Source organism: Melospiza melodia, chromosome 5 (assembly GCF_035770615.1).
Source record: "Melospiza melodia melodia isolate bMelMel2 chromosome 5, bMelMel2.pri, whole genome shotgun sequence".
NCBI classification, from domain to species: Eukaryota; Metazoa; Chordata; class Aves; order Passeriformes; family Passerellidae; genus Melospiza; species Melospiza melodia.
This window is the reverse complement of record NC_086198.1, coordinates 7,536,721-7,608,183: the sequence shown is the minus strand read 5'-3', so window position 1 is coordinate 7,608,183 and position 71,463 is coordinate 7,536,721. Positions and strand designations below refer to the sequence as shown.

Below are 71,463 nucleotides of genomic sequence, written 5' to 3'. Positions count from 1 at the left end.
GGTGCTAATACCAGCATTTTGGGGAAGAAATTGTTACTGGAGCCAAGGAACATTGTCTCTGTTTGTAGCTAGAATTATGAGATCAAGAGCTGAGGGAAATGTCACAGCTGTCTCCTAGGAGACTGCTTTACAAGATTCCAAAAAGGCATGGAGTTGATTTGGGCAACCAAACACTAATCTTGGTACTTTTAGTATGAATGGAATAGGGAGAAACCTGCAGATGCCATAAATAGAATTGGCAGCCAAACAGCCTACATTTCCTGTGAAAATTGCTCTTTATGTGAATGTTGGTTTCCCCACACCTGTTTTGCATTGATGACATTTTTTTGGAAGTTTTTCTTTAAATTTGGTTGCTGAAGTTTAATCAGTTGAACTTCTCAACTGACTCAGCAGGGTAGGCGCAGGATCTTGAAGGTAAGAGCTTGTTTTCCCAGAATAATATCACTGTGTCTGTTTAGTTTTATCCATATATTGGAAGCTGTTTCCACTATCATGAGTCTAACCAAAAAAACAAAAGAGAAAAATTATCTAAGTCTGTTTATATTTTCAACATTTAATTTAAACAAGGTATTATGATGTCCTTGAATCTAAAGGAAATTTTTGCTGCTTTGACACTGCAAAATGTGATGCTGTAAACTAACTGGATCTTTTCCAGCTCTACCTTGTGTGCCTGGGTTGGCCTAGAACCAGATTTTAATGTTACTATTGGGAGTACATTTTCAAAGTAATAAACAATTAAACAGTAGCAATGTGGTGGGGAGTAAATTTCTTTACTGTTAAACTTCAGTTGGCTCAGGTTTCTGTTTCCAGTGATTTTACAAGCAAACACTAAATTCCTTCTTTATTCTTTCCTTGGATGACTTACAACCAAAACAGAGCAGGAAAAGTTTAGTATCATAATTTTATAAAATAAAGTAGATTTTATTAATTATTTAATTCTGTGATTCTCTGACAATTACCCAGAACCAGACTTTTTCAATCAATGGTCTCTCTACTACTATTTTTATCATTGAATTATAGGACCAAGGCTACATAGTATACAAGGTCTCACTGAAGTGTAAGTTATATTAGTTTGATTGCCATGGACTGCAAGAGTCATGAAGGAAATAATATATGTGAATGAGAAGAAAGCTTTGAGGGAATTTTTTAAGGACTATTCAGCACTGACTTTCATACTCTTGTAGATGTGGAATAGGAAAAAGTATGTGAAAACCTATCCCCATCCTATAGTTTTGTGCATTCTTACAGACATTTTCAAGTGTGTTAGACACATTCAACGCAGGTTTTCTCTGTCCTGGAATTCAAATGGAATGCTCTATGCTTTCCAACATATTAAAATGTCAATAGTGGTGTTCTGTGTGGGTGCTCCATGGTGTCTGTGCTCAAAAAATAATATCTGAATGTCAGTCATGTGGTGTGCTAAATTTAATGACAACTTAATATCCCGTCAGAATAATGGATGGACTTGTTAGTGGAGAGAACCCACCCTTTGGTTAAAATACTCAAAGGACAAACATACTAGCAGAAAGACAGAAAAGAGCCAGAAAACCAAATTTCATTGGGAGGAAAAACCAAACTCAAAAGTTTCATCCTGCACTTTGGATGCGTTGTTTATTATCAGTGGAAATACTAGATAGCAATGGAGGGGATGCTGGCAATCCTGGGAAGCAGTGACTTTGCTTTGGTTGCTAATTTCTTTGATCTCCACTGGTTCCAGCAGCATGGGCCCCCTGACACACACGGCGTGCCAGGGGTGCTCCCAGACCTGTGGTGCATGGATTGCTGCCCTGAGCTGCACAATGGGCTGAGGCTGTGCTTCCCCCTCACTGCAGGTCACAGGCTTTGAGGTGTCCACCCCTGGTTGCAGTGCTCGTGTGACTCTTACCCCAGGTATTTTATTTCCTGCTCTGGCCCTTTCTTGCACTTGATCCAGTGCCACAAAGTTTTAGCATGCTTCATGCTTGCACAGACGGAATAAAGCAATGATGTCCTTGTAAGCTGAGATCAAGACTGTCCCACAGGTAAGAATGGTGTAAAATAATCCAGGAAGCCCTTTCCCTCCCCACTTCTAAGCAGGCTTTTTTTGTGGTGCTGCTTCCCCAGACATTTTTTCAAAGCATTCGACTGTAGTGTCACATTTTAAATCCTCATGCAGTTGATGTTCCTTTCACTGACTTTAAAGAGCTTTGGATCAGGCCCTAAGTAAATAATGAGAATTTCTTCCACCTTAATTTATGTTTAATTTCTAAACTAAGCAGTTATGTCTTTCATCTTTATTCTTTATATTTTCTCATGACTCTGCTTGTTATTTTAAGGAAGCAGTAATATATACAGCATCTATATACACAGACTGCAATATATGTATACTGCCCGAAGTACAGTGGATTGTCTTGGTGAAGGGATGAATACATAACTGTAAGAAGCCCTTTAGAGTTCATCCAGAATACATAGTTACTTATTACATTGTAGCCTGGATTCAGTCAAAGGTGTATTCAATAGTAATGTAAGAATTTTCTTTTTAAGCAGAGCAAACTATGATAAATGTTTTGGAAAAGATGCATATTCCAGGAGGATAAAAAGCGCTCTTAGTATCGAGCTTGCTGCTTAAGACTGCAAAAATCAGGAAATGCTATTAGATGTTCAATAACAAAGAAAAAAGACAATTATCTCATCTACCAACCAATGGAAAGTGGTTCCCAACTGTACATTTTCTAGCGTTCAGTCCCCAAACCAAGCGCTTTCAATTCCATTCCTGTGCACGTGTGCATTCATGTGAGGGCTTTTCAGTACAAAATCACATCACACTACAGATATTGGCTTCTCCCTTCCACTTTCCAAATTAACTGTTGTCTGTGAATGATATCATCATTGGCATGCTGGCTTTAAGCTGTTTTTGCTATAACATGAAATGCTTTGCATCATGCTGTACATTTTGTCACACACCAGCTTTCATTTTCATTTCTGAGTAGAAGGATAAATATTGCCTTTGCAAAGAGTGGCAGCAGAGGAAAGAGAGAGATGGGAGATTGCTGTGGTTGTCATGCTTCAGCAAAGCATCCTGTGAGATGTGGTCTGCATGCACCCCACCAGAAGGAGGGAAATTAACTCTTTCATTTGAAGTAACCTGGGCTGAGACAACGTTGCCTTCATCTTACCTCACTTATGTTAGCTTTGAACTGCCCAACTGATACAAATTCCCCCCTGGAGAAGCATTTCTATTCCAGGTGCCTCTCCTCACTGCTAGTGGAGAAGGCAATGGGTACCTGTGTGCCTGTGGTTAGTTGGTGTTTTGGCAAGATGGGGTTTATTGAAATTTTATGATGTTGTGAGGAGCAACAAACACTTCAGGAAAAAAAATTGTATCTAGACATCTCCAGTAAACGTGGCCAAGACATATTTAGGGGACACACAAGAATTTTTGGGTGTTTTCAGTTCTGTAGATGAGAGAAACAGCAAAGCATACAAATAATAGTATTTTAATTCAGGTATTTATTTTATTTTCATCGTTTCCTATTTTAACTAATATAAAAGACCTGTAGCCAGTTTTCCAGGGGTATTGAGCCTTCAATACTACTGCTGAAAGTGTTCAGTGCTGACATTGAGAACCTATGTACAAAGTCAAACTTTTCACACTATGTATGTGAAGATTGTCTTTCAAATTTATGACTTCTCCTGATTAATTTTTTGTTTCTCTATGAGAATTTAAAAATTCAGTCATTCCTTGGTTCTTAATAGTAAGGTAGCACGAAAATAAATCTGCCATATACTCTGTTAAGCTAGGTGTGAGGGAGAAAGGTGGAAGTGGGTGTATATACATGAAGTTCATTGCTTTGTATTTAAAGCAAGGCTGGATAACATGCCTCTGTGCAATGGTTAAAGATACTGCATTTTTTTTATGTCCTTGCATTTATTGTATCATGATTTCACCAAATAACACAGAAATCCTCTTGAAAATCCAATGCAGGATCATAGAATTAAAGCTGGGTAAAAGTGAACTTGCATGAAGAGAAAACTGATGTGGGTAGATCACATGAATTTAGGCAGTATTATTGTGGCATTTCTAAAATTAAGACACCAGCCTTTATATTTTCTAAGTATCCTCTGAAGCAAGAAAGTTATAAAAGGTTTTCCCATTTTGCTCAAAATGTTGGGAAGAGTTTGCTTTGCTCTTACCCGTAGTAGTTTGGAAGTTTAGACTCAGGAAAGTAAGGGTGATTTCAAGTAGAAGCTGATACACATGGTAAGAACCCAACCATTCCTTGGCATCCTTTGGTTATAATTAAACATTTTCCAGTTCTGTCACAGATTCTCTTCATCTAAATGCAAGCAATCTTTATTAATGTTGAAATGCATAATACTATTGTAAACACTCTCAGAAAAATATGTATAGACCCTTGAAATATTTAAATATCCCTGTATTGTACTACATCAAGAATTCAAAATAGGCTGTTTGGGTGTTTGAAATTCCCCTTTTGCACAGACAAGGTGCTGAATCTGAGATTTTATGTTAATAGGAAATAAACAGCAAATCCTGTGACAGGAGAGCAACTGAGTTTCTCTGAAAATCAACTCCAACCACACCCTAGTTCCTTCTGAAAGTGGGATTCTCCCAGTCCTTCCTTCTTCTGTGACCTGGGGAAAGAAAACCTATAACAGAAGGTTATTAAGTTCTTTATTTGTATTCTTGTACTGCCTTTAAGTCTCAGTATTGGTCATGAGGTAAAGGTGTTACTTTGTCTAGAGACATTGACAAAAAAAAAGGATGCTGTGTGAAGCTACAACATTTAAGCCAATAAATATAGCATGAGATTGGAAATTATGCAGTTTCTTTAAAGTTGCATGTTTGAATGTGATGCTTAAGTTGTTCACAGTAGGAAATGTAGTGATTTATTTTGTTACTTTAGAAATACCATACCTGTGTAGAGAAAAGATTGAATTACTCTGAAATGTGCATGGAGTGCTTTCCTGAGTGTGGTTTGGCACATGATATAGGAAGAAAGTATAACACTACTGTTCTTCTGATCCTGTGTCCTGGTGAAGTAAATATAAAGCTTTTATAGGTACAAAGTGCCTCAGGAGTTTACAAAACAATCAGAGTTTACAAAATCAAGTTTCAGGAAGTCAAACACATGCACTTACAAATATAGTTTAGAGAATTGTGGATAGTAGTATCTGTGTAAAATAGACTTTTTCACCTCTTTCAGTTTCATTTCCATGCACAGTGTACACAACCCAGCATAGTTGATAACTTGCTAGTTGCACACATAGTGGCCTGTTAAATTTTCTGGTATCATTTAACTTTCTCATAAACATGAGGGTTTTTGTGAAAGTAATTAATGAAAGGGAGATTACATTTCAGAATCTTAGCTGGTGAAGAGATAAGAAAAAAGCTGCAAGATAAATATGTCAATATCATTCCTGAAGCAGAGTAAAAAATCTCAACTCTAGCAATGTCAACAAAAACATGTTTCTCTTCAGATTTAATTTCCATGAGAAACTATGCTAAATTAAAACCTTCCAGTGCAGTGTCCTTCCATTTTTTTGCATTTTTACTACCTAGAGATCAAACAGTTTGACACAGCAAAAATTCTAGTGAGTTAAGAAGAAATGCTGATTGGTTTGTTGGCTGGTGGCCGGGGGAATGTTATGACCAAGTAATTATGTGTTCTGGACAGATGTATTAACCAGGCTTCGGGCTGGAGCCACTGCATATTATTTTAGTCATAAGACTAGGGGAACTGAATCATTTTCAAAGAGCTGGCTGGCTGACACTGCCTTAGTGATGCCTGTTCCAATGATTCTTTGGCAACAACTTCCAACGCTGCACTTATGACACAGTAAACAAAAACTACATTAAAGGTTTGTTTTTTAATCATAGAGAAGTTGAACATTTCCACTGAGCTATTTTGCTATTTATCAAGAAGCACTGAAGGTTATTGTACAGCTTCCATCCTTGTTTCCCTTACCAAAGAAGGGGAGCTGTTTAGCAAAATTGTTTTAGATCTGGTGATAGTAAAAATACTACAGAATTCAAGGTTTTTATCAATTCATTGAGTTCTTATCTCTAAACCTGCTGTGTCATGTTTGTTTATTCACTCACTTTTTGAGGTAAGAATGTTTTTTTTTAGTTGGACTGACAAGTAAAATGAAGGGGGCTTTCATTGTCAGCCTCAAGTTAAGAGATGTTGAGATTTCTTCTGTTCTGGTAAGTAACAATGTTGTTTTGCAAGATTCTGGAATATTATATTGAGAAGCGAAGAAATAATTTGGAAGGGAAAAGAAATTTGGATAAAATTAAGTCTTTGCTAAAAAAATTTAATTTTTGTGTACAAAACAAGTATAATGTGTGCATACATAAAATATTTAGAATCTTCTAAAAGTGATACTTGAGCTGTTTCAGTAAGATTTGTCACTCAATAAGCATTAAGGGGCCTTTTAGGTTCTGAAGAAAAGTTGCTTTATTAATTTTTCAGCCACTTGATTTTTGCAACTACTTTGTACATGCACATTGCCAAGGTGTAGTTAATTTGCAAATGCACATTGTACAAGGGTTCTTTTTTGGGGGTGGAGGTGTTCTGTGTTTTTCATAGTTCTAACCCAACTGGTCCTTTCCCAAGGACACAACATAGAACAAGAGCAGCCCTTCATAATGAAGGGGGAAAGAGTCTGTTGTTTTGATTTCCCTCTGCAGTGATGGATTATGAATGTAAACTGTTATGTAAGGTCATTTTGAACATTGCCCTGGAGGCAGTATGTCAAGGGAAGCATAGCAAACAAGTCAAAGATTCTCTTTCTTGGAATTGCAATGGATTTAAATGAGAAAGGCTCTTTGCTGCCCTCTGATTCTAAGGGCAAACTCTGTGACTGGAAAAATATAGATCTGCACCTAGAGCCCTGGCAGCTGGTTACAGCAGGCTTGAGAGCAAGCTTTATTTTTAGGTCTCTTACTGGCTGGTTTGACTGTGGTAAATGGCAGACTCTGTGCTCCAGGTTCACCTTCTGTAAAGCACAGGTGATAAAGTGGTGGGGCTGACGACAGCTACTGTGGTGCTGGATGTCTGAGGCTTGTGGGCTTTTTTGGTTTGGAGGGCGCTGTGAATAAATGAATAGTAAAAAAAACACAAGGGAAAGAGTGTGTTATGGTAAAATGTAAAAGTCATTCAAAACTCTCCTTTCAGAATTGTGCAGGGGTAAATTATCCTTGTCCCTGGTGATTCATGGTGTCTTTTGATGTGCATGTTGGAGTCCCTTATAATTTGTACACCCCAGTCAATTATGAAGGACCAATTTGGCCTGCAAATTTGTCTTCCACCCAGCTCCTGTTGGCAAAAGAGGGGTTTGTCTGCAAACTTCCTTTCCATTTACCTCAGCTGCCAAAACTCCAGGGTCAGTTTGCTAAGACAGTGAATAAGGGAAAAGTGAGATCCTGTTAAGGTATTTGTTCTCTCTTTCACCAGGGTAGCACAGTGTTTCAGAAAGGCATAAAGTTTTTTTCTGAAAGAGGAAAAGAAAGGGAAAGATACAGTAATTTGGTTCTTGTACAAGCACATATTTTATTGTTTCATTGTTTTAAAATATTTTTGATAAACTGTAAATTGTTGCTAGTGAAACATTGGGTATTGCCAATTTTTATGTATTTTTTGGCTTGATAGAAACTGAGCAGAAGACAAAGATGCTTCTCTAACATGGACCTACTGAAGGGAGACTCAAGGGATGCCTTCTCCTTCATTGTCAGATCAGTAATGAACTTGGTCACTGCTCTGATTTGGATCTTTCAAGAATCTTTTTTGTCCTGGGAAGCTTTGAAAGAGAGTAGATATTTTTTCCTTTTCAGAATCATGACATGGAATCAGAAAAGCAAATGCTTAATTCTCTACATAAGTCTTCACACTCCTCATGTTTTTGTGTGTATCCGTGCATGTGCATCTGCCTGGGTGTGTGCATAAATGGTTCAGATGATAACCTGAAAGCCATTCAGTGGAAGGCTAACAGAAAAAAAATTAAAGCCTCAATGACATCTATAAATTTGTTCCAAACTCCCAGGGTATCTGAGCATGTCCAAGAGAAAGTCTGAAAATGTCTTCAAGACCTGTTTTCTTCAACAGGCCAAACTCAAAACACCCTAATCTGATGGGAGACCCTTCTTTTGCATTTGACTGGTTTGGAATGGGCCCAATGGATCCAATAAGTTGATGTAATGAGAAGCAAAGGGATTGCATGTGCATAAATAAAACCCTGCCGTCAAAATTATGTTAATTTAAATCCCCAGAATGTATATGAGTGCTCAACAGCTATTTATTAATTCCTTATCCACCAGGATGAGCTTAAATTGTGAGCTGAGTCCCTGGCAGATTTATGCAAGTTTCTTCTTTTCCTTAGTTGGAAAAATTTGTTGTGGGAATTTTTTGTTGGTGGTGGTGTTTCTGTGGATTCTTTTTGTGTGTTTGACTTTTTTGTTTGGCTGGTTTTGATTTTGTTTTTTTAAGAGTGAAAATAAACCAAATCCTTCTGGTTTAACAATGATTTATTTTCTTGTAGTTACATCCGAGATGTTAACACTAAAATGTACAGCCCAGACCTTAAAGTCTCATGAGGCAAATATGTTAATGGCTTATAGATTAAAATAGCTATTATCTCATTTACTCTGGGAACAAACTATGAGAGCTAAAAAATTAACAGTGTAATGAATAAATATACTCTAAACAAGACCAAAAGTTGTTTTCTAAAGATGAAAAGTGGAAGATCATGAGATTCAGGCTGGCACTTCTTAATAAATTGTGCTGACAATTTTGTCAGGCTGCTATAATCCTTAGACTACATTATACATACTCCTACAAATTTCTGTAAATGGAAATAAACAGTGGTCCTCAGGGGGACTGGCTTAGCTTACAAAAAACAAAGTAACTCACTGACAGTACAAATGAAGACCATCTTTTTTCCTTCAGTTAATTTCTTCAAAGTGTGTGTATACTACCAAATCTATGAAAAAAATTGAAATGTAGTCTCCATTGGATGTATGGGTATGCACACAGAAATGGATGGATAAATGCCTTCAAGCATTAGGACCAGAAATTCATGCTTTTTTGTGATTTTGAATGGTAAATGATCAATTGGTATAATCCTAGGAGATGAGAACCAATAGTGAGCATTTACCAAGAAGTGAGATCTCATTGCTTCTTTGGTATTTGGAAGGCAGGAACTGCTACCTTGAAAAAAGCCAAATCCTGCTTATTTGCCAGCTGGTGACATGTTTCCTCCTTCAGTCAAAGCAGCTCTTGAATCCTGGTTAGCATATAAATTTAGTTTAAAAAAATTTATTAATGCAACATTCACCAGTGCCCTTAAAAGCCAAAGCATTTTCATCTTGTGCACAGCATGGAGCTGATGCCAAGTGCCACCTCTGCTTTCCCCACTGTGTTCCCCAGCTGCAGCACTCAGCTTAGCCCAGTGCTGGGCTGCTACCTTGCTTTTCAGTGATTAGACTGAGTGTGGGATTTAGAGGCTGATTTGCTTGGCCCTGTTATCTTACAAGCTAGATTTTTTTTTTTTTTTTTTTTTTTTTTTTTTTTTGTGCTGGCAAGGCTCCTGATGTAGATATGTTATGGATAAAAAGGAAAGCAGAGTATGAATGAAGATATTTTCTTTTGGTTTTGAAACAAAGGAAAAAATGCAAATTCTGGTGCTTACTGGGTTAGGGATGAGGATGTTTACAGGATAATTTGAGTGGGAACTAAAACAAAAAGAACATTTTCATCCTTTCTGATTAATAGGTGTTTGTACAGCACCACGAAGATGAGAGGCATGTTAAGTGTTATTAATTAATATTCTTTCAAGATATTTATAAGATAATTATAATATTTATGTATTTATGACAACAAAAATGCTTCAATATCAAAGCGAATTATCCCAGAAAAAATGCCAAGCTTTTGATCTGCTTATACATCACATCACTGCAAACCTTTTCCTTTCAACCCAGAGTTACATTCAAAAGCAGAAAGATATACAGCTGACGTTTCGAACTGAACGACACTACGATAAACTAGGGTTTCTCTAGAAGATAAAATACATCATAAATCGGTGTAACACTTACCTCATTTTAAATATTACTGTCTCCTTTTATCAGGTAACACTATATAACCTCCCTTTACCTCCTTTCTTCCCATATTTTATTTGGTATATTAATTCTGAACAATGATCACAAGCAGAATTTTTTTTTAATTAAAATCAAATATATGGCCTTAGAGGCTTAGGTTATCTGATAAAAATATTTTAATTAAAAAGATACCAATTCTTTTAGCTCCCTGATGAATTGATAATAATTGAAATGTACAGTGTTAATTTTAATCTGCAGCCAGTTGTTTAAAAAATAATTCCTACCCTTTTTCAAAGTCAAAAATAAATAAGTAAAAAGAAATTCCTCAGGGGAAGAAGAACCTCGCCTGATGGGTTTTTTATTGCAGATTGTCAAAGAATCACCTCATATTGGACAGAGCTTATTACATTTAAAATTATTTTATTTTTCTAAGGATAAAGAAATGCTTGTCTGACTAAAGTAACTGAGTTGTTTCTACTTTCATGGCACTCTACCTCTAGAGGGACTTTGTATCTCTTACAAATGTACTTTCTTTACAAAATGCTGACTCTGTCATGATAATTGGGAAATGTATTTTGCTAAAGCGAGGCTTCACACCTGGGTCTTGCCCTGAGGAGTGTGCACAAAACAAGGAGAGATTCCAAATGGAAAAAATTGTTTTTATGTTGGGAACGTGGCCGATGCGCAGCAGCCCTGCAATGCCCCATTAGAGAAATGTGGTTTAAGGAGAGGATAGCAAATAACATTCTCACACTTCAAGAAAAAGATCAAGATCATACAAATAAAAAGAAGAAAGGAAATATCCACTTCTTATACTTTTATTTATTTATACTCTAAACCACTTATCAGAACAACTTATTTTTTCAGGTTTTTATAAGAATTTCTGGATCAAACTTCTACAAGAAAATCAGAAAAAAAAAATAGTACAAGCTTTTTAAGATGGACCAGAAGTTTAGGAATGGCCAGTTATTATTTTAAAGGAATATCCAGTGTAACATGAATTTGAAAGCTGATACTGAAGCAAAGTATAGATATTGAGTGACAGTTACCATATAAGAGCTTCTATATAAGAAAAGTTGAAAATGCCAGGTACAGTGCATAAGTCACTAAGAAGTTTTATTTTTTCCTTTAGAGATTGTAGGACTTAATTAGATATTAATTCCAGGTGGGATATTGCCTGGAATTCTTTCATTTATAATGATTGATTTTTAAGATCTAATCCGTTTTTATAAATCATTGGATGAGTATGGCTTGATTCAAAAGAGTGATTTAATTCTATTGTGACTGTTCTGACCTCAAATAATATGCAAACTTGGGAGAGAAGTAAAGAACTTTTTTAAATAAATGAAAAGCATAATTTTTATCTTCACAGAAATTTGAAGTTTATTTTCTAAGTTTGACAGTGGTTATGCAAAATCAACTAACTACAATCAAAATCCACTACATTCAAATAAACAATTCTGGTTTTGTTTGTGGCTTTTAATGTATTAATTTAGGTTGATCAAGATGTTAAAATAAAACAAAAAAATGTTTGGAAGCAGAGCCAATCTGTGTGTGCCATTTAACAACATATAAGAGTAAAAAATATTAGTGCACTACCCACAGAAAAAATAGCATCAACTATGCATGGGAGCAGACCAACTACACTGAAATCATGTGTGCAAATGTTAGGATTTGGAGGGCTACTCCCTGCCTTCAAGGTGCCCTCTCCAAACACCTTAGCTAGCAGTTCAATAGGTATTGCAGTTTCCAAATGTGCAGGACACTTTCCACTAACATTACTGGGAGCTGTTGGCCAGACATCAATTGGGGGATAAATAAGATCATGAGAGTTCAACCACAGCCATATACATCTAATGATTTTGTTCAGCAGCCTCAACTTTTAAAATTTCTTAATTTATTCATGGCTGATTACTGTCATTCTTTCCAAATATTCCTGTTTCCAAAGATTATTCTTGTGAGTTCTGTAAATAGTGCCTAAAAATTTTCTTGCGTATCACTTTGCACATTTTGCTGTGCTCCTGGAATAGAGAAGGTATCTGTGCATACTATTTTTTATTTTATATGGTATTTCAGTGAAAGTTTCATGAGTTTTTATAAGATTTGTAATTTTTTAATATTTCCTGAACACGTAAATGTGTTTGGGGTATGAAAGAGGAGAGAACTTGAGCTGGTAGATCGATGAAATCAGAAACCAGAATTGTAGAAACAGGTAGGTAGCTGATTTTAATTCCTTGACATTAAACTAATAAATATTGGTGTCTGAAGTAGTGTTGCTGTTTTATCATCATTTAATGTTATAACTTGACATTTTTGCCTTTCTTATATGTATCTAATTACAATTATATAACCATAATAACAGAATTAAGGGGGCAATCAGGATAGATTTTTTAAATCAAGACTAATCTTTGGTGAGCAGTAATCTTTCTTTAAGATAAAATGCATTTGTTATGGATTCTACAAAAAAGTATATTCATTTGGGTTTTTAGTCCCTTTTAGCTCTGCAGTAGGGAAAAATAAATTGGGATCAGCATGGAAATCTTATCTTCACTAGGTCAGTGGCATTGTTTAGAAACAGGTTAGTGGCAACCAGATATACAGTGGCTTTTACTTGCCTTTCATCTCATTTCTATAGTGTTTATTCCATAAGACAACTTCAACAGACAATATCAAGAGGGTTTTGCTGCTTAAATGTTACGTCAGTCAGTCTGTGCTTTTCTTGAGTATAGCTTAAAACAACGTATTTCTTCTCTCCTCTGTTTGGATTTTTTTTTCCCTTTTTGAAGAATCAAAAAGGAAAATTTTATTATCGCTCTTCACAGAAGGGCAACATTTGTTTCTTTATTTTTGTATATGAATTTACTACAACAGATAACAGGATATTGCAGTCTTTGTGATGATTTAGAAGCAAGGCGGGGTTCTTTCTTTTTCCTATTTTTTTACGTGCTGTTTCTTTACCTCCTTTGTTTTGGTTTTGCTCATGTTGGATTGACCTGCACATGTGCTGTAGGCAGTCTTCTGGCTTGCATGCATACCCACACATGTGGTGCCTACACCAAGAGGATCCACCACGAGATCTGCATGCACTCCTGCAATTAAAACCGCTCTCATTTAAAGATAGGGCTTATTGACACGTGTCACCACAGACGAACAAAAGAAAGGAAAAAAACAACCTCAAATTCAGCGTTTCCTGAGAGAGGAATGCTCAAAAGCAATGATAATATCTGGGGGAGAGGTCTGTTTTTGTGACTGCTTTTCACTTCCCGTTTCTCTGCAGGAGGAATCCTAGGGCTGTGTGGGGTAGGCTTTCAGCTTTGGAAAACACACAGAGCCTGCTGAGCCTGCACCCCAAATACGTGCTCATTGCGTATTTCGGTGATAATAAATGCATGTTGTTATGATAATTTTTGATTTTCTGATAAAGAAGTAGAAATAATCATACAGATCGCAGAAAAAGAGACATTTCTAAAAAACTGCATATTCACCAGTTCAAATGGCTGTTGAATAGCCTGCTGAAGGAGAGCATTGAACAGTTTATTCTAAATTTCTGAAAATCATTTTATCGTTTTGAAAAAGAAGCCTTCAAAAATTCAGAAGAAAACCATATGAATTCTTTTGAGGTAACATTTACAATTTTGATTATATGTAGAGCAAAAATGCAAACTCAGTGAGTTTTGCCTGAGTTCATATTTTGTTCAGAAATTAGTTGCACTAATAAAATAGGTTTTGTCTTAAGAAGGAATAAAGAAAATTCTTTTATTACCACAAAATTTGATACCAAGTTTTGCATTCTGTAAACCGCTATAATTTTTTACACATTTTTACTTTGTGATCAGAAAAAAAAATAATTCCCTTCTAGTTGTGCTTTACTGCTAAAGGTATGAAAATCTGTTAAAAAGGTAAATTTACTGTTAAATATATTACAGAAGTGAAATGTTAAAACACTGCATTGGTATGTTGGAAGCATTTAATTTTGATAGGCATGATGTATAGCTAGGGAAGTAAATGTACTCAAATTATGCTGTCTTTGAAAGACTAGGTAATTTAAAAGCAGATTATCCAATGAGACCGAAGTAGTAGTTGTCAAATTTTCAGGAAGTAATTAAACAAGCAGAGGGTCTCTCTTTTTTACTGGCTGTTTCTGGGTTGCATAGAGATTATGAAGAGAGACAAGAAAAATGACAGAGCAGGCTAAACAGCACATCAAACTCCCCTTGAAGAAAGCTTTTTTTTCCCTCTTAGTGGCTTTCTGAATAAGCTAGGTAATGTTTTATGGTATTTTTGTTGCAGGTATCTGGTAAAATGTGCTGTTTGGGAAAGCAAAAGACACCACAGACAACTTCTTTTTTATTTAATACCTCTTAATGAAATCTATGTTACTCCAAAAGGCTTCTTGACTATATAGGGTTTTGTTTTGTTGTTTTGTTTAAGATTTTTGTTTAGATCTCAGTCCTTCTGGTTGACTGCCATCTGGCACTCTGCCTTTTCTTTCCAAAAGTAGGGCCGCAATTTCTTGTCCAGCTGCTGCTGGTGCTGCCCAAGCTTTCACACAGCTCCACACTCGCAGAGCACCTCAGTCCTTGTCTGGCACACACAGCCTCACTTTTGCTCTGCTTTTCCCAGTTTGCACGCTGCAACACGAAGCAGCTGCCCCGGCTTTGTCAGCACCATAACATCAGGCAAAGAGCTGGGGTCTCAGTTTGGCTAAGAAATGTCAGTGCCTGCCCCTCAGAGCAGAAAGCAAGTGTCCAGAGCGGGGATGAAGTTAGATGACAGAACACAACCCTCTGGCCAGTGTAAACACGGAGGGCAGGGCTGTGCCTTTTTAGTTTTCAAATTCCTATGTGACCATTTTAGGAATCAGCCCTCCAGTATCTAGGTAGTAAGAGCTGTACCAAATCAAGGGGTTTTCTGACTTCAGGGAGATAAGAACAATGAGTGTCCAGGATTAAGATGGCTTTCATGATAATTCTCAAATCCCTCTTTGTATATTTCAGTAGTGCAGATGCAAGAAGAGAAATCACAATGGTACCGACTTAGAAGGTGAGGCAGATCAGATTATCTTGAGAAATCAGCAGTAAAATCCACTCCTGACTTTTCAGGAAACCTCCTGCAGTGTGTCCCATGCCCAGATTTGTCATTGCACACACAGAGAAGTAAGGGACCACCCGGGGCCATTGACAGGGACCTAAGGCAAATCTGAGCGGCCTCCCAGAAAAGCAGGAGGAAAACATAAGGATTTTGGGTAGCCAGACTGACAAGTAGCCGCTTCTGTCTTGACTTCTTCTTAGGCACAAAATTTCTGCTGTGAATGTTCTGCTGACCTGGCCCTTTTCAGTTGCCCAAAGAGCTAATTCTGACTCACAGCAGCCAGTGCTTCAGCCACCCTCTCACTAGTGCAAGGACTAGTGTGGAAACTTTCCATATTGACAGTAGAGCCTCCAAAGGCCTTCTTCACCTCTTCCCCTTCTTTTTCTTGCCCTTTCATATGACAGAGTAATACAAGATTTCTCTCTAAGGCATGAGGATTTATATGTGTTTACCTTACCCATTCACTGCTCTAAACTGTGGGATGAAGACTACTGATTAATGTTGCTAACTACTGAAAAACTGCTGCTGTGCTCCCTGGAGAGGACTGGAAGTCACCAAAGGGATCTCTTGTAGGCTATAGCTGTCTGTGCATCAAATAGTCTGATAACAAAACTTATAAATTAACTAAAAATTAAATCCATGCTTTAATTTTAAAAGTGGGTATATGAGAAATTGAGTAAGAAGAATATTTTAATATTTTTTAAACAGTCATCTTAAATATTTTTGCTTCCAGACCTCATGAGAGGGGGGATATCTATTTTAATACTAAATTACCTTCTTTAATTATTATCTTTGTATTTCTACATGAAAACCGCATTTTCAAAAGACTATTTCTGATAGCTGGAAAATTAGGATGATAGGAAATTATGACAGTAGATGATGGTGATAGTTATTTTTCTGAAGGATTTCTTCAGACACGGTTGTAATAGCCTAGAGTAAGCTGAGAGGCCATTTCTTTTCTGCAGTTGCACCATCTGATTAGCAGTGTAGCCATGGCTCTAGATAGCACTGATGACACTGAACCCACTTGCAGCCCAGATATGCACCTGCAAATCAAGAATATTCCACACCAGTTGTGAAAGACACTTTCAACTGCACCCACAATGTACAAGGGAGGCATCAGAAAAAGCACTGATACTTGTTAGAAAGATGCATATGTGTACATTTAGTTTCAGCATCTTTGCCAGACTGTTTTTTTCTTCTTTACTGAAACAGTTTATACTGTCTTTGGAGTTACTAGCCTGATGTTTTTTATGGAAATTATGCTGGAAGCAGCGTCCAGGGAGAGGCTGACTTGAGAGGAGGCTGTATTCTTGCAAACAAGTTTGGGACTGGTGGAGAAAGGCTCCCCTTGATGCCAGGAAGAGGGGTACCTGAAAGGTCACGTTTGAGAAAAGAAATGTTTGAGAGTTGCTCTGCTCGTGGTAGCAACACTGAAAACTGCAAACTGCAGATCATCAGTATATTTTTATGTGGAGATCATTAAGAGATAGAAAACTGGAGCTGTTAATCACAGTTGTTATTACTGTGGGTGAATGAGGGATTAACAGAAGGAGTAAGACTGATTTGCATGTGTTTACACAAAAGCATGTGTCCAGAGCATCCTTTGGTATTATGCACTCCCTCAAGTTAAAGAGCTAAATTCAAGCAAGTGCACTGTGAATAAATTCGCAGTTCTAAGGAAAGAGTTTGATCGTGTTCATTTTCCTCTACATTTTGGGAATTATTGGGCATTGATTACAAACGCAGGGAGAAAACTTGTGGTTGTAGGTGAGACACCAAAAGGTCTTGCAGTTTTTTTTCAGTCAATTAGCTTATTAGCTTGACAAAGTTTCAGCTTTGTCCACAAATAATTAAATATAACTGGTTTTGGAGAACCTGTTTGATCCTTCGGCTTCTACGCAGAGAAGCCAAGGCACCTCATTTAAAAAGAAAAACTACGACAGTGCGGTATCTTTTCACCAGGTCTGTTTGCACTTTTCCATTCCGCGGCCCGCCTGCCCCTGGTGCTGCAGGGCGGCCCGGCTAAGTCTGACTCGCTCCCCGCAGGAGGACAGCTCTCCGCGCCGCTCGGCCCTTCGCCCCGGACCCTGGGCTTCTCCCGACACTTTTTTCCTCTCTCTGTCTGTCTGTCTGTCTTTGGATGGGGGAGCCGGCCGGGCGCAGGGAAATCTCCCGCGGGCAGGACCAAGGGGAGCCGCTGAGCTCCCCCCGCTCTCCCCGTGCTCTGGCTTTCCTCTCCCTGAAGCCCTGTGTACACAAAGGGCTCGCTTCTGCCTTTCAATTAGGTAACCGAGATTTATTTACTTTTACTCCTTCTCCCGTCCCTACACCTATTTGGTGTCTGTAGCTCCTGTCAGCTTTGGGATTGGGCGTTCTTTTGATTTTTTTTTTTCCTCCCCTCCTCCCTATGAAGTTATTTTTTTGCGTTTCCCCGGAGGCAGATTTAAATCAATGTCCGTGTGAGGGAGGGCTCCATCCAGCCTGAATCCTGCACCCAGCGGACAGACGCGAGTGCCCCCCCGCCGCTCCGGCCCGGCCCCGGCTGGGCAGAGCGGGGGTGCCCGAGGAGCCCCCCGGGCTGGGGGCGGCCGGCGGAGCTCGGCCTCGGTGCATACCCCGGGCGGGGGGAAAAGCCACCAACAAAAAACCTCAACAACAGAAAGCACACCAAACCCACCGGGGCTGGAGAAGGAGGGCTCCCCCGTGTTCAAGGAGCTGAGGCGGGGTTGGGTGACACGAAGCGCTGGGGACAGCGCTTGGCAGCGGCGGGTCCTGCGGGGCTCTCCCGGAGCGCCTTATATGGCGGGGGCGGGGGGCCCGGCTGCGGGCTGAGCCCGGCCCGGGCAGCGGGAACCCGCGGGGGGCAGGCTCCGTGTCCTTCTGGGGACACACGGAGCGGAGAGACGGGGATCTCCGAGGAGACCCCATCCCGCCAGAAGGGAGGACCGTAGCAACCTTCCCGGCCACGAAAGGTAAATGAGATTTGGTCTCTGTCGGGGTTGCGTTGTCGTCGTTTGGAATTTTTTGTTTGGACGAGTGGTCTGTTTTGTTGTGAGAGATTTTCTCTGTGTGTGTGTGTGTCTGTGATTAAAAAAAAAAAAAAAAAAAAAAAAAAAAAAAAAAAAAGTATATTTTTTTCATTCTCTCTCTTTTTCCCTCCTCTCGTGGTTTCCTGAATGACACGGCCACTGGCATCCCGAGGAGCCCGTGTTCCTGAAGGCTGTGTGTCCCTGCCGGCTGTGTGTCCCCGCCGGCTGTGTGTCCCTGCCGGCTGTGTGTCATGTGTCCCCGCCGGCTGTGTGTCCCTGCCGGCTGTGTGTCCCCGCCGGCTGTGTGTCCCTGCCGGCTGTGTGCTGTGTGTCCCTGCCGGCTGTGTGCTGTGTGTCCCCGCCGGCTGTGTGTCCCTGCCGGCTGTGTGTCATGTGTCCCCGCCGGCTGTGTGCTGTGTGTCCCCGCCGGCTGTGTGCTGTGTGTCCCCGCCGGCTGTGTGTCCCTGCCGCTGTGTGCTGTGTGTCCCGCGGGGTCGCGCCCCGCCGGCAGGGCACAGCTCGGGGACGCGCAGAGCCCGGCGCTGCTCGCTCCCGCCCGCGGCCCCTCCGCCTCCCGCCCTCCTGCTCCGCCCGGCCCCGCTCTCCCTTTGCCGCCGCGTCCGCTCCCAGGCTCCATGCGTGACTTCGGGAAGAAGTGAAGGGGAGGAAAGTCCAGGAATTTTCTGTTCGGCATTGAAGCGTGGAAAAAGCAAAACCGCGGGTTTGGTCACCTGCCCTGCGCCCTGACCGGAGGAGAGCCCGGCCCTGCCGGGGCTGGGGAGCTTTTATTGCCCATAAATAGCGCCGGGGGAGCTGCCGGTAATGCGATCAGGAAGGGAGGCATTAGGCAGAGCGGCGCTCCGGCACCGGGCGCCCACAGGCGCGTCTCTAAAGACGCTTCGAGGCAGTAAAGGTTTTATGGGTAGCTGAGAAGCGCCTCGCAGCCGCAGGTTTGGCATTAATGAGCGCTTCGGAGGTAGGAATCACACTGCCGGGCTGGCGGCGAGACCCGGCGGGCAAAGGGCGCTGCGCGGTAAGAACAAGTATTTACTGAAGGAGTTAGCGCCAAATGAATGCCGGATTTCAGCCTTCGATCTCACGGATAAATTTTTTAGTAACTATGAAAGCAGGCCAATAGCGTTTATAGAGGAAAGAAAAATATTTGAAGCTACAAACTTCTCTAATAGCTGAAAATTAACTTTTGTCAACAAGCGGGATTTCTCCTCCGCGTTGATTCAAAGAAACGTCTATGCTTAAATTTTACCCTAAAACATGTACTATTTAAAAAATAACAGCACCCGGCAGGGCAATTTTCCAGATGTAGAAGAACCTTTAAAACCAAACCGCGGCATTGCCTGCGGGCAGACGTGTTTAATGCCGGTGAGAGAAGAGCATCCACAATATTTATGTCAGGATTTTCGGGTATGCAAGGAGCACAGGAACGTTACTCTCTCCTGCAGATCCTGAAGTCCTTCCCACAAGATTTTCTTTTTGATCTGCTTGTTGTCAAGTAATTAGTAAAAGGAATTGCCCACTCCGGCGCTGTGCCTTCGGGTACCAGAGGCATTAGGGCTGTAAACTTCGCATTTTCTGCATATCTCCGGCTCGCCTTCCTCCTCCATCAGCAGCGCTCCTTTCAGGAGGGTTAAATTTTAATCTCGTTCCTTGTAAGCTGTGAAGGGACGTGTTATGTCGCCGTCTCTGCCCATTCGAAGTTATTAGGCTGGTTGCAGTGCCTTTTTTGCCTCTCCGGGCCAGGGCAGAGGGGGTTTCGTGCCGGCAGTCCCGGTCCTGCCCCCGGCAAGCACCGCCGGCGACATCGGATGGCGCGACCGTCAGAGCAACTTCCACTGTCCTCGGGAGGATCTCCTTCTGTCTTTGAAAATATCTCACGCGAATTTCCCCAGGCGGACAACTGTATTTTAATGTACTCTGGAATATTAATGTTACCTTGGCGGGCGGGGGGAAGAGAAAAAGAGAAGAAAGCGAAGGCACTTGTAATTATTTATCTTTGAATTTCTGCCTTTTCTCGGACACAGATTTATTATCTAAATTTTATCCGTGCAAACGAAAACAGTAAATACTGAGGTACGGATTTATAAAGATACTTAAATGAACACAAAGTGTGATTGTGTGCATATGGATATAAGCAGTTTTGTTAGAGCACTTTCATTGAAAAAGAAGAGAAGCTGAGGAAACGATTATCCCTTTATCAGATTAAAAGCCGTCTGTTATTTTTAAATGTTTAAATCCTTTCATCAGGAATATGGCTGTATTCCAAATGATGAAATAGAGGAATTTCACTTGTAACAGGGAAAAAACCCAAACAAACAACAAAGCCAACAAAGAAATAAACTACTCCACCCCCAAAAGATTTTTTTTCGCCTTCCTAACTCCAAAGTAACAACAAAACCCCAAAGCGTCCGAGAATTTTTTTGGTTTTATTTTGATTTCATTATTCAGTGCTGGGATTTAACAATTACAGGTTGGAAAACCTACCTGAAAACAGTAGGGCCACGTGGCAACAAAGGTCTGGCCAGCATTAACCTGGTGTTTGGAAAACAATTGACAGTTGCGAGGGCTCCCCCCTTTCCTTCCGTTCCTTTAAAAGTTATCCCTTTTAAAAGGGAATCACAGCCCCTATCTCTGTTTCTCCAGATAGATTCCCTTCTCTCTCTCTCCCCCTCTTTTCAGCTTGCACGAAGGGGTGAATTGAAAAATCATTTAATTATTTTCATTCTAATCGCCTTAATCCCCGTTATACTAGGAGCAAATGATGATAATGGGATCCACATGGAAAAGATTCCCGGGTGGGGGGGTCGGGCGGGGATCCTCCCGGCCCCGAGCCTGGCAGGTGGAGACGGGCGGGGCGGGGCTCTAACATAAATAAAACATCCAACTAAGCCTTCTCAACCCGCGGGTAACTTACTTGCCATCATTTTATTTTTGCTCCAGGTGACGCGGCCGTGAAGCGACCCGTTTGTCGCTCTGGGGGAACAGGGGACCCTCGTGAAACAGGAGCAGAGAACACAAAGCCCATCTCACTGCCCCCACGCCATCCCCCGCCTCCCGGGAGCCTGAGCAAGGACAGGCTGATTAATTCACCCGGGTCGCCCCGGCAATCCCCGGGGCCGCTCCGCTCTGCCGCCGTCCTGCAAAGCCTCCGGCTGCAGCCCGGGGCCAGGAGGAGGAGGAGGAGGAGGAAGGGCAGCGCCCCGGCAGCATTAGTCACAAGCACCGCCGTGACTGTGCTCCTGTCTGAGGCTGCAGGAATGGAGCCAACAGCGAGATCACCGGGCGCTGGCTTTTCCTGGGGCGTTCGCAGAAATGTACAAATACGGGGCCTGCCGGTTTCCATAAACAACTTTCAGCACACAGTCAATCAATCACGCAGGCAAGCAAGCAGACCAGGAGCCTAGGATGTATACAAGGCATAAATATATATGTATAAACCCTGTCAATTCTGGAGTAGTTACAATTTTTTTTTTTTTCTATAAGCCTAAGGGAAACCATATCTAGAAAGATTCTGACAAGTCAGGAAATCACAGTGGAAAAGTAGAAGGTATTGTTAGGAAGTTATGGTACATTGTGTGTTTTAATACCAGCAACAGAAATATTGGGAAACAGAAAGAAAAAAGTGTCTAAGCAAGTCAGATTTATAAAAACCATAAAATATTATGCTTACAGTCAGAGAGACAATTTCAAAAATATGTGGCTGAAAACATGAAGCCTGACCACTTTAAAATACGATGCAATAGATATATTTGTAAAGGACATGAGTTTACCAGATTTTCTAGTCAGCAAAGTGTTCTTTATGTTGCAGTCATTTCTAGTCTTAATTTGAAACATATTTTGTGTCTAGGGATAGGTCCTTGCAAATACACTGTGTTGTTTTATTCTGTTTTTTTTTTTTTGTTTTTTTTTTTTTTTTAATGATCTTTTGATAATAAGAGCTCTGCACAGCACAGAGTTTGTGCTCTCTCTTTCTGACACTGAGCCTTTTTCTTGCAAAAGGACGTGTGTGAACAAGGAACCCATAAAATGAAGAGAGCAACCAGTTTGAACATCCCAGTAATGCAGAAAGAATAGTTGCACATCAAGGTAGGAGAAAAATAATCACGTTTCAGAACTTACAAGAGAAGGACGTATTCTGTGCTGGTGTGAATTAGGAGTTCCACTGAAATAGAGGACGGGTTGGTACTGCAGAATTTGAGAGCTGTTCTCATGCTGCTATGATCCAAAACAGTGGCTCCTTCTTCTGCCTAGTGAGCATTGAGGAAAGCCTGGGCAATGATGCTCAGAGAGCAGAAGCTGTGTTCTAAGAGAAAGCATCCAGAGGAGTTTTTCCCAGCTGGTAAAATCTGCCAAACAAGCCTGTAAAATTGAGGACCAGAGTACTGATTTTGCTCAGGATAGACATTGTGACTGCATTGCCTCTATGGCACTATTGTCAGGAACAATTTTATTTTTTTGAAATTACTGCATTTGTTGTGTAATGTTTTGCATCAAGAATAAACTTGGTATTTGGTCATTTCACTCTGTGGTTGTTATCTGTCAAAACAAATCCTATAAGGAGCCTAAACAAAAATTACTCAGGTCAGGAGAGTGGGTTTTGGTGATGACCTTCCAAGCTGACTTTGTTTTGGTGATATAAACAGTTGCAAAATTGTGTCACTGCCTTCTCAGAAACCTAATGTGTTTAAAGATGTGTACGGTCAGAAGAATAGGGATTGGGTTTACATCTAAGACCTTCCCCTTTAAAGGACTTGTGTTTAAAATGGATGGGATCATGTACTTGTTGAAAGGCAGTTTCATTTTTATATAATAATTTATGCTTATCACCATATAAGAGAATACTTCATCAATTACAGCTTTATTCTTGTGGATACAATGTATTATTTTTCATAGCAATATATTATGGAGGCTTTTCTCTGAATCTTGCCTTGATATGTGTTGTGTAAGACTGACATAATGAGTGATAAATGTATTAACTGACAATCTCCAGTTTAAATACCATATAAAATATAAAAATTAAAGTAGTATCTGAAGACTCTGTAAATACTTAATAATTTTATTGTTATTTTAATGTTGTGGAAAAACTGTGAAAACTCACACACTTTTTTTACCCTCAAAGATTCAGTTTGTTTTGCTGGGGCTTTTTTTGTATTCTGGGTTAAATGATTGTTAAGACTAATATAAACAATCTTGTCTGGAAATGAAGCAAGTGAAAAGGGAAGAAAGGGAGATAGAAATACATATTATGTATGTATTGAAAGTATTATATAAGTATTGGAAGTATCAACACCTCACCCCTTCCACACCGTAACCTGGCTTCCTTCTGCCTTTGAGTATTCCTTTTAAACTTTGTAATATGGCAAGTGACAAATGTCTTTCCAGAAGGTTGTGCAATGCTACTGATTCACCAAAGGCTGGTTGTGAGAAGTGCCTGCAACAGCAGACAGGTTACCTCATCAACCTACTAGCACACAAATTCTCCTGTGCTCCATTATGTGATACACCTCTGTACTGAGGCCTGGCTACAAAGGGGGTGAAGCCAAATGGGTGCTTTAATCGCTGCTTGAGAAAATTATAGTTATAATCTAATATATATAGTTACATACAAAAACTGAGCCACCTTTTCCTTTACACCAACATACTGCTGCACCTGTACAGGTGGGACTCTGCTACTTATTTTACAGATCTCCTTTGCATCATGATCATTGAATTTGACTAATTCTCTTTTCTCTGAGGTTAAATGCATTTTGGCACTACTTGTATGAAGTAACAGTATTACTAGCACCATTTGTAGTAATCATGAAGCCTCCAAAATCTCAGCCTGCTTTTGGCTCCTCTTCTTTATTGAGAATACTTTATCCAAGAAGATGTGAGAACACTGCTCTGCTTCAGTTGGTAACACACTGATATCTGTTACCTTACCCAGTGTGTTGACCATGGCACTGTTAGGAGGTGAGTCATTAAAGATAGTTCTAAACCTTTACTTCTTCCAATGTAATGACATCCTGAATCTCCTCCATTTAGTTACCAATTTGCTTTTGACAGAGGCAGGGCAACAACTTTACTAGGGTGTAACTTGTTAGGTGTGTGGTGAGGAAAATGCAGATAAGCTTCTCCAAGTATTATCTGGGTAAAACTCTTCTTAGTTCAAATTTGTGGTTAACAACTTCTAAAACAGACTAAAGATCATTAATTAGCACAAAATGAATTAGTGGATGGTTTTGGAATGAAGTTATTGACATAAAACTGTCCACTTTGAACATGGGCTTCCTTTTCTATCACTTTTGTATAATAGAACTGGCTGTACTTAGAAAATACTGATACTCACTGAAAGTACCTCCTAACTGCTAATTTCTCTTGTCTCTGTTATTTAACCACTGTGAAGATATTACAGAGAACACTTTATATTTTAAAAATAACAAGACTACATGCTGTTTACTAATTTGGGTGGAAGAGGTATAGATTGCAAAGAAAGACTTTTCCTGTTCCCTGTGGACAGCTGTGGAGGGGCACAGATGTGTTGGGCAGGCAGAAAAGCTGTTATGTTACTGCAGGAAAGAGGGAGGATGAAGTATGAATATGTCTGGGACCCGGTATCCTCTCACAGAGACCAGCAATCTCACCTCTTCAAAACTTCTGTCTCAATCTACATTAAAACCAACTAAATTTCAGCTTTAATGAAGTCTTATCAGAGAAAATTTCCTTTGCTTTTTTTTGTTTAATTTGAGTCTTTAGACTCAGGCTATACATCTTGATTTACGACTGACAATTTAACTTAATATTATTAAATATCACTAATTTAATTTTCAGTAGTCTTCAGAGTCTTTATGATTTTAAATAAAATCTATCTTACATAAGAAGCCAGAATAATGTCTGTGTTCCATTTAGATCTTCAAATTAGCCCTTTAAGTGCTGTGATTTTCAGTATCTGTTATGCAGAGCTACACACATTGTGAAGACTTAACACCAAGAAAAGGAGATAATATTTTACTTTTAAAAAGTTGAAAAAGGATTTAACAAAAGCTGATTTTACTTATCATGTGACTTCTGTATTTTATTACATATCTAAATCTTATTTACATGGAAAAAATTCAAAGATTTCTTATTGTATTTTTGCAGTAATAGATGAATGTTGAGTATTTAATTTTTTTTCTACTATTCCATGGGAAAAAATCCCAAAAAGGTCAGCTTTTGCTAGTACAAATCAGAAATGGTACTGTCAGACTTCAGACAGTGTGGAACAGTAATAAATACTTTTATTGATATAAATTCCTAAGTGGAATATAGAAACAAGAAGTTACATTTAATGTGAAAAAATACAGCATCTTGATTGTTACTAAGAAGCACGCTGAGAGATGCATTTCTTTAGCACTTGTAAAGAACTTCTGTGATTTCCTTGTTTGTTTTGTCACTAATCAGCAGGTGATTAATGCTGCAAAAGGCAAGTAAACTCAAGAAGTTCTCCAGTTATAAAAATATATTTCAGTTCAGTTGTGTTACATGAAATTATGACAATTAGCCTGAATTCTGGATATGAAGGTAGGGAAACTGCAGTTGTGAAAATATTTTTTCAACATATGAAAACAAGCTAAGATAAAAGTAATGCAAAGAAAACATGTGCCATCATGCCCCTCAAAGAAGTAGGTCCTGCCTGGTGCAGCAGAGCAGTACAAACTCTTTTTCACCTCCATCTCTGTGATGCCTGCAGGATTTTTTGCCTGCTGATTTAATGGATAGAACTGGTGTATAAAGTGGTCTGCAGGAGTGAATTCAAGGTCAGTTTTTTGATACAGCACTATGAGACTGCAGGAGGACTTGCACAGCACAGGCAGGCATGCTTTCTCAGAAGGGGAAGGCTGCTTTTGAAATTGAAATAATCTTTCTGAGTATTTCATGTGTAAGAAAACACAGTGCTCAAACTGTAGACCAACAGAACGAACTTCCACAAGGAAAGCAAAGAAGACAAATTGTAAATAATTTTCAATATCAACCTTACATTTCAAAAGAATTACTCATTTGCTTATTTTATGGTCATACATGAGAAGTATTGCAAACTTGTCAGATTTTGGCTCTTGGCACACACACTGATGCATCTGTCTCAAGTCCAACAGAACACTCCTTGCCACTCAGCAGGCTACTGGCATGCATAGTGCTCAAAGGATGAGCTCCTCCTAACAGAATACAGTATTCAGATGGTCTTTCTCCAGAAAAACTTCGCTAAATAAGCTTTGATACATATTTTTCCCTTTTAAAGTCTTTCTCTTCTGCATGGATTATAGGATTTTCCACAAGGTTAAAAAAATGGCTATGCTTGCTCTAAAAATTTAAGTTCACACTGGTATCCACTGTCAAAAACAGACTATTGAAATAACAAATGAGGTTCACTTCCTCAGAATGTGTAAATGCCCCAGCTTAGAGTTAAACTTTCAGCAGCTGAAAGACAATACCATTGACACGTACCTGGCACTAGTTACTGGGGTTTATTTTTTCCTGGAAAGCAGTTTTGGGCGACAGAGTGGCGTCCTGGCTTCCCAGGTTGTTGTGCTGACAAACTGCAGTGGTGGTAAAGGCAGGAGTCTGACAAAATCTCATTAATCATTTTAAATTAAATCCAACATTCCACTCCAACACTGCCAAGAAGAAAGCTAACTTTTACAAATGAATACTCTCTCTGAAAAGAACTGGTATCCTGACCATACTGCTTTCACAAAAACATGTTTGATTTCTGTTAGGTACACATAGACTATTCTTAAGCTTAAAAAATGCATTTTTTTTGATTACTGAGAATTAGAAAAGTGCCTTTTGCTTGTTTTCTCTATTACGGTCTATGAGTGAACCACACAACTGAAAATTAAGAGCCTCTTTTTTCTTTCAATGAATTGAAGTTTTTTTGCTTTTCTAATATTTTAAGTACAGAAAGTTTGTTTTTGCAAGTGAATTTCACATAGGAAATGGAAGTATTCAGTTTAAATATTTTCTCTAAGCATATTTATATGAATAAGAAAGGAAAACTGCAAATTTATTAACATTAATATTAGTAAAAAACACTGAGGTGATAAAGAAGCAATGTGATCTCTTTTAGGTTTTTTATAGACACACTTCTGTAAATACTCCTATCTATTTGATTATGATTTAATTGCACATGGCAAGTCTGAACTTTAAACATCTCATAAATAGTATTAGATTATCACATAAAATTTTATCTTACTAAAATCACTATTAAATGCAGATTATAAAAACTTGTATTTCTCTTTCAAGGCAAAATAAAACCGTAACATGCTGATGTGAGACACAGGAATCTGTTCTTTGCCCACTTTAACAGTGCTTTTGAGCTTAGAGTGGGAGATTTTGCAATGGCAGAGAACAAGTCCTCAGCCTCAATGTTTATCAGTTTTAATACACCCATGAAATATTTTAAAAGGAAAAAAAAATCCTAATTCAACAGAGGGCAAGTAAATCTGACTTTCCCAAAAACTTATTATAATTTTGACATTTTAACATGATCAAGGAGGTACACCTCAATTTTGTTTAAGTGCTTAAAATAATACCTGTTTTCTAAAAACAGAGCTATAAACAGTATCAGATTGCACAATGACATCCTTACACAGAGAACAAAAGTATTACCACTTTGAAAAAGAGCAATTCCTCGTTGATAAACTTGTTTAAGAACATTAATAAACTGCAGAATACCGAAGAAATAATAACTTATTTGCCCAGCTAGTCAGTTTATTTTCTTAAAGCTGTATTTTGAAACTGTTTACATTTTTTCTTTTTCCAATGTGGGGAGTGAAAGGGAAAGGTTAAAGAGAACAAATTGAATTTTTTTCCTGAATGCAAATTTCTCACTTACTTCAAAATCGACAAACACATCTCAAACTTGCATTTGTTTGGGTTGATTTATGTTGCAGCAGCTTTGATTTATTTTAGAAAGCCAAAGCTGTATAAATGTGTTGTTTAGAGTTTGAATGGAAGGTATTTTAGACAGAAATAGAGTCTGAGAAAACAGATAATATCAGATGCTGTGTATAGCTAAGCTATGTGAATATCTAATATATGCCATATTCCTTGAATAAATGCAATCAGAGCCTCAGACTTTATAATAAAAGCAAACATGAGCTGCATTTGTGTGACACTTTACATGGACACAGGTACACTCATTTTCCCAACACGAACAGAAAATTTTCCATCTGTCACATCTGTGTATACTGAAGTTACCAAACTTACAGAAATGGCCATTAAGAAAAATTCTAGTGTCTTTTAGGACAGAACAGTGAGTGTTTGCAGAGGGATGGGCTGCAGGCTCACTTCTTCCTTCAGTGCTGTGTACAGTGCATACAGTTAAGAGTTAAGGCAACACCACATGGCCAAAGTTCAAAGGACATGCAGTGGTGGAATCACAATAGCTTGGGAAACACTTCACAGTTATAAGCATGATCATGCTCACATAATTCAGCTTGAGATCCTCTGCCTAAGTCTTCTGAAGTGCTTGATCAAGGAGCTATATCCACATTGCATCATTTAGTGACACATGGATCAATGAAGTATCATTATTTTAAAATGTGCATGGAGACACCAAGTGCATTGAAGAAAACACTGCATAACACTTTGTTTTTTAAAGAGTTTTTGGAGGACAACCAAGACAATTTTTTTCACTTTTTAAGAGTACTGTTACACTTGATTGAGATTTTTTTCTCTCCTTTTAAGACAGAAAATTGTTTAACTTCATGTAAAGTCTAGATTGCTAAAATGCAAAAAATTACTTCTCAGCCACTTTAGAGTTAGACTCAAACTGCTGAAAGAAAAATGACAGCAGAAATGTCTGTATTAATTAGTTACTTGGTGATTGACTCTGAGGGAATTCACACTTGGCAAGTTGTGTTTGCTGTTTTCTGTTCCACTCTGAGTTAGTAACATAATGTAGAGCATGAATTGGGTGCTAATCCTCTAACACTGCTCAAAATCCTGTTGTGAAGATCAGATGCTGTTATCTGCATCTCATTAGGGTTTTGTTTTCTTTTGCCCCACCCTTGTCTTATGGAAACTTGAATTGTATCATTCTGTTTCTAATTTATGTTCTTGGCTTCTACACTGGCCTAGAAGTTTTCTAGACCTTGCTAATAGATGTACTCATCTATTCCAGAAAAAACATGTTCTGCCTGCCTGAAGGTTTTGTACTGTATCAGGGTAACGGGAAATTAGGAGAAATCCCGACTAACAATTCATACTTTCTTACTAGTGCAGAATCAAAACCAGTATCACTAATGTCACCCTATGCCAGAAGAGAATTAAACCTCGCTCTGCATCTGTGGTTTGAGAAGAAAATATTTTCTAACAAGAAAAGTTCCAATTTCAAAATTCGCTGAATTCTTCTTTTAAAATGTGTAACCTTTGAGGAGTGTTTCTTAGGAAACTACATTCTGCTGTCTCCACTTCAAATCACTTTGAAGAGCCCAGAGACACTTGTCCTTTATAACTGGTCTTACAAATTACATTAAAAGCTTTCAATTTTTTTTCCTGTAGTATAGCAGCAGACATCTGTGCCTTAAACAAAGCTCCCCACTGTACCATACACTCTTAATTTGTGTTTGAGATTAATTGACCACTGCAGAATGCATCCTTGGACTTTCTGCAATACATGACATAACACTGGGTGAGGAGTAGTTATCCTGAGCAAGGCAGGTGATACTGTAAACCTGTCTGGAACACGGCCACAATATTGCTGGCTCCTGGCTTTGGCTGTGTATGCTACATAAATGCAGTGGCATTTACACTTGATAAAAGGTAGTGCAATAAAAAAGTACTTTTTTTGCATGCATTTTGGTTAGTGGAGCAGAGCTATAAACACTTGAAATAGTAATAGCTACATCTTTTTCTTCCCATAATTTATGTAGCCCTTGTATGGACTGTCCTTCTCACATCTAAAACGAAGGTAACACTCCCTAGGTGCTAAACAGAAAGCAGCAGCATAGGAAAAGGGCATGGCTGTGAGGGGTCATTCCTGAATGAAATTCCTGGCTCTGCAATAGGCTTCCCATGTAAAAAACTCAGATTAGTTCTGTTTTACAGATTAAGAATACCTTCCCACATCACCTCATGGTACAGTAGAGAAAAAGAAATATACTTGCTACCATGATGTATCCAGACACTACTGATAGCTGAATATTATGTAAACAAACATAATCAGGAACAGCTCTTCAACTACATGTTATATCCACTGTTCCTAGAGTTGTCTGAACAAAACCTAGGCAAATGCTCAGTCAACTTCTGCACAAGCACAGCAGTTCCACTGCTAATATCCTCCACACTTCAGAAAATGTCAAGACACAACCCGACCAAGTAATTTTTGAAGTTTTCCCACAAATTTAGAGCTGTTTAAAATCTAGCTACATGACCAACTTAGAAAGTAATTCAGCATCTGACTCTGAAACAGTTCTCCAATCCTGCACAGTCACTGCTCTAATCTTGCACTGTCAGTTTTTAACAGCTTTAGCAACAAGTCATCTGGTATACATTTGCCAAGGCATTTCCATCATTGACACTTCTAGACTGAGGGAACCCGTTGAAAGCAGCAGCATATTACTCACTCCTACCACTTTCCCTGTTCAGATTTTCTTGCCTACTGTGCTGAACAGGTGATTGTAGTTGTCCTGTTTCCCAAAAACCAGTATCTGCAAAATAAGTTGTGTATGTAAAACGATGTAAACCTCTCTGTACACTGCATGATTTCCCCTGGATAACCCTTTATGGCATCAGGGTTCATCTAAAATAGAGCCTGTAATCTTTAAAACTGAGTGAATAGCAGATTGGTAACATGCTAATTCAAGTTAATAACTATAGTATAAAACATCAGCTTCAATATTTTAGAAGTGTTCTATCATCTCCTAGAATAAACTTTATTGTAGTATTCAGATCAATGTTCCTCTAACTTAGGTATCTGAGGTAGTTAGCATTGTAAAAAAATGCAAACGAAAAGTCAAACACTAATTTAAGAGATAAAAGGAGAAATTTTAGTTAAAATACTTTACAATAAAATAATTATGATTATAAATCTCTTTAGTTAAATATATACACATTACATGGTATTCTAAAAAGAATGAACTTATTAAAGTTTCAAGCAGATCTAATGCACAAATTCACCACTTTTTCAGCTTAGACTGTAATGTCAGTTTAACATTCATAAATGGCTGTGTCAGACTAATGGCATTGTTTTGTGCAAAACTAAAAAAAATTATGAAAAAAGGTCGTTCTGTTCCCACAGTTAATAGATAGAAAAGGTAGTTTACACATACACACACTTACACACACAAACTTTGATTGCATACAGAGGTTAGAATGACCAGCACTAAAATAACCCCCATCTCTACAAAATAATTAATATCTTGAATTGATGTAGTTTCTGAAAATTACAAATTTTAAGTGCTAGCAAATTGTGCTTTTAGGCAGCCACGTGGCCAATAAGGTAGATGTTGTCATAAAGGTGCCCTACAAAATCTTCACTAATATTCTGTGCAGCTCGCCGTGTGTTTCGGATGAATTCCCTCTTTGACATTTTGTTCTTCACGTGAGGGCTTGTTAGATCAATCGAAAGGAGAATCAAAGAGTAACACAGTACATAAACTGCATCTAGACAAGAGAGAATAAATAAAAAAAGTTTAAAAAAGAAACTGGGATCATTAAAAGTATTTCTCCCTGTCTAAGAACCTTATGATCTTTGTCATCTAGGTTCATAACTTTATACACATACACATACACATATATGTACAACTACTCAGAAGGGTATCCATAGAAATAAAATTTAATATGGCAACTTTCAAAGTGATAATGTCAGCACACTGCCAAATGAGAATTTACAAAACTCTTAATATTTCTACATAATCCAAAAGCCACTAAGGGCTTTATACATTTTCATTTAAACTGATTCCTGAAGTTTGAATCAACTAAAGCCAACATCCTGGAAAAGCTTATCTTTTAAATATGTAAGCAGTTCCACTGCTAAAAACTGCCTCCTCCAACCAATTAGAAATACTTGTTAGCTTGTATGTGGCCCAATATTCCCTTTCATTTCTGTGAGACTATCCACAAGGTAAAACGTTAAGTGTGTAAAACTCTGCAAGAGGAACTTCAGAAAAGAAAAAAGCTCAAAGAACATACAAAAATGGAAGAAAGATACCATGGAAATAAACCAAACTAATCAGCTAAAAGAATCTCTATGTTTTTTTTTTGTTTTTTTTTTTTTTAATGAACAAAATTTTCAACAAAATTTTTCAATTTTGTACTTTCAGATATACACGTTTAGGTGCCAACATTTAAGCTGCCAGAAACAGTAGCATCATCCAGAAGTATAAAGACTGATCCACGGCTCATTTTTGCTTACCAGGGCTAAGGCCAAGCTCTCTCATCAAATCAGGATTACAAGCACAGAATCTGTGAGAGAACTTTGTTATGAGAGTTTCAAGGTACTCCCCACGCTCCTCAGGAGCATGAATGTGTCTGAAGAACTCTCTCAGTGCATTTGGCAAGAACTGATTTCTGAAGTTGTGCAGCGTCACAAGGTCATCCAAAACATCTCTCCTGGAACAACAAAAACCCCTATCATTAGAAAGGTTTCTTTTAACTATTTAAATATGAAAATGTGTAGATGTTAAAAATAAAAATTAAAGCTTTAGAATAGTATGAGCTTTTGTTTTGCTAAAGGGCAAAATTATCACTAACAGCACAAAGATAATCTAACACACATTCTTCGTCTATTTGTGGCCAAATACTATAAAAACATACACAAATAAGAACTCAAAGTTTGTATATATATTCAATCAAGGTCTACACAGAGGCTTTGATTCCTTTAATCTGTGACAAAACCATTAAAAAGACAGTAAAGGGAATAGATTGATGCATGCCACACATTTTGATGTCTAAGTAGAAGCTGTTACAGGACTGTCTTGTTAAAACCAGGCTTCAGCTAGGCAAAATTTGCTCATGGACGTCCACCAGAATGTGATGTCCTCAAGTACTTTGCACTGAACACAAACACACATAAAAGATTCAGACCACACCTATATTGTCAGATGCAAAAAAGACAGTAGAAAAAAATTTGGAAGCAAATTTGAAGTGAACCTAAGAACATTTTCCTATGTTTAACCTGATTTTTACTCTGCTTGTGAGTTTCAACATTTTAAAAAGTAGTTTTTATTTTTAGTGTCTGATCATACTCTGTTTATGAAGAGAAGATAAATGGCAGCAGGAGTCACTAACATTAACTTGCAATCTCATCCATTAAATGGTTTGTATTTTTATTATCGTCTAGGAGATTTATAAATCTCAAGTTTTACTGCACAGGACTGCCAGTGGTGATAACATTACAGACTCTTTTTATTCCTTTAGTAGCACAGGCTGAAGAGGATGAGAAGCAGGAGAGAATTCCTGTTGAAGTGCTGTTGGCCCTCTGTTCTTCCTATTCAGGTGCAGTAACTATTCTCCTCCATGATACTGCCCTCCCCCAAGCTGATGGCATGAGAAAGCACTGTGGAGACAGAACACCAGGCAGGGACAGAGCTCCCTTCTGCAGCTCCTGATGTCTCCAAGAGGCTGCTCCCTTCCCTGTCAGGAGGTGTGTGCAACTTCCAATCAAGAAATCTCAGACAACCAAATAACGGTTAGATGATTCAACATTAGTTATAAAACCATCATCCCTTTGTAAAGTGATAATTACTTTTTCTGAATAAGATCCACAAGAAAGGGGAAAAAAACCCATCAAGTCAAAAAAAGCAGCAAAATATATATGTAAGATTTTGTGAAGATGTGACATTTATCATTTACAGGTGATATTTTTGAGGATTCTTATTAAGTCCTACAGTAACATAAATACTTGAACAGAATGACTGTTCAGATTTAGAAGAACGATTACCTAGCTGCATTGTTTTGCCTTTTTACGTCACTGAAGTGGCATCTCTACATTCAAAATATTGTTAAATGGGGCTGAACATTGAAAATTAATAGAAAATGCCTTAAGAGAAATTTTAATTACCTTTCATCAAGGTAGATTCTCAGCTTCTTCCAATTCAGTGTTCTTGTGCAAAAAATAAACTTAGCTATTTCTTTCGGCGAATCATCTAGTATGCCTTTGGACATAAAGTAGTTGACACCCTGAGATAAAATACAGGTACATATAAATATGTTTAATCTTCATAATGTATTCAGGAACAAGTATTGTACTTCACAATGTAGGACTGTAATCCTACGAATTAACTGGTTTGTTTTTCAGAATGGTTCGTCCTCCTCTAAATCACATTTCAACATGCAGAATACACTCTAAAATTATAAATCAAATGCCAAGAGACAATTTAATGTTATGGTTGAGATTTTACGTACAGTCATAGTAGAAAATTTTAAATTATGAACCCCATAATGAGCATGATGGTTCTTGAATAATTTCTTTACAGTGTATATCAGTATTTTGCTTTTCATACTATTGTAATAGTATTTAAAATGTTGTAAGGACCATAACTGTTAATTTCATAACTTTTGCAAATAAGAAAATCTTAGCCATAATGTGTTTAGTCTTCAAGGTCTTTCATTAAAACAGTAATGTTCTCACATGTATACAATGTACCACATTCAAATAGATGCATTAAATGCATTTGTTTAAATGTGTAATAATGCAAATAAACACAAGCACGCTGATTTCAAAGCATAGGTAAGTATCAACATATATAAATATGCATACACATAAATTAGAACACTGTGCCTAACATAAAAATAGTTTAAAAATACAGAATTGCATATAATTTATAGTCATGATTTCCAGAATTTTACACTTTTACCAAACACACATTTCTAATAGAATAAATATGGCAAATTTAAAGTATTTCAGTGATATTCTGGATTCTCTCTGGTCATTGAAATATCCCAAAGCATAACACTATTTTCCTTACAACCACAGAAATCAAAACCCAACTAATGGATTTAAAAAATGTTCACACTTTCCAACAGCAACAATCTAAACCTGAGAACAACTAACCAAGTTCTTCTGATTCAATTTGGCAGGGGCTGGGAGCAGTTCTCAGCGATTTTTACCAAGAAGTGTTGCAATACTTAAGTACAATAGATCTTGACTACAGCATAAGGATGAAATGTAAAATGAGTAGGACAGTGCATTTCTGCATAAAATAATGTACCAAGACCACAACCTAAATCACCTTTAAAATATGTCTGAAATATTTTTTCATAAATTTTCTGATATCAAACTATAACAATATTTTTAAGTCTGCCATTTAAGTTTACATTACAGCTACAAAGATGTAGGGGCAACCTATCATTCAGTGTGTATAAACTAAACTTCCCAGTGCTCTTGAATTTTGTGTGAAAAAGAAATAAAGGGCTGAGTGCAGGTTTGGAACATTTTGTGAAGTGTCTTAGTAAAGCAAAATCTTAGTTGCATAAAGCAGGAAAATAGTTACAATATATGTTTAAGAATACAAATTAAAAGCCAAAAAACATGTGTAGTATTAACTAACTATTTTTACCAGTCCACAGTTTTTGCTTATAGATTCATAGAAAAGAGCAGTTAATCAAGATACATTTATTTTGTTTAAATGATGGTTTATAAAAATAAATAAAAACAGAAAGGTTTTTAGATAGATAAACCAAAAAATCTAGCAGTCTTATGTCCCAATTTTACGAAAAATCTATATTTAGGATGACAATGTAACATGTATTGCTCTATCATCTTGCATTTCAGTCCGAATTAGCTCATACTGAAGGTTGTTCATAATACGGATGGACAACATCTTAAGTACTTTCTTGAGTCACAGCTAAATAAGAAATTAAAAATGGAAGATAACAAGGATTTTGGGAATTTATGTAAGATGAGCAGCAGAATATCTCCTTTACATTTATCCCAAGTTAATGAGATTTATGTGTTTGCTTCAATAAGAAGTATTAGCTTAAGATAGTACAAACTGAAGCCTGGTGGGGAAGTCTTGAATAGCATTCCTGCTGCAATTAATAAACACTTCTGCAACAATCCAGCAAACACCTAGCATGACATAGCAGAGGCAGGATGACAATAACACCCTCTTTAAGATAGTAGGATTGTTTCTCTGTGACAGTAAATGCTGCAGTTTCTTTCTCATGCACTAACTTGCAGCTCAATGTAGGATCACCATCTGACAAGCTACAAAGTTTTTGCATTATTATTCTCTAATTCCTTTCTCCCTTACCACGCATAATGCTTGACACTATCTTTCCCTGTGAATGTACTTTTGTCAGCTCATTCACAGGTAAACAGGGTTTAAATAAAATATGGTTCACCACATGCCATGGTTTTTAGTTGCTTTTTATTTCATTCTAAGCTATCAAAAATACTGTTTGCAACAGTAGAAGCCTGATTTCTCTTTTAAGTTTTTAAATTTTGTCTCACAGCAAATGAAATTTATTTACAAGATTTACAGCATGTCATTGAATCTGTTTTCCATAACACCACAAATACTACCTTGAAAACCTCTCAGAACCCTTGCTTCAAATAAATCACTTTTGGTAGCTAAAATGGTCACTTGTGGCATATATAGTAGCTGAAGTAGGTAGCCCTACACACTATTAAAACCTATGCTAAGATCAGTCAGCTGGTGATTCTCTTAGGAAACATTTGACTGCAGTCAGGTAGGCTACTCTGTGCCATGATCTATCAGCTCTGAAGAGGCCTTTTTAACACTTGGGAAACATGCAGAATGAGCACATACACTATTTTTTTAAATTCTAATTCAGAGGGCTGTAATATTCTTAGCATTAGAGAATTAGGAAAGATGCCTTAAACCTTGCCTCTGTGGCAGGCATGTTATCTCTGAATTTCAGACAGCTCTGGATAAAATATTAATGCATGGAAGTGTTGATTTAAATTACACATGCAAACAACAACTTTAAATATAGACAAACAGTAACAACAAAAGCCACTTGTTGTATTTCAGTATGTTATTTTTTACAGTTTTTTCTTTTCCTTGCACACAATGCTTGTTTTGCCAGCTACTCTATTAGACCACTGATACTCCTTGCTTGTTTTCTACCGTTTCCAACAGTCTTTGGATTTGTTAATATCCATACAGGATCTCTAAAATGGAAAACTTTTCCTTTTAAGTGTTGATTCCATTTCTGCATTGACTATCTTCTTTGCTAAGAGTACTTTCAGAGCACTTCAGTACAGCAGTCAACATTAAAACTTTTGTAGTTGCCTTTGGCACCTCTGTTTAGATATGCATACAAAACAAACCAGACATAGCTTAAGTTAATGGCACAGAAATTTTGGAATCAGTATCTAGTATAGTAGGGTCCCAACTTCTGCTGGTGATTCTAGGTAACACTAACATTATTAATAAATAATAATTAGACACATATGGTATCATTGTTACCATTGTTTTAGGGAAGTACACTCTCTCAATATATCTAATGGTGCATCTTCTGGAACAATGCAGAGTATTGATGAGATATTGTATAATACAAATTTTCATGACTGTTTTATTAAGTTAGGAATCAAGTCATTTGGTGGTCCACATCAAAACAAATGTGGACACAATATGTAAGATACATTGGAAACAGTGTCTCTGTATGCCTTTAAAACACAGTCTCAGTGAGCCAAACAGAATAGCAGAAATTGCAAATAGTATGAGGACATATTTTTCATTTTACAGAGAGTCCATAACTAATAATTTACAAGATAAAACCATTCTGATTTTAATGTAGAAATATCAAAAGGTTTCAGCTCAATGTTGCTTTCAAACTTTTTTTATAAATCACTCAAACGATTTTCTTTCCTCTACAACATACACGTACCCATACTATTCTTCTGAAAGATAAATCAAGGCATCTCAAAAGTGGCTTGCTTAGTAGATCACTATGAAAGAGGGTAAGTTTCAAAACTTTGCTTAGAAATACAGCACAGTAAACAATCCATCATCTACAGACTATCTAAAATTAAGTCAGGTAAGATTTACACAAGTGACTAACACAAGTGGCTTTACACAAGTGGCTAACAATTTATAACCAGGAAAAGGTCAGAAAAACCTGGCCTCCCTGTCAAAAACTAAGGGCAGCTTGCAGAACGAGACAGAGAAGTGCAAAGACAGGTTTAGTATAAGCACTGTCTTACTGTACTTTATTATTATGCTATGCAAAGGAAATATTGACCTCACTAAAGTCAGGGAGTTTTGGTACAGTACAGATTCCACAAGGTCCATAAAAATAAATGCTATTAAATTGATCAGTTAGAACCATTAAGGATGAAAAAAAAAAATAGAACTTCTTTCCTGACCAGAAGATTCTTGTTTGTACCTTTATTTTCAATTTTAGCTACAAAGCATTGATCCATGTAATAAACTTGACTAAATATTTTGTAGGCAGTTAGAAACTGGATACGAAACAATGGGAAATAACTTCTGGTTGCTTACAAATTTTGAGTTATAAGCACACGAGATGAAATGAGCACTGCATGAGAAACATTTCACAAACATCATACACTCTTTAAAATAAAATATTACAGAAATCAGTTAGCCAGATTAAACAACATATTTATTATATTCAAGTGCTAATACTAACACTAAACTATCCCCTCTCTCCAAAGAAACAACAAAAACCAGGTTCCAAAATCTTGTCTACAATGGTGGCGCCATATGAAAAAAACCCAACAAAACCACCCAACCAACAAAAAAAAACCCAAAACCCAAACCAAAACAACAAAACCAAACCAAAACAAAAACCCCAACCCAAACATGCACTGGAGGGTTTTTTTTTTTTTCAGATTACATGTCATGTGTTTAGGCACATCCTTTTAGCAGAATGTGAGCACCTGCTATGAATTATGCAAGCTCATGCACACAACCAACACGTTAAATTACAGCAGATACCACAACACCATGCACAGAACAATGGCTAACCAGAGAATCCTACCACAAAGTGTGCAGATGCTCTTCCCTACCCCGTGAGCCACCGCTAGCTCTGGAGCTGTTGCTGTGGAGCCTGGTTACCCATTTTCATGACATGGGCGGTGTCCTTTGGAGAATCTTGCTCCTGTGGCTGTAAGTATTCCTATTTTTATAGTAATTTGATCAGGTCTGTTATCAAATGTAAAGCAGAGTTTGGCAGGAAATTCGGAGACACAATTTGTAATAGTGGAATGTCATCTCATACGTTCCAGTCACAGTGTCCTTATAATAATAATAATAATTCTGCCAATATCACAGTTGTAAACAGTTAAAGCAACAGTATTTGTGAATTCTCCTGAAACTCAGGCCCTGAATGACTCCTACCAGGCTACGGTGCTCCACAGGGAGAGAGGAACAGAGCCCTTAGGAGATACCCTGAGGTTCTCATCTCTCATTGAAGCAGAGTATTTGTACTTCTATTGTAAAATATAACCACAAGAAGCAAGAGTAGCAAAATAAAGTTAATACCTAATTTAATTATGCTGTAAGTTAGCTCTAATTTGCAGATCTTATTGCCCTTAAAAATAATGAATCTTCTATTAAGTGCCTTTTCTGAAGGCTCCAAATGCTTTAAAGATACCAAGATTACTTTAAATAAGGTTGAAATATAATAAATATTATAAACTGAGATAGTTAAATGAAAAAATTGTGTTAAAAAATTGAAATACAAAGAAAAATTTGGACAGACAATGCTACCAGCAATATACTTGATGTATTACTGAAAACATGTAAGTTGCCTAAATATTACATCTACTTAGAAAGCTTTCACATTTATTATTACATTTGTGAAAATTCTGCAGAAAAACAATACTAATCACTCAAGTGGCCAGGCGCTGATGTCTCGATGCTGTTTATCAGAGTTCAAGGCAGAGTTCTACCAGAAAAATTACAAAATACTCTATTTGCGACTGATAAAAGTAATGGTATCTTAATCAAGCACCATATGAGACAAAGCAAGAACTTAAATGAAATTACACTATTGCAAAGATTCACAGAACTGCTTTGTTTTACCCCATCACACGTTCACACTTTCTGTATCATATCAGCTGAGTGAAATTTGCTCCTAGAAGTGTTTCTTTTCTTATCTCAATCCTTTTTCTACTTGGGATTTATTCAATTACCACTTCCATGTATGTGTGTAACTATATGCAGGAAGCTGACAGCATTTTTGTTCAGTACTGTGTACACTCTTTTCCTAGGAAACATGAAGCAGGAGTCTTGTTTTATACACAAAAGACTCTCTCTGTCACTTGGGCATTAACTGTCTATCTCCCAGGCAAAAGCTGTCTACTCTCAAACTGTTTTCTTCTTTGAAAGGTGACAGACTGAAAGCAGAAACTGACTTTTCCAGTTAGCTACATGAACTTATAAATGAAAACCTTTCAGTCTGACAAGGGATGGGGTTTTTTTGAAGACAAATTTATATTGTTCTATAAGAAAAGATAGTGCACAATAAACACCTATAGAAACTAAATCAAACTGATCTTCAGGATAGTTCAGCAGTAGATCTTTTTCATACTTCAAGATTTGCTCCTTGATAGTGGAAATAGGTGAAAATCCCCTACAAGAAAATGTGATTGCAATAGAAGTAATCAGACTTTATACCTCATCCTGCTTTGTCTAAAGTGAACCAAACTCAAGCTCTGCATTTTAACATTTTTATTTATGTAAGCTCAATGTTATGCTCTTACAATTCACCACTGTCTCTTCAGTTAGGATATCTGCCTTGTTCCTAAGTTAATATGTGGTTATGAATTTCTGGCATCCACAGAAGTGTACAGGCCACTTAACAGGCAAGTCATGTAAATGATGTGCACAGGTACAATACTCAAAATAAAGACCAGGATACTGCTCATTAACCACCCCTACAGTAAAACAAACACTGATTAAAACTTTGTTTTTAGATGGATATAATTATAAAAAAGCAATCACAATTATTGTAACTGTTTATTACTGTCAGCAACAGTTCACTTACCTCATCAGGGTTGGCATTAAAGGTGAGACTGCCCTCATCTAGCTGCATATACAATTTTCTAAAAGAAAATCCTAGAGGCGGATTCTTATTGTATATAGAACAGTGACCCCAAGTGGATTTGCACAACCTATGAAAATAGAATTAATCTATTATAAAAATTCCTTTCCAAATTTCATGGATTTTACAAAAGCAAAATGTAACCAACACTGCAAAGCTAATACTTGAGCTGTAAGAAAAGTTAGAAGTAGGTTACTGTAACAGTTATTAAGTCATTTTGCCATGTTTTTCTAAAATCTTCAATTATATGATTAATGTTTTCTTCTCACAGAGGTTTTGGTGTATTTGAGTGCAACATCAAAACCTATCCCAGTAGGTGGCATCATTATGACAACCACAGAGCAGAGACCTCTGGCACTCCTAGAACCTGAACACTGGAGGACAGTGAAAAGTTGTTCTCCTGGGGTACTATGACAGATTAAAACATTCTGTTTCTTTTCCTGTGCCCCAGTTGTGCAGTGAATTGGACACTGTATCTGCACACAATTATGCCTTTAATTCGACCCTTTCCCCATCTGTCCTTCTTCATCCAACTCTTCTTCCTCTTGTCCTAACTGGCCAGTCCTAACAACTAGATTCAGTCCCATCCCTCTCTATCTTCTATAACTTTTGAGCTTCTTTCCTTTTTATTCCACCCTGACTCCATATCAGTCTCATCAGTTTCTGTCCCTCATCTCAGTTCCTTTGATGATACCATCAGCGATTCCTTTTCCACATTAGATTCCTTATTGAACTGGTAGTTCTGCTTCAACACACCTACCCAGTAACTAATTAGGAACCATGTTTAGGACACAGCAGGTAGTCACTGGAGATACAGCAAAGATTCTGTTTTCAATTCTGGAACCTGGGTCTTATTTGGACTGAGTTAGGAACTGCAACCACAGTACTTGCCAAAGCTTAAACACACCCTTATATGTGTGGAATAGTGAAGATTTTTACAGAGATTATGCAAATTGAGATTTTTATCTATCGCTAAATCAGGATGCATTTTCATTACCAAAAGAAATGTGGTATAAATGTGAGTATTATTTGGAAAGACTGCACAAAAAATGGTTGAACTGTTTCCCAGAACGAATTTCAAGGAAAATATGTATCTCCACCCCACACGTTAAGAATATATACTGCATGTAATTAAGAAGCTCTACTACAAGCTTTGGTCTAGGGGATTTATTTCTATTTAGGTTGGGTTTGAGACCAAGAACTGAGCACAGTACAATGCATATTGACAAACTTAGAAGCTTACTGGTATCCTTCACTAGAATTCCTGCTCCTGTCAATACAACAGTCCCCAACAGCAGAACAATTGTGACTTGTAAGTTATGCTGCATTATCCTTTGCTAGGTTCAAACGCATGATAGGAAGGGAAACTGCTTAATTCAAATGCAGCTGGGCAAGGAAACAGACGAGGGGAGGAAGAGATGTAGAGCATAATGAAAGGTAAATAAACAACCTAAACAGCAACCCAACTGCTACAGTAGTAATATTGTCTGTTAAGGGAGAAGAAAATGTTGTGAAAGAAGCTACAAGTTCTGCTGACCGTCTACTCTAAAGATTAGTATGATTTCATGACTGTTTCCTAGTGTTGTAAAACATAAAATACCAAAGAATATGTTAATTACACTTTGATATTACACTATTTTATCTTAAAAATGTTCCTTTATTTATTTCCCAGACATACAAATTCTGCATATGTTATACATAAACGCGTTTCAAGTGTTAGGCTGCAGAAATTTCACTTGAGAAAAAAACAACCCTTTCTTTCCTCCCTCCACAGCCATCTTCCAACAAAGATACCTAATTTGTGTCAAGTGTAGCAGATGAGTTCTCACTTCTCTTCCTTTGGAAGTTTGGCTGAATATGCTTGCTTGCTTAAGCTAGACAACTGTTCAAAGTTCAGAGAAGTAATGATACAAACACCCGAGATGTGCTTTGAGATAATACAAAAGTGAAGACAAGTCCCTGTGATGCTATCTCAAACACCAGGTGTTTAATAATACACGTGTACACTTGTGCCAAGCATGCTTATGTATGAAGCAACGTCCAGTAATACCCCATGCTAATTAGAAATCCAGAATAACACATTTTTAAATGATATGTGTTTCCTCTTTATAAATCTCATTTAACTTAGGAAACCTTTGCTAGGTTAGAAACACATACTGAAGCAAATTTAAAATCTAATACTTTTTACTATGCCCAGGTGATATTTCTTTTTTCATGCTTACCCTTGCCAGAGGAGCTCATCATTAGCAAGATCCTGCCAGACACACGATGCTAGACAGAGATCAGTTGCATTCAGGTATGACAAAATGGTAAAACTGAGCTCTGGTGGCAACATTTCCAGGTTAATGAATCCTTCTTGTTCTTTAGATTTTCTTGTCTTCAGCAGGTGGTAGATGTCAATGCCTCCTTGAGCTTGTTTGCGGTGGCTCGAATTGGAAACGTTGTTAGCAGGTATCCTCCTACCATGCTCTCTGCTAAGATAGCCTGGTCCACTGTATCCTTGCTGCTGCAATTGCTGGTTTCTAGCAATTCTCCAGAGTCCCTGACCCATCTGCGAGCCTGCTGGACATAAAATCCAAATTAGATATTAACAGCTATTTGTAAACATTTGTAAGACAGGCTCAGCACATAAGTAAAATGTTAGGACTGATCTGAATAGGTAGAAAGTGAGTTCTGGCAAAGTTATGTTGACCAGGTAATCAGTCTTCATAGGGCAATTGAAAAAATACTGAAAACAAAACCTATTAAAAAAACCTAGAATTTTTTCAAAAGTTTCCATGATCGAAGAGCTACAAAATTAACAATAAGCTTCTTCAAAGAGTACCAAATATTATCTATACTGTATGCAAGTTAAGAAACCTTAGGCTTCAAAACATTTGGACTTCTTCAGACTTTCTTCAAAATTTCATAAAAAGACCTTATTTAGAGTCAATGAAGGACTCTTTAGAGTCAATGATTGGATAACACAGTGGCTGACACTGAAACAAAGTTTAATGACTTCAGTGGCAATGCAGTAAGGATTTTGAGTCCTCAGAAACAAGAGAAAAAGTATCTTTCCAAGCTTTCATACCTAGTAGCATAACATAAAGCCTTGATCATAAGATACTCACATACTTATACAGAGAATATCACTGCAGAAATAGTATAAAAAGCCTTTTTGTAATGTAAAAAAATAAATTAAAAACATATTTGCTCTTAAGGACAAACTGAAGAAATTTCACAGAAAAAACAAAATGAGACAGAATTTAAACCAGTCTAGGACCAGCTGCTGAAAATCACAAGCTCTGCTATTTGTGTAACTATTCAGCAGCTTATACGCCATTTGTTAGAACACATATAATTTTCCCAATCACGTAATTACTTTCAGCTCTGTAATAATCCAGGATGAATGGTTTCATAATAAAAGATGAGCAAACCCATTGTTATGAAGCCTTTAAAGTAACGACGTCAAAGACTATATTTTAAAATTATTTTGAACCTATATTTTCAATCTTCAGACTCAGTATACCACTCAAATGCATGTTTTCAAACGTCTAATAATGTAATCTTAATTGAAAACTCTTGATAGCTTGGCTGGAGTAGCTACCACAGTAAAAATAACATCGAGCTTGTTTATAAATCGCCGATCTTCTCTTGCTCTGTCTGCTATCTCTCAAAGTCTGATTTAAATTCTAATTGTTGCTTCCTCATGTTACTTTGCTACTTACTGCATAATCAATTCTTTTGCAGTGCTGACAAGCATGACAGGATGCTAAACGTAATCTAGATTAATGCTGCATTAGTACTGGATTCTATTTTATTCAATAAAAAACAACACGCACTCTAGATATAAACACTCTCCACTTTATAGTAACTGAGCCCTACAGCTGCTGATTTGCAGCCACGATTATCCCAACAGGAAAACGTTCCTTCCTTCGACGTAAGCCTGTCGAAACTGAAGCTTCGTTCATAGCAGCTGCATTGCAAACGAGGCCTGCTGGTCCCCCCCGGAACGTGAAAACCCTTCAATCCCCACTGCGGGCCACCAGGCTGGCGGGGGGAGGCACAGCCCGTCCCGCAGGCCCAGAGCCGCCCCGGGGAGCCGAGGCCCGAAGCCGCCCAAGGCCGCACCGCGCCCCGAGAAGCTCCGCAGCCGAGCCGCCGCCCGAGCCGCTCGTCCCCCGGCAGCGCGGCACAGGCACCCGGCCCGGCCGCCCCGCTCCCGGGGCACCGGCGACCGCTGCGCGGCGGGTGCCGCCCCCCGGCCCCATTGGGCCGCTCCCGGAGCCCCGGCCGCCGATTGGCCGCGCCGCCCGTCCGTCCGCGCCGCGGAGGGGCCCCCGCGGGGCCTACCTGTGCCAGCTCCGCTGCAACCGCCGCCGCGACGAGCCCGGCCCGCCTGCGTGCGAGGGCCGCGCCGGGCGGGAGGGGCTGCGCGGGCCTGGCGGCGGGGACGGGCGGACAGGCCCAGGGAAGGAGCCTCGGCAGGGAGGCCGAGCCCGCCGCCGCCGCCCCGACTCCTGCCCGGGCGGCTCTGACGTCCGCTGTTGTTGCTGGAAGTGACGTGCGCGGGGAGGGACGCGCGGCGAGCGGAAGTGCCCGTCGGGTTCGGCGGCGGCAGATTCGGTCCGCGCCCGCCGCGCAGCCGGGGAACGGCGGAGCTCCGCCGCGCTGCCAGGGAGCGGCCGCGGGGCCTGGAGCGCTGCCAGAGAGCGGCCGCGGGGCTCCCGCCGCGCGGGTGAGCGTCAGCATCGCTCTCGGGGCGCGTCTGTCCCCGCCGCGCGGGCCCGCTCCTAGCCCGGGGTCTCCCTCTCCTTGGGGACGGCGAGTTCCGGGGAGGGCCCGGTCTCCGCTCTTGTAGGGGCGAGGAAAGGCGGGTGGGGAGCCGGCCCCGGTCCCGGTCCCAGTCCCAGTCTGGCGAGTTTGCCGCAGCGCCCTGGTTCCGGGACCGCGGCCCGCCTTGCCGCGTCCTGGCTGGCACACGCTGTTTTTCCGCTGGTGCCCGGGGCAACCAGCCGGGGACGCGCGGTGCCGTGTGCCGCTCGCTGGTGTGCGAGTGGCCTCTGCGCCCAGGGTGTCGCAGCTGGCACGGCGGCGAAGTCCCGTGTTTGTCGGTGATGTGTTTGCAGCTCTGCGTAATGGTGTGATTTACCCCAGCTGCCCTCCCTGTGCTGCAGGAGAGTCTAGATTCAGTTGGAAGAAATCAAAAGTCTAGTTGTTGGGCATTTCAGAGACGGCGTTTACAGTGTTAACATACTTGGTAACTTGCATGGGGTAGTTATTTTAGTTTTTGTTTATTTTGGTCTTTTTGTTTAGTTTTTACATTGATCCTTTGAATATCTATCATACACATTTTTGACAGTTGTTCTTTGAGCCACTTCCTCAAAGCTTTATATTATGGTAACTTGAAACTTTGTTATACTCGATTTTATTCTTGATAGCCAGCGCTCTGTAAATTCTACAGATCTCTACAGACAAAAGCTATGTATCTCATTTTACGGGGTTCACCTTCCCAAGATTTGCTGCAGGCTTGACTGTTACTTTTATAAACTCTTTGGCTGTTTTGTAGTGACAGTAGTTACCAGTTTTTACATCCAGAGGTCTGGTGTAAAAAGAAAGGATTGTTGATACTTTTGGGAAACAGCCTATATACGATCAGACAAAATCCTGTGGGAGTGTCTTCTGTGACTGTTTGCATTGCAGATTAGAGCTTCAGTTTTATGTCAGATTCTTTGAGATTTGTCTTAATAGCTATTTAAATTTGCAAAACCATAGAATGGATCACATTGTAACATAATGCAGGAAGAATAGCTGCCTCAATTTCCAAATAATTGGTTAAATTATTCCCATTCTGACTTTGAAAAGTAAGTATTGTGTACTTCTGTTTAGTGTAACTAATAACCCAAAACCTAATGGTTAAATTAAAGAAACCTGATGATTAAGTAGGAAGAAAGTCCTTTTAACAAGGGCAAAACACATGGGAAGAGCTTACTCTTGAAGATTGCTGATCAAGCACCACAGAAGCACAAGAAGAAAAACACCCATAACAAACCCAGCCCACTGTAAATGTAACTGTTTCTTGAGACCATTGCTTCATTTATAAACTGTGTGGCCGTGCCTCTCCACTGCTTGCATTGGTAGGCTTCAAAATACTTGTTTTGTAGCAAGAAAAGAAATTTAGTGAAAATAGTGGCAGGTAATTATCTCCTAGGTCCTAGCAGAAAGTTGAATTTAGGTGATTATTTGCATTTTGTAATTTTTGTGTACATAATTTTTTTTAACAGATGCACTTTTTTATGTTTATTTCATAACCTGAAAGAGGAATAGCATTTGGAATAATGGCAACAGGAGACCTAAATGGAAGTTTAAGAAAAATAGAACAAGGACTTCGCTTGTTAAATTATCCACGAGATGTGGATTATACAGTGTAAGTGGCAGTGTGAAAACTTATGCTAATACACGATGACAGCAAGATAAGCATAAGGATTAGCATTGCACCCAGTGATAAGCAGAACATAACTGGGAACTTGGGGTGTGGTCTGTGTGAACTGGGATGTAAAATTACACAGTTTTGCTCTTCTGAGCAATCCTTAGAACAATCCTGGGCTGTATTACTGTCTTGCTCTTCTTCTGCTGTTCTTGTCTTTATTTTTGTTAATGTCACCTTTTGGATTTCTTCAGAAGCGCTTCCAAAACTTCCTTCAGGAAATTTCATCCTATAAAGATTAGAACAAAAAAATGGTCTGAATGTTGAGCTGGAAATGTTGATGGGCTTTAGACTTGACAATGTTTAAATTATATGTAGATCACAAGAACATTTTTTTGAGCATTTTACAGATAACAGCAAAGATGGCTGAATGAGAGATGCCCAGGCTATGAAACCTTAGAACGAAAGCTATTTAGATAGAACCTACTGTGTATTTATTCCTTTCAAGTTTGAATTCATGTAATGAAAAGCTTTTGTTATCTTCTGCTGTATAAAATACTTTTGTCTCTTTATAGGTTAGTAAAAGGGGATCCAGCTGCATTTTTACCTATCATCAGCTATTGTTTTACATCTTTTTCAACTTGCATAGCAGAGCTTTTGGTAAAGTGTGATGTGGAACTGACAGCCAAGAGCGACTTGCGTTTTATTGAAGCTGTTTATAAGGTATCCTTTCATGTTCTTTGCTAAAGAAACTTCACAGAAATTAAACATTTACTATGAGCTTTACTAGAAAGTTTTTGGAAATGAACTTGAATTTTAGTTCTATTAGGTTTTAAGATGGGTATTAAGTCACTGTGTGCAAGTTTTTAGATTTTAATGAAAATAAGAATGGGTGGTAGTAGCCAAATCTCAGTTTTGAGACATTTGCAGAAACAGTAATATTGTTAGATGTTAGTTTTGAAGAACACAGAAACTTTTATTGGCCAAAAAGATTTATAGAAGTGACCTTGGCAAAAAACTTAACCACCAAAAAAATCACAAGGAACTCAAAAAATTGTAAGCACAGTTTAGAAATACAGCTATTTTGAAACACTATGCCATTTTAATACATAAAGTTGAATATTAACCTTTTACAAACCGGAATAAAATTCATAACTGATTGAAAATAACTTTGAACTATCCTTAAAATGTACAAAAGCATGTTTTTATGAAAGGTGGATTGATGAATTAAGAAAAAGTGGCTTATTCAGACAAGGTTTCCATCTGAGAGGAAAGGCTTTTTTAGGAGCCTTACGTAGCCCTCTGATGTATTTGCTGAGGTTAATATAACATTTTATTGTAAATTCACTTTAAAAGCTCTTAGTTTTAATTTTTTTTAGTATTAATTTGTATAGTCGGTTATTTCTTGAATCTTAAGACTGTGAGTTGAAGTTTACAAGAGTGGTGTGAATGAAAGAGGAGATATGTTGAAGGCCTAGTTAAAAGGAACGGCTATATATTTATTGATTTATGTAAAAGTAATCAAATGAGAAAAGGCTTAACTGCTGAAGTGCAGAATGAAGACAAGATTGTAGTAAAATAAGAATATGGGCATGCCATTTCTACAGCAAATTGTGAGGTGATTTTGAAAGTGAAGTAAACTCTTATTTTGTTGCAGTTTCTTCGGGATCAATTTCAGTATAAACCAATTTTAACAAAAGAGCAGTTTCTTCAAGTTGGCTTTGCAGAAAGAAAAATGCAAATTGTTTGTGACATTATCAACTGTGTGGTGAAGAAACATAAGGAGTTGAGTAACTCTAGTAAGGTACTGATCAAATGGTTGCCTTTTTTATAAGTTTCTTTTGACGTGTTTGATGCTGCAGATAAACTGGTTTTCAGCTTATCTTTGAAGATGCAGCATTGCTCATGGACCAAATAATGGAAAGTTAGTATGAAGTTTCATTGTAAGATGCTTGAATGCTTTCATTCAAGACATGAAGCTGGCAATACTTTGTAGTACAAAAAAATCAGAATGAAGATAAATCTAATTGTTGTTTTTACAGTAAGTGGTATATTTTCTTTTACACTTCTTGATACAGTGAACATGTGAATTAATAAACTTCTCATATAAATTTAAAAGCAAAACAAAATCTTCTCATGTTGAATTTCTGTAACAATTCAAAAATGACGCTTGTATTTGTTTCTCAAATCTGATTATTTTCATCAATGATACTTATAAGGGCATTATTTTTTATCAGTGTGTGTGGTGTATCAGTCTCTGCTTTAATGAAAGGAATTTCCGGTCTTTATATTTCACAGGATTTTGTTTCCTTGGAGTTTTTAACAAGTCTTTAGGACTTCTGCTTACTTAATTTGTCAGTTTTGAAGATATAACTACATTTTTTTTGTATTTGCTTTACTTTCAACTCTGGTGCCAGTTGTCTTTTCTATTTATAACCATCTATTGATGCAACCTAGCATAGGTATGAATGAGTGTAAAAGTATGGCATTTACTTCTGGATCTGTATTCTCTATAGCTGGGTCTTATTTAATTTTTTTTATATGTTATTGTACTACAGAGGTTTAAATGTGTTTGTGTGTGTGCAGCATGAAATACTCCTGTCAGTCAGAGATGGTGTTGGAAAGTGGGGTGTGGAATCCTGAAAATTTTCTTTTGTTATTTTCTTCTGTTCGCTTTGGAGGTTAAATCCCAAACGAGAAAAAAAATCAGACCTCTTAAGTCTGAAGTGTGGTCAAATTGTGGTAAAGGTCTTGCTGATCCAAGTCGCAGTGCTCTGAATCCCAAACAGGTATGAAAATAATTTTTATGTTTTATCTCGTTTGTAGTAAGTCAGGCTCTTGCTGAAATTTTTTGCTTTTGTTTTGGTTTTAATGCTTAATCAAACCAGTTTTGATGTGGGCTGGTGTTTGTTTGTTTGTTTGTTTTTCTCCAAAGTGTGCTTGGCTGAAATAATAGCTGAAATACAGAGGTTGTTGCCTCTATTTTACTGAGTAGTTGATCTCAAAATCTTGCTGGTAATGACCTAGTGCTGCTGTTTGTGCTATATTTGAATTATATCAAGTGTAAGGGAGAGCAATGGGAAAAGATACAATGGCACAAAGAAGAGCTGTATGGTGTTTGAAGAGTGAAGTGTGCTTGGCCTAGCATGTGTTTAAAACACAGCTTTCAAAGCACTGTTTGGTGTTTTATCTGAATCTGTTCAGGAAGTTTTCATAATGTAGCATTCCTTTTGGCTTTGGTTTTACAAAGGTAAAATGATTATGCATTAAGTAAAAATGTCTATACGTTATTCCACTCTTGACATGTGAAGGAGGCAGCTTTCCTGATATTATCCGCTAAAAGGGTGCAAAATAAAATTTTAGAAAACTTCTAGGACTATGATTGCATGCTAATAGCTGGTGGTTTCTACTTATAAGGAAAATACTGCTTTTATCAAGGAAAACTTTGTGAAGAAAGTGTTTGGAATGGCTTCTCTGTCTCTTCTAGTTGTTAATAGTGGCACTGCATGGGATAGATACGTGTGTTTTAAGAATTCCCTAGAAGAGGAAAGTTTCTGCTTAACTAAAACATTGAGGAATTTCTACATGTTAAGATGCTGCACAGAACTAGTGATTTTGCATTCTTAATCATTTTGTGATATTATCATAAGATTTAATCCACCTGAAGAAATTGCAAAATTTCTCTTTGTTTTCTCTAAGGGAAGTCTTCAAAGGAAACTAATGTATATCTCATAGAGCTATTTTGCTGACAGCTGTCAAGAAAAAGGAAGAATTCTAATCTTCCTATTTAAACCTTTTTTGTTCTTAATGTTTTAATCATGGGTTTGATGTTGAAACTGTATGAATTTCGCTGTAGGTAATAACATATTTTCCAGTCCACACTTAGAAATCTAACAACCTTTAAATTAAAGGAGGACATGAATGTCTTCATTACTGTTTGTGGTAAGGAAACAAGGTACAGAGTATATATGGCAAAGTGCATGCATATTTGTTTTACAGTTCCTTCAAGTCTGTATGATTTTTTTAAAAATTAAACTGCCTGCTCTTGCTTTCTGTATATTGTAACCAGTTGGGATAAGATTGTTAGATTTAAATAAATATTGAAATAATAGGTCTTACTTGGCTAATGAATTGAAATATAATTGTTATTAATAACACCAGCAGTTAATTGTGTTTGTTTTTTAGCATACTCAAAAGAAGCCTCTAGTTGAACGACACTCAGGAAATGAAGTTAGTGGTGATCTTTGTCCACTACCCCTTCCAGCACAGGGAGGGACTGAGGAAGAATTGAGCCCAGATTATGATATTGTGGAAGTTAAATGTGAACAAGTAAGTACTTCTATTTTAAGATGTCTTTCTATTACAGGATTTGTCTGAAGTGATAAAGGTTTTTACATTATAGCTATACTTCAGGAGCATGCAGCGGATATTTAATAAATGTATTGAAAAAGTAGGAAAAAGGAAAAGTCACTTAAATTGTACTGTCTCTTTCAAGACACAGTTCTGTCAACTGCTTCTTTTAGAAGCTGTGTAGGCATATTTTGGTAATTCTGGAAGAAAAATAATTTTCTGATGTAGCAGGATGTGGTTACTGAACTTGAAGATTGCGCTTAATTTGTTTCATCAAGCGATGAATTGTTTCTGTTTTGAAATTAGAGGATATGTTCTTATCGGTATTTTCAGGTCATAGAAGAAAATTCACAAATTGAGTTTTTAAAGAGTCAGCTTGCAGATTTCCAGGAAAAGCTTCATAAGCTAGATTGGATGGAAGATAAGCTACAAGTTTTAGAAGAGAAACTGCAAGGAAAGGTGATCGTAGATGAGAAGGACTGGAATAACTTACTGAATCGAGTTTTGCTTCTTGAAACAGAACTGTTGTTACAATCCAGAAAGGTGTGTTAACTTCTCTCTTAATTCTATAACAAAAATTGCCCAAACACAATCTTGTTGGTCTGTTTCTGCCCTCCCTGCCTCCTGATGTGTTTTTGTTACTGGTTTTAAAAGTGCAATCTGAATGCAAGTGCTGTTTATGAAGTTGATGGGGTTTTTTTCTTAACTGTTAAATTCTGTTCTCTGAGACTTTATGAACCAAAACTTTCCATCTGTTCTCATTAGTAATGATTCAGTGTAATTGTATTTACTACTAAAGTTATAGAAGAAAGTTTTTGAACATGGAGTCTTCATTCTCTTCAACAGATAATGACAAAAATGGATGGCATGCGCAGTGGAAAACACAGGGTTAATCAAAAAGTTATTTCTTATTTTAGTCCTATGTGTAATTTGTGGATCCTTGAAATTTCTAGTCTAATCAGTGGGGTTTTTTCTCCTATTCTCACTCTCTTCCCCCACTTCCTATTTTTTGTCCGTGATGTTCATTGCATTTTTGAATGTGTGAAAGCACTGCAGTTGTGATGTGGCTACATTTGGCACAGCAAATAAAGCTTCTTGTTGCCTTAAGACTAGGTTATTTTTCATGCTGTTGAAAGGTCCTTGTGTGCACAAAATGTACTTTGATGTATGTACACATGTAAATATTTTGAGTTGCAGTGAACCATAGCATCACTTTGAAATTAATCATGTGATCCAAAAATTTTCCCTAATGTATCTTGTGTATCCTTCAGACACTGTCAGATGCTTTCCAGAAGTTGAAAATCCGTGTGGAAAATAGTTGATTGGTGTTGCATTTTTCTTTGCAGCTGTAAAACTGTTGAATTTATTCACAACCAGGAGCTCTGTGCATTTTGCTGACCCCACTAATTTGAAAATGTTGCTAGTACTTGTATACCAGACATGTTTTACTGTGTGCCTGGCAAGTGTGGTGGTTATGCAAAGCCTTGAAATAGACAGGTGTTCAAACTGATCACTAGGTTATCTCTAAAAGCTGTAGCTCAGTTAGTAAGGAGAGATATTCTCAATCACTTAAAAAAAAATTAGGTCCTTAGTAGTTCATGTGATTTTACCATCTGAAATCAGAGTCTTATGGATCAGTAGACATGTGTCCAGCTAATACCACCAACGATAATGTTTTTTTTTTTCTGGCAGTAGTCTCAAGAGGCCTTCTGGTGAACAGCCACAGACAGTTTTTCTCCTGTTTCAAATGTATTCTTTTCAAGAAATTGCTGTAGCACATGGGAAAGCTCATGTTTCAGACTAGACTTGTTCTTTTGTTTTTATAAATTTGGTTTATTACTGCTTCACTAACATGTTTATTGCAGTTGTTCATATGATTGGAATAGTACCTGGAAAATACTCTAAAAAATATCACTGAGAAATTTCCAGTGATAATTATATTTCTGTACTGCATGTTACTGACAGAATTCACCTGCAGAAACAAGTTCAGTTATAGTTTCTGTATGGCATTCTATATACAAATATATAAGACTAAATATTTGTATACATAGTCATCAAAGCAACTATTTTGCAATAGACATTTGAAAACTACTAAGAAATAATCCTTTGGGCCACAGAATTGGTGCTTTTTTGTTTAATGAAATTGAGTCCACCTTGTGCTTCACACATACAGAAACAATTCAGAATTACTCCTCTCTTACTCTTGCACTTTACAGGGAGTTTTTGGTATCTAGCCAACATAGCAGGAACACTCTAAGATCTGTCTTTTGCTGTTGCCAAAGTAAGTTGCCAAAGTAGCAGCAGCTGTGCATTTAAGTTCTGGGAAAGTCTGAAAGCTACCAAATCCATTTAAATGAAAGGAATTGAACAGATGTAGTCTCTGCAGATTCTATTTTTGTGTTTTTTAAGAGATGGACATTATTACAGTTTTTTCCAGCATTTTCCCATACAATACCTACTATTTCTCCTTCGTTAATTTTTTTGGGTGTAGTATTCAGCTGTTAGCTGATGCTGTTACTCCAGTATATAAAATGACATATTTTAAAGGCTGAGGCATCAAATCGTAATGATTACTCATTGGTAAAAAAAAAAATCTAGATGTTGTTTGAATGTTTTATTTTCTTACTTTGAAATTAGCAAGTTGAACTCAAAAATACTATTGTTTCCTTGCTTATGAACAACCTTTTTAAAGTTACATCAAGTTAAGCTGAGAATGTTTCTTAAAAGAGCCCTCTCTCATTTAGAAGCCTGGGAAACCAGCTCAAAATAGCCTTCTGGGTTCTAAGCATTTAGGTGCAATGAATTTCATTTAGTCTATAGGCTATTTTTTTGGGACTGAGGACTCTATATTTGAATATCAACAGGCAGTAGAAGAAGGCACACTTACTTTAAGCTAATGGCAACCAATGTTGAGATGAAATTATTAGTACAGGCCAAGACCATTCTGATTGTTCATTCTACTCATAAGTAAGTGTTGTGCACTATATTTTGACCTGGTTTTGACCTCATCATGAACAGCAATATTGATGTTTTAAAAAATACCCGTTAAATAGACTAGTTTTTTAATGAAGTGCATTTATGGAAATGTTGAATTTTTTAGCCCTGTGAAGATATTTGTGCAGTGCCAACATGGTGTAGCAAGCAGATACACACATACCTGATACTTAAATATAGTTTTGTTCAGTCAGAAGATGATTTAAACAGGGTGTGTGGCTAAAATGCAGTAAACTTGTATTTCAGAGAGACTTTCTTAAAGACTTCAGCAATATAAATCAAAAAAGAACTTCTAGTAGCATTCCAGTTTCCCTTGGTGAGTATTAATGATTTCCCTTTTAATTAATGTAAATATGCTAAACATTTCTTGCTGACCTTGACTAAAATAGTTAAGTAGGTAACTGCAATTTAGTGACCTCTGAATTTAAACCCATCCTGCAGATAAGAAGTTAACCTCCTCATCATTTCATGTTTCTAACTTATTCTTTATATGATTTAGTTGCTATAGCATAGTAAGTAATAGTTTAAAATAGCTACTAAAAATATCAAAGATGCAAATTACTAAAAGATGCAATTACTAAAGCTGTGAATAACAATACTGTCATTTGGACTTTAAAGCAGTTATCATCATGTTCCAAAAATGCGCTGTTCTCAAGCCAAATGGAGTTATTTTTGCTGCCACTAATATCTTTTAGGTTGCTGTTTTCTTCTTTAATGGGGCTCAGACAAATAATGATTCATAATCTTTGTTTGTTTTCAACTCACTACTAAATGTTTTCTATATTTCTATGCTCTGAAGCAGTTAGCAGCTGTCCAACTGGTGTTTTTGATAAACTTTCTTGTTTTGAAGAGAAAGTCAAAATCTTTTTCTTCCGTTTCCAACTTCCGTTTAATTTTGATAACCTACAAGAAGTAAACAAAGCAGATTTGAGTGGGAAAGAAGTTAAAAGCACTGCTCAGGCCATGAGTAATTCATCTGTCTTCCTCAATGGTAGCTCTTTGGCCTTTAGCTCTATTAGCTCCCTCTGTTCTCTTCCTTGATTTGGCCTGTTTCCCTTGTGGCAGCTGTTATTCCTACCACCAGTGGTAAGGAGGATATTCCATTTTCCATTCTCACATATTAGGCTTTTTTGTCCAGTGTGGGGCTTTTGAATTGTAATTAAAAAGGAGTCTCAGTAATCCAGTTTCCACGGAAATTAGGAAGGCAGTTCTTGGTTAGGTCAATGCTTGTTTTTATCATGGAATCTCAGAAACGGGACCTTTATTTTACAGGACTCAGAAAGCTTGCAACATATTTACTTCCTGTGATAAGTTTAGTGGTGTGTTACTGACACTTGAGGACTTTGTAGTAAGTAAACAGGCAGATGGTTTTTTGAAAGAGAATTTTCAGACTCCCCAAATTCTGAATTTGTTGTTTCTGCTTTTCTAAAAATCAGGAAATTTTAGGCATGAAAGTTATTAGGACAGTCTTAACTCTTTTATCTGAGAGTATAGTACTTGGGATCCTTTCCAGCTCTTTTTGGTTGTTGTACTCTTAAGAAATCACAGCTGTACCAAATAAAAAATTTTTAATTTTAGGTATTTAAAAACAGTTTATTATGAATTTTAGATACAAAATAGTGTAGCTACGTTTGTTCCAAAGGTATGATGTGTAGATGGTGACTTTACTAAAAATGGATATGGGAACATGTGTTTTTTCGAGATACTAAATTCTCTTCCCCGACAATAGTAATCTAAAATTACAAACAATATCACAGCTTCCAAATGAAAAAAAAAAGAAAAAAGAGACAAAAATTCTGCTACTTATAAGTCAGGTTACTTTGCACAAATTAAAGACATGTTTGAGCAGGCAGTTTACAATAAAAATAATGTAAACCATATGAAATTACTGTTAAAGGTTTGGCAATGTAATCAGATGTTCATAAGCTTTGATTTTATTCTAATCAGGAGAAAATAATCTTCTTAGTAATCTTTAGAATTTGCTTTTAGTATATTATATATATTATACATAGTGTCATATTGCACTTGTTTAAAAAAAATGAGAAACCTATTTTGGACTCCCATAGTAGCTTTTTCCTTTCCCTCTTTATACAATGCATTCTCTTCTGTTATTGCCTACTGTAAATCACATTATTTGATAGCTGACCTTGCAAAAGAGAGCAAGAAGGCAAAGGTGACATAAAACTGAGCATTTCTCTATAGATACGGAGAGGAATGAGGAGATGCCAGGGAGTCATCTTCAGTCGTCTGGATGCAGTTCACTGTTATCCACAGACCAATCTCCCAAAGACATGACCATTAATTCTCACGATCTGACAGACATTTCAAAGGTAAGTAAAGCTGGTGAATGCTCAGTTGATTTCCTTTGAGGTCAAGAGAACAAGTAAGCATTGGTTTTAGTTGTATATACTGATAGAAAAACAAGGAAACTGTGCAAAACTACCACTAGTTCTGTCTCATAAAAATACTTTTCATATGTAAACACTGCTTAAACTCACATTTTCTCTGAATTTAAATTGAAAGTCCATCTGAAGAATGTAAGCTTTGAAGAGTTCACTAACTATGTTGCTTTTAAATTGTAGGAGACAATAAGACAAAGAATGGAAAAGATAAGTAAAATGTAAGTAATAGGAAAGGGCAGCAGGAATTTATTTCCCAGGAGGGAGTTGTACTGGACTAAGGCGCACAGAGAATGTACATGTGTTCCAAACCTCAAAGGTCTGTACATCAGGTGTGGCATTTCCTTATGGCTCTACTGGATAATAAATCCACTTACAGTTTTGTATTTGTGGGATGAGTCACTGTTTTGGTTTCTAAAAAGCAATAGAAAGCTCTCTTAATAGTATTAACTAGAGAATAAAGAGTGTTTAGAATTTGGTTGATAAGAAATAGGAATATTATTTATTTCCTGATTTAAATTCCCTGGTACTTGCAATTTTTCTTCCTGAAAAGTACCTATTATCTTAACTGATTTTTATTATTTAAGGAAATGTAAAACTAATTTCAGCCTAAGCATTATAATAACTGTATTAAGATGTATTTGATAATTATTCTGAGATCTAGAATAAAATTTTTTGTTATATTTTTATTATACTTGAAGAGAAATGTGTTGCTTTATCATGTTTCTCTAGCAAGAGATTTCTATAAGTGTGTGGCCTATAAAAAGCTCTGGCCTTTTCTGTAATTTTAATTTTATTGTGTGGGTTACTTCTTTTTTGTGTACTTGAGGTTTTTTGATAAATGGTAGGCATTTAAGATAGAAATGAATTGCAGGGGAAAAGGGTGGGATGAGAGAAAACGTATGGGGTCATGCTGCTTATTAGTATTTTGGATAATTAGGAAGTTAAAAGCAAGTCAGTTATTTTGTACCCTATTTTATTAAGGTATGTAAATAAAATTTATTTTCAGAATGGAAGAAACCTTCAAATTGTTCAAAACACCAAGCCCACCTCTGGGAATACCTGCAAGCACAAGTCTTCAGACCTTGTCTCTGCAGCCTTGTGGATACCAGAAATAATCTGTATGTTTGTACAGCGTTAAATTTTTAATATATCAAATTTGTAATGATCACTATTGCTTTTATTGCTTTGAATAAATATTTTACTCATGCGTCTGTGTATTGATTTCCCTCCCCACGACCACAATTTTTGATTTTAAAGACTATTCAAATAGCTTCTTCCCCCCTCCTTGCACTTTTGTAAATTGAAGTCATTACAGCAGTGTATTCTTGTGTTGACATTTGTTAGCAGTGTGCTAAGTAATATGTTTTTTAAAGTGTGTGGGCTTGAGGACTGTGGTTTACATCCTGTTGGAAACATTCCAGCTGGAACTTGCATATTACACCCAAGAGGCATTCTTACATACCATCCTACCATCTGTACTCTTGAATAAGTCTTAATAAAAAACTTACATACACAGTTTCAAATATGTACCTTTTTTGCTGGTTTTTTTTGAAATTTTATTTTTAAATATAAGTTTTCATGCTGAGCCGGAGAGCACCAACACTATGGCTTCCATTAACGCTGACAAAGTGGGGGTCAGTTTGATCCTAAACACAAAAATGTGCAAGTAAGTCCACAGACCTTGACTGCAAGAGATGTGTTGAGTGTTTTAGTGCTCTTACCCAACACATTTTAAGACCAGCAGCGCAGATGGAGACCAGTCTGTATACAAAGAAACACATTTTCATTATTTGAAGCCATATTAAGATTTCTGTTTAGAGACATAAGTAGATGTAAGACTTGCATAAACATATGATCAAACCAAAGATGTGTGAGGCTTGATTAGATTTATTTAATTGTTTATTGCTTTTTGTAAATTGGTAGCCTATCATATCAAGGCTCCTTTGTGTTTTAATACTTCAGTTTAAAAGATTTTTGGAGTTTAATATTACAGACCAGTCGTAATTTTTTGGGGGGCAGAGTTTGCAGATGAAGGCAAAAGCAGCTGTTTAACATGCTGTAAAAAGTGATTTCTATGTTTTAACAATAATTATGATTTTTTTTCTATAACCATATGGAATATAAATGGACTTTATTTTACACAGAAACAGAAGAGTTTATGGCGATCTGTGATGTTATATGAACTAGTTCTGGGTTTTTTAGACTTTTGTGACTTCTGTGATTTTTCAGTTGTTTAAAAATAAAAGAACCTATAAAGATTGGATCGTAGCAATGTGTTTTGCTCCTTAATTGAAAATAGGCCTTGCAAATCACTGTTCATTATTCTAACAATGAAATGAAATGATGTTTCCTTCTAAATGTTAGAACCATTTATGTCTTAAAATAGGACTACAGCACCATCTTGTGGAAATCTTTATTCAGTCATCAAAGAAGTAAAAATCAGTATTTCTGTCTTTAAGCTGCTATGATCAAATATTTTATTTTGAATTATCTCTCTCTTATTTTTCCTCTTTGCCTTGAAGTCAGAGATGCTTTTATGTTAAGTAGGATATTTATTCTCTATGATATTTGTTAAAGAGTGTGGCAGGACAGAGAGGAGTGACAGCTGTTTACTGATGCCATGGCAAAAATGAGAAGTCTTAGTATACTTGATTCAAGTTACAGAGACTTATCATTGAATGCATCTGGGGAATGCAGCGTTAGGAAAAGTTCTTTCTCTCTGTGTGCAATTCAATGTAATTTCTATGTAGTACTATAAAATTGAAAACCCCAAGTTGTTAAATTATTTACTTCTTCCAGCAACATATACAGTACTGAAAAACTAAAACCAAGGGTATGGGCAAGCTGAAGTTTGAGCAGTGCATTATTGTCTTGCAAAGGTTAATTTTTCTGGAGAAACAGGAAAGTAAGATGATCAAAGTATATTAGAAGCTTCTAACTGTGGAAATTATTTAGTTACTTTGTAGGACAGATGCTTAAAATTCTTTACTAATCACTAGTGAACAGGGCTTGAAACAGCCTTTTTCTATCAACTACTTGTTTTGACAAGTTAGGCATCATTGCAAACAGTTGCAGTTGTAATATATTCTACTTTAAAATAATTTATTTGCTAAATATTTACAGTTATCTTTTCAAACACTTTATGCCACATATACATTCTCTTTAGTGTTTTTTTTTTAGGATCTTTTTAAACTTTGTGTGGTGAAAATAATTTATAATCCTCAGCAAATTATGGTTCCTCAGGAAAAGTATTATATCTGCAAAAATGGTTTAATGATAGTATTTTGCTTCTGTGATCTGCAGGCAGATTTCTGTGTGATAGAGATCTGTGTTGTGCTCTTTGTGGGATACTGGGGATGATGCATTCTTGTCACCTGTGCCAGATGAGCAGTCAATACAAGGATAGTGATTAAAACACTTTTAACTTGAGTGACCCAAATGGGGAAAAGAAGTTGTTCAAAACTGTGATATTCCTTCCCTGGAGCATCCTATGGCTTATTTAATGAGGAGTAGTAAAGTTAGTGTCTGTGTTTAGGCAATGTGACCTTATCTGATAGAAAAATGCTGTATCAATCACTGCAAAACGCATTCTCTAGACAATCTAGAGCAGATGCTTGATTTGGAAGTGGTCAAGCTTTTTATTCTCTAGGAGCAAACTGCTCTAGTTAGAGGTTCAGAATTAGCAGTAGTGTGGAGCCCTGATGTTCTAATGCAGCATTGGGTGTTGGTTTTCCTCTCCCCTTTCCCTATGCAGTTATTTTAAAGAAAACTTATACTGTAAAGCAAAATCACTTGTTGATAGACTCAAAATCAACAGAAATATAATTTTTCCAATGTTAGGTTTATAATGATAAGTTTTTAGCATAAGCAATGTCAAATAATATTATGCCTCAGGGTATTTTAATCAAAGGTGAAATTCTATTTCTAAAACATTCTGCTAGGTCTTCATAAACTTTCACACTTGCGTGTCTGTTCTCTTACCTGGTGTTGCTGCACTGCATTGAGTGCATGTTGAAATATGAACTGGGATTAAGAGTTAGAGATCCTTGAATACTTTCCATGAATGCTGAGAATAGTTTCACAAAGCTGAAGTTTTTGGCAGCTTAAGGGATTTCCTCCCAGTGCTGATCATTCCCATCTGTCTGTGTTATCAACTGTGTTTTGTAACTGATGTGACTTAAATACACCCTTCTGAAAATAAATAGTGAGGGGTATTGGTTGTATTTTTTTGGGTGGCCTTGTTTTTGGGATTTTTTTATTTTTTTTCCTCATTCACATCAGCTCTGTGATCAGCTTAGGACATTGCATCCAAATGTTTGTGCCTGAGCTTTCAGTTGGAGCAGCCTGCTATGCTGTCAACAAGTAACTGTGCAAGAGGAGAGAAAATGGATCAAGTTGGTGTTTTACTGCTGAAAGATATCTTTCTCTGAGTCTGCAGGGTGCTAGAAGTGAAGAAGTTCCTGTGCAAAGTCCTAATGTACATATTAATGAAAGCTTGTTTAGTGTATTTTTGAATTGATTGAATTAAAGGGCAAATGCATGTCTGAGAAAAACATGGAAAATAAGATTAAAGGAAATCTAAATCTACAATTTGGAATCGGGTCAGTTTTCAGGAGCAGAAATAGCTGTTTATTACATGTGCTTTTGTTTTTTGTTCCTTTTTTTCCTTGGCCTGTTCTCTTGGATTTAGAGGCATATTTTTCATGTGTTCAAAAATACCTTAAAAACTCAACCCATTCTTTGCTGTGTAAAATGACCATAAAATATACAGGCAAATACAAACCCAAACCTTGGAGAATATTCTTTGTAATCTTCTGTATTGTGGAATAAATATGTATGAATATGTAACACATTTAAAATATTTCACATAGGCAATCACTGTACTATAAAAATAAGAAACATATTCTCCTTACAACTTCAGTTTAACTGTAGGAATAAACTAGGCAATATAGTTCATGGATTTTGAAGCATTTTATTGCTATCAATATAAGCAAATTTCAATATGCAGAAAGACTCCTCATTTATTTCTAATGATGTGTGTTCATTTGCTCCACAGGTGATCAAGTAGAAAGCACTGTGCCTTTCCTGTCACACTGACTGATGGTCTGGCATTGCATAGTCTTTGTCCCCATATTGTTGCATAAGACGCTGATAGTGATTTCTTTGCCTGCTTGCTCTAACTGCAAAATTAAGAGATTCCCCTTCTTTTTCTCTTTAGTATGATGTGGTTTGTTTCATTGTTTATGCCCGCTTTAAGAATTACTTAGGAAAAAAGCCAATTGAAAAAAATGTAGTCTGTTTTCTCTTGTAATTGAAGCCATCCCATTGAAGCCTACTGAAGGAACTAAGCATAAGTTCATGAACTTACTTGAGCTTATGTATTAGTGGTAACTTAGGGTCCAGCTTCTTGTAGTTATAAAAGTGGTTGACAGCTGTCATAATTTCAGTTAAAGTAAGTTGTGCTTTTGTGTGAACTACAGAAAAATAGGTGCTGAAATGGTAGAAGATTACTAGCCTGAATGCTTTATCAAGTTCCATTTTAAATGGAGATATAACAATTTAAGATCGCTGACTCAAATTTTTTTTTTGTATGTTTTTTCTTGTATTGCTGTTGGAACATTTCTGTATTCTTTTTATTATATATAGCCTTTTTCATTAAGATATACCAGCAAACTATGTATTGCTCTAAGTATTTTGTGATTGGATGTCATACTCAAAATGTAAATATTTTTGTTTAAAACTGACTAGGACTTTGTTGATGCACTGACCATAAGTTGTCTTCAATATAAAATATATGGAGGGAAGGGATACAATAGTTACATTATTTTAGCTTGGAAAGAACAAAAGGTAATTTTTCTAGTGATTGAGAAGGCACTGAGATTAATGTTATTTCATTGTTGTTTCAAAGTCTTCAGCCTTGAGTGAAAGTATTTTTGTTGCAGAAATGTCTTTGATAAGGTGTTTGGATTTTGAGTGAGTTTTCTGATGGTTTTGCCCTCATTTTAGAGATTGACATTAACACGTGCTAATATGAATCTAGTAGTAAGTACAAGCAGCAGCAATGATCTGTAGGTGTTCTGGTAAGGTTTGTGAGCTTTGCTGTACAGGTATAGTTTCACCTTAGCAATACATAAAGATAAGTTATCTGAGAATCCCTTCTTGCTTAAGGAGAGAAGTTGTCTTGAGTAAAGAGCAAGAAGTCCTCGTAGAGGTGAGGCCTTGATATATCAAAACCCAGAATATGGAGGACTTTCCTGGTTATTGAAGTAAGATCCATAGGAAATTCCTCTGGAGGAGATAAAAATGGAGCTACAAGGGAAGCAGGAAAAGGCTCTGGATGATACAAAAGTGGCATCAGCAGGACATATTTCATTTAAGTCATGCTTTAAAAGTTACCTTCAGAATGTAATGTGTCTGACAACCAAGCAGCACAAAATACCAATGGGTGCCTTTAATTAAAAGTATATACTCATGTTGAGAACCATTTGAAATGAAAATAGCTCAAATGAGTAGGAAAAATACACTGTAGTATGGCAGTCATCTGCATAAGACAGGGTTAGGTACTGTACCCACATGAGCAGTCCAAGCGACCTTGTGACCAGTGGCTCCATACCCAATACATAAATGCTCAGATCAAAATTGTTTCCAGCCTCTTCTGGGCAGTTCTGTTCTTATCTCAACTCTTCATGCCCTACATGGGGCACCAATTAAGACTGTCCTGGTTTAGGAATGGTATTCCCCAATTCAGTGTCTCCACTGAGACTCTCCAAAGCCACACTGCTGCTCGTTCTCCCTGTTTTGCCCTCCCCTTTCCTGCTGGGTGGGATGGAGTTGAGAATTGGAGGCAAAAAAGGCAAAGATCATGGACTGAGACAAGAGCAATTTACTAGAAACAACAATGAGATAAGAAAAACAGTAATAGCAACAGGATTAATAACCAAGGGTTCAAAAGAGAGAGTGATTCCATGCAAAATGCTCTCTCAGCTTAGAAGGAACCCCTTCTCCCTGGACAAGTATGTCCCTTTCTCTGCCCTCAGCTATGAGGTGAGGTGATATAGAGTAACCTCCCTGTCCTAATCACATCCTCTCCCTGGTACTGCAAAAAATTAACCCTGTCCTGGCTGGAATCAGTATAGACAGCAACATGGCTTCAGCAAATGGTTTCATAAACATTTAATCAATAAAAGGAGATGGAATGTGACAGTATGTTGACTCTTGTACAAATCACAGACCTGTAAATAAGAGGTGAAAACTTAATTTGACAGGTTATCTAAAACTGCACGGGTTTCAGAGAGGGTTTTTGAGCTTTAGGTAATAGACCTTCCAGACCTGTGCTGACTGACCTCAGCAGCACGCTTTAGCACGCAGCTAACTTTAAAATGTCTGCCTGAGTTAAGCTGTCTTGATTACTCATTTAGCTCCTCATTTACAGTGTCTTGCATTTTTATCACCATTTGAGTCCCATTAGGCGTGCTAACAGTATTTATTTATGCATTTAATATTTGAAGGGGGGAGGGGAGCGAAGAATGACTGATGTGGTTTTTTTTCTGTCTACCTGAGTGACGTTTAATGTGAACACTTAAAAAACCACAGCTGTACTCAGAAGCATGTGGTAGCTCAGGTAATCAGTCTAAGTCCATGTAAATAAAATTGCTAACTGTAGCCAGTGTGAGCATTCCTAAGTTATCAGTAGCTTGAGGAGCTCAGGTCCTGACTCGTGGCTGGGGCTGATGTTGGGGTCAGCAGAGGCTGCAGGACCCAGGAAGTCCATGAGTCAGAACACGCCAATCTCTGTTGCGGTAACTGTGCTCCTGCTGATAACCGGGCTGGCTTGGTGACTCCAGTCTTAACATCATGGACAGCAGCACATTCATCACAAACTGAATGTGAGATCTGAAGGTAAATGGTGCTCGTGTTAGGCAGTTGAATTATCTCATGCATCCCACCATGACTGCTGTATGTGTGATTTTCTGTCTACCTATGGGAACTGAAGGGACAAATACATTTATACATATCAATAAAATATTTGAAACACAATTAATACTAGTTTTTAACAGAAATGGTAAAATCAAGTCAGGATAACCTGAACTCAAGGTTTCTATTTTTAAATGGGGTCAATGCTTTCCTGTTAAAAATTGAAGTAGTATTTGGAGTGATTTAAGAAATAATATCCTGTTTTCATGTAAAGTAAGCCTGTAGTTCAAGCAAAGATACTCACAGAATATCCTGGGTTGGAAGGGGTCCACAAAGATCATCATCCTGGCCCTTCGAAGGACCATTCCCAAGAGTCAAATGTTTTTAAATCTGAACATTAAATCAGACAATTTAGTAAAGGGTCATTCTTTTTTGTTCCTCCAGTGCTAGTCATTGCACAAAATTAAAAGTAGAACTCTTACCAAAGAGATCCTGAATAAAGCATATAAAGCAGGAAATGTATTTTCTATTTTGGTGTATTTTACTGGAAAATGTGGACAGACTTGTCTACTATAATGTAAACAATTTAGTCTTTCAGCTACATTTTTTTCATGAAAGATTGACATTTGCTGCTTTTTCCAGATAACAGTAGCCAATGTTGCCTTATCAGGAAACGGATTAGCTGCAGTTCTGTGAGTCTTGGAGAAGATAAGAACAACTTTGAATAATGGAGCAATGGTGCTCCACAAGGTCCTTGTGTTTGAGGAAGATTAAACACCAAACTTCCCAATAATCTAACAATCAGCTTTTTTTCCCACATAAAATTTCTCAATCATTTAGAAATATGAACTTCAGATAAAGCTATTGAATTCTAAAGCTTTATATGAAAATCTTAAGCTTTTAATCTTTAAAATTATAAAGCTGCCTGCAATAGAGACAATATTTCAAAATTATGTGGTTTTTTATAGGAGAAATTAAATTAATTATCATGAACAATAATTTTTATTGTTCATGTGGGCCCTTATTTGCAACATTGAGTTTGTGTTTCCTCTAATCCCTCTAATATAATATTTTCAAATGTCTAAGAAAAGATATCCAAAAATATGGTCTTAGAATTTCAATAGAAATTGCTGGGTTACATTTCTTGCATCTCTAAATGTCTGTCTACTCCCTTGCTAGGCAAGATTTTCTTGATGTCAATGAGGAATGCATTACTGCACATGATTCCTGCTCTCTTGCTATTATAATTAGTATGTATGTCATTTAGTCCTTATTGCATGTTCAGTTAGAACTGGTTTTGTAGCTGAAAGGGAGTTTTACTCCCCTATCACTTTCCTTCCTTGTATCTGGCCTACAAAGTTTTCCTTCTTTGCAGATGGAAGCTATGCTTTTCTGTTTCAGAAACTGCTTCTTCAGTTTAATGTCTGGATTACATATCAGGGGGAAGAGAGAAGAGCAAGCTCATTGCTTTTGCTACCGGTACTAAAGCTGATTCTCCTTTCTAGTTTTGTCTTAATATATTTAATTTTTGTTGAAAAAGAAAAAGATCAACACTGCCCATACTCTAGTATAATCAGAATAGCAGAATTCATTTTGTGAATGTGTGAAGTAAAAAAATAAATCCCAAAGCAGGAGCTTTTAGAAATGTCAGAAATACTGTTTTGGCTGTATTATTGTGGCATGGCTTTTAACATACATGTTACTCCAAGCCCTTCTGTTAACTTTTTTTTGAATAGCATCACCCTTAAGCAATTTTTCTCTCCTTCAGTAAAGAAGAAATTGTTAATGGTGTTTATTACTGTGTCAGGTCAATCTGTGAGTATTTTACTTGCTGATACTTTCTTTTATGCCTTGAACTTCAGAAAGAGACAGCTATTGTTGTGATGGGTTTTGTGTTCCAGTGAATCTAGGAACAAGGGAGGGAATAAATTAACAGGTTCAGTCAGGTGCCATGGCAAAAGCGCTGTTCTTGTTACCTCATTCCATTCTATTGGTAGAGATTCTGTATAACTAAATTATTAGGATAATTTTTCAAAAATGTCCACAGGGGACATTGTGCAGACTCTTGCAGAATGTGTACTGTGAGAGAGGCCATGGTCTAGGAAAGGTAAATCTGGGAAATATTCCATGGATGCTGTAGATATGCATATTAGTAAGATTGTGGCTACATTTGCATAATTCGCATGACTGGAGGGAAACAGTAGAGACAAAAAACATAAACAGCAAACATCAAGTATGAAAACAATGTTTGCAGAACAGGAGCAGGTCAATAAGAAAGGAACCTGAGTATTTCCAGAGTAATTTGGATAGGTAGATGTTGGCTTGAGTTTCTGTATAATCATACAAACACATTCCTGTCTTCTGTATTCTGTTTGAAACCTGGATTTTTCAAAGCAAAATGTGATGTCTCTGATATTTTCCAAAGGGGCTATTTTGCCTCTGTGCAGTGAGATACTGTACATCCAGTATCTCACTTTTGCATAGGGAGAATCAACTTAGAACTCATTGCAAAGTTAGATTTGTCATATATCTTGTTTAATGATTGTCAGCATTGAACTATTTCAGCAAATTGCTTTTTCACTCAGTATTTTCAGTAAATATCTTTTTAGCATTTCTGATCTTAGCAGCCTGAGTATTATCAGCCAAAATTATCATACCACAAGATAACCACTTCTTCCAGGACATTTATGAATAGATTTGGATTTGATATTTCTACTTTATAACAGTAGGAGCAGTACACATGAAATCTTTGTCCTAACAGCCTCTTTTAAGTTTTCTTCTTCTAAGTTTTTTTCTTTTAAGTTTTCTTCAGCTTTTTGTTGTCTGACTCTTAACAAAATGTCATTCTAGACATTTCAGAGAATTGTCTGAAAGAAAAATTCCACAAATTCAGGAATGTCTACAATGATCAGAACTTTGAAATTACAGACTTCTGTATCCTTATATTTATCTTTCTTGTTCCTCCTGATTCATCCAAACAAAACTGTTTTATCTTTTACCTTTCTTTTTTACCTTCCTTAGGGAAGGTAAAGGAACATTGGGTTCTTTTTTGCGTGTTACATCTATACAAAATGTGACCTGTAATGGAGAATATTGAAAACATGATATTAAAAAGAAGTTCTCACCTAAAAATCCCATACAAATGAAGATGTTGAAGAAGGATTCTGCTTCTACTTTTCAGTCCTTTGAGGGTATTGTATACCTAATGTTTATATGACATGAAGAAAATTAGACATTTGTCACAGAAAAAATGGATGGATTCTAGGAAATGGGCATAGCTATCACATAATTGCAGCACAAGTTTGAGTGCAGCATCCTTCAAAGGGAATTGAATTTCATACTGCCAGTAGTGTAACATTCCTTGGTACTTAATAACAACTTTAACTTGGAGGTAATGATTTCCCATTTAGACTCCCATTAAAAGATAGACACCTTAAATTGACCATTCCGCTCACTTAACCATGTGACTTCAAGAATTTTTTTCCTCTTTCTTTGGGTTTCTGAGGCCCTTTCTGGCCCTTTCTTTAACAACTCGTCTGCCTGAGACCTTAGGGCTACCCAGGAACCTCTGATGAAATTGAGGAAGATTCAAAGCTCCTTACATAGCTAAAATTGCATCAGATGACCTGTGAGAAACAGGTATCACTGCAAATTCAAGTTAATGTTAAGATTCCTGTCAGCAAAGGCAATCATTTAAGCCCTTTCTTGCAAAGCAACCAAATAAAGTATTACTCAAACATCTGTCAGCAGAGACTTGAGGTCTAACCCTCAGCTAAGCTGGAAACCCATAATGAGGGACACCTGGTCCAAACTGCTTTTGCTTAGACAAAGCTTCAGCACTTCTTTGATATATTGGTAGGCCACACTTGTGACAAGAGAAATAATCTGTCCAGCCTAATTTATGCAGTCTGATTTTAACTCTTCTTTATTAGGTCTTGCTCTTTATCTTCAAATTATAAAAATTTTCTGTGTCCGAATGTATTGTGCCTTTCTTTAAAACCGTTCAAATTTAAAGAGCTGGTTTTCACTTGTAAAGCAATTAAGCATTCAATAATTCTGAGGTAAGTAGAAGCCTTCTGATCACCTTTCCATACTTAGGTACTATAACAAGCCAGCAGAATCCACTTCCTTCCTTTTCTAAAGTGGTCAATATTCCACTATTTATTCATTATATTCTCTGTGACTTCTTCCTCTGCTGTAATGTGCATGTTTGCTAATTCAATCTTTGACACAGGATGGGTCTATTTCCTTTAGATTTCCCCCACCTTTTTAGGTACTCAGGTGCTTCTGGAAGTTTTTCAAAGTTCAGGTTTGTCTGAAAGCTGAGAGCTAAGAAATAAGACTTCACATTGCATTTCCAAATAGGGCAAAAGGGGAAAAGTGAAGGGCTGTTTTTATAAAAACAATGAATAATCATTGTCCCCTCAACAGGGAATTTAACTGCTGCTCTTGACTTGAGATGGGATAGTTCATTTACTTGGAAAAAGCATAAGATAGGCCATTAACAGTTGTTTATAGAGCATGATGGATGTTACCTTATAATTACTGATATTCTACTGATAGTAACCTGAATCTTAGAGTTGTCTTGGGAAATAAAAAAGCCGGAGTCCCACGGAAACATGATCTTTGTCTCATTTTTTTTACCTCTTCTATTAAATGGTGCTACTGTTAAAAAGCTTTAAAGTAAATACCTAATTGTTAAAACTATTGCTGAACCTGAAGATATTTTATGCTGTTATTAATTTTGTTATTCAAATTTAAATTTTATGGGTTTCTTATATTGTGAAAAACTTGTGTTTTCTCTTTTAGCCTTTTTGTAGGGATTCCTACTTATTTGTTTCAAGCACTATCTAGAAACTCTTGAGAGTAATTTTAATTGCCAATTGTTTAAGGAGTGGATCTCTCTTGTGGTATCATAAGGGAGGATTTTTTTTGAAAAGTGAGTTTATACAATGAGAATCCTTAATTTCTCAACCATGTAGATAGAAATCCTGAGGGACCTTAAAGATCATCTAGATCCAGCCCATCTGCCATGGACAGGGGCACTTTCCACTAGACCAGGATGCTCTAAGCCCCATCCAGCCTGACCTTTCAGGGATGGGGCATCCACAGCTTCTCTGGAAAGTTGTGCCAGTGTCTCACCACCCTCAGAGTGAAGAATTTCTCCCTAATATCTAGTCTAAAGCTGCCCTATTTTGAATTTGAAGCCATTCCACCTTGTCCTGTTACTCCATGCCCTGGCAGAAAGTCCCTCTCCATCTCTCCTGCAGGCCCCTGGAGGTACTGGGAGGCTGCTCAAAGGTCTGCTCAGAGCCTCCTCTTCTCCAGGCTGACCAACCCTAATTCTCTCAGCCTGTCTCCACAGCAGAGGTGCTCCAGTCCACTGAGCAGCCTTGTCATCTCCACTGTACTTGCTCCATCAGGGCCGTGTCCTTGTTTTGGGATCCCAGGGCTGGATGCAGCATTCTAGGTGTGGTGTCACCACAGCAGAGCAGAGGAGCACAATCCCCTCCCTCAGCTTGCTGGTCACAGTTCTTTTGATTTAGCCAGGGTGTGCTTGGTTTTTGGGTGGCAAGTGCACATGTCTGGGTCATGTTGAGCTTCTTGCCAACCAGAGAAAGCAATCTGTGATCAGGAAAGGTCTTGGCAAGCAGTTTATCAGCACTATTCAGGCAGTCTAACCCAGCACCATGTCTGTAGAGCATTTAAGTTAATTTTCCTTCTAATTAAGTAAACCTGAAGTATATCAGGGAAGGTTTACTTTCCTGGAATTGAAACATAGAACATAATGTAAGTGACTGAGTTGCTCACTAATTGAAGCAATCAGTCAAGATAATGAGGGAGGATTTTCTAGTGAGTGGTAGTGGTGGTTGGGGGGGGTGGGGGAGACATTCAGAAATTCCTTTAAAGTAGAAACATAATTAGTGGGTACAGACTCAGAAGGATTTGTGTTAGGTTTGGCAGTGAAGAAGTTGTGCACTCTGGACTCAGGAATGATATTTAAAAATGTTGTTGGTTATGTTTATTGTACTAAACTGTTTTATTCTCTCACGAAGTGGGTTTTTCTGATATATGGCAACTATAGAGTAACTACTGGCTTAAAATGGAAGAGTAACTGCAATTCTAATTTAAATTGAATTGTTACTTAAGGGTGGAAATTTTTCTTGC

General features: G+C 37.5%; 3 protein-coding genes across 8 annotated transcripts; 2 read left to right on the top strand and 1 right to left on the bottom strand.

Annotated features, from left to right (window-relative positions):
* Positions 1-12,274: 12,274 nt before the first annotated feature.
* On the top strand, positions 12,275-22,123 carry LOC134418943 (uncharacterized). The gene is made up of 3 exons (XM_063157970.1): positions 12,275-12,305; positions 17,929-18,159; positions 21,172-22,123. The coding sequence occupies exons 1-3, from the start codon at positions 12,275-12,277 to the stop codon at positions 21,633-21,635; spliced, it is 726 nt and encodes a 241-aa protein (XP_063014040.1). The 3' UTR covers positions 21,636-22,123.
* Positions 22,124-25,462: 3,339 nt separating this feature from the next.
* Positions 25,463-45,615, bottom strand: FBXO8 (F-box protein 8). 4 transcript variants are annotated; one of them, XM_063156190.1, is made up of 6 exons: positions 45,562-45,615; positions 43,452-43,788; positions 41,173-41,299; positions 34,253-34,371; positions 32,606-32,802; positions 25,463-31,854 (listed from the first exon to the last, which is right to left on the bottom strand). In XM_063156190.1, exons 2-6 carry the CDS (start codon positions 43,778-43,780, stop codon positions 31,667-31,669), a joined length of 960 nt encoding a protein of 319 aa, XP_063012260.1. In that variant the 5' UTR covers positions 43,781-43,788; positions 45,562-45,615; the 3' UTR covers positions 25,463-31,666. The 4 variants fall into 4 exon arrangements, with proteins under 4 accessions (XP_063012260.1, XP_063012261.1, XP_063012259.1 ...); XM_063156191.1 differs by having other exon boundaries at positions 43,452-43,791; positions 45,562-45,612; XM_063156189.1 differs by lacking the exon at positions 45,562-45,615 and adding an exon at positions 45,051-45,236.
* Positions 45,616-45,849: 234 nt separating this feature from the next.
* Positions 45,850-59,639, top strand: CEP44 (centrosomal protein 44). 3 transcript variants are annotated; one of them, XM_063156186.1, is made up of 11 exons: positions 45,850-45,946; positions 47,493-47,635; positions 48,211-48,358; positions 49,293-49,439; positions 50,317-50,424; positions 51,821-51,964; positions 52,319-52,528; positions 55,226-55,295; positions 57,182-57,309; positions 57,562-57,599; positions 58,388-59,639. In XM_063156186.1, exons 2-11 carry the CDS (start codon positions 47,547-47,549, stop codon positions 58,494-58,496), a joined length of 1,191 nt encoding a protein of 396 aa, XP_063012256.1. In that variant the 5' UTR covers positions 45,850-45,946; positions 47,493-47,546; the 3' UTR covers positions 58,497-59,639. The 3 variants fall into 3 exon arrangements, with proteins under 3 accessions (XP_063012256.1, XP_063012258.1, XP_063012257.1); XM_063156188.1 differs by lacking the exon at positions 45,850-45,946 and adding an exon at positions 46,303-46,468 and having other exon boundaries at positions 47,528-47,635; XM_063156187.1 differs by lacking the exon at positions 45,850-45,946 and adding an exon at positions 46,334-46,468.
* Positions 59,640-71,463: the final 11,824 nt, after the last annotated feature.

Bases quoted from the DNA above. Each gene is read 5' to 3' on its own strand.
- LOC134418943 (XM_063157970.1), top strand. From the start codon at position 12,275: ATGAAATCAGAAACCAGAATTGTAGAAACAG. The intron at 12,306-17,928 runs GTAGGTAGCTGA...GGTGACACGAAG, and splicing joins AACCAGAATTGTAGAAACAG to CGCTGGGGACAGCGCTTGGC. The intron at 18,160-21,171 runs GTAAATGAGATT...TTTTTGCTCCAG, and splicing joins AACCTTCCCGGCCACGAAAG to GTGACGCGGCCGTGAAGCGA.
- FBXO8 (XM_063156190.1), bottom strand. From the start codon at position 43,780: ATGGGTCAGGGACTCTGGAGAATTGCTAGAAACCAGCAATTGCAGCAG. The intron at 41,300-43,451 runs GTAAGCATGAAA...CTATTTTCATAG, and splicing joins GATGAGCTCCTCTGGCAAGG to GTTGTGCAAATCCACTTGGG. The intron at 32,803-34,252 runs GTAATTAAAATT...TTGTTGTTCCAG, and splicing joins AGAATCTACCTTGATGAAAG to GAGAGATGTTTTGGATGACC.
- CEP44 (XM_063156186.1), top strand. From the start codon at position 47,547: ATGGCAACAGGAGACCTAAATGGAAGTTTAAGAAAAATAGAACAAGGA. The intron at 49,440-50,316 runs GTACTGATCAAA...TTCGCTTTGGAG, and splicing joins AGTTGAGTAACTCTAGTAAG to GTTAAATCCCAAACGAGAAA. The intron at 50,425-51,820 runs GTATGAAAATAA...TTTGTTTTTTAG, and splicing joins GTGCTCTGAATCCCAAACAG to CATACTCAAAAGAAGCCTCT.